The sequence below is a fragment of the Procambarus clarkii genome, chromosome 26 (assembly GCF_040958095.1).
Source record: "Procambarus clarkii isolate CNS0578487 chromosome 26, FALCON_Pclarkii_2.0, whole genome shotgun sequence".
Lineage (NCBI taxonomy): Eukaryota > Metazoa > Arthropoda > Malacostraca > Decapoda > Cambaridae > Procambarus > Procambarus clarkii.
In genome coordinates this window covers 30,836,587-30,907,173 of record NC_091175.1, presented here as the reverse complement: position 1 = coordinate 30,907,173, position 70,587 = coordinate 30,836,587, and the positions used below count along the sequence as shown (strand labels likewise).

Below are 70,587 nucleotides of genomic sequence, written 5' to 3'. Positions count from 1 at the left end.
GCTCTTTCATATCTACATTTGAAACTGTGCATGGAGTCTGCCTCCACTACATCCTGCCTAATGCATTCCATTTGTTAACTAATTAGGCACTGAAAAATAATTTCAAACGTCTCTGTGTCTGATATGCCTACTAAGTTTCCAACTGTGTCCTCTTGTTCGTTTTCCACCCATGTTAAATAGTTTGTCTTTGTCCACCCCTGTCAATTTCCCTGAGAATATTGTAGGTGGAGATGATGTCTCCCGTTACTCTTCTATTTTCCAGTGACGTGAGATTTAGCTCCTTTAGCCTTTCTTCGTATCTCATACGTCTCAGTTCCAGGACTAATCAGGTGGTATTCCTCTGAATCTTCTCTATCTTTGTCTTGTGCATGTTTAACTAGTTATGGACTCCATGCTGGAGCTACATACTCCAGGACTAGTCTGACATAAGTGGTATACAAGGTCCTGAACGATTTCGTACACAAGTGTCAAAAGGCAGTTTTAATGTTGCCCAGTCTAGAACATGCCATTGATTATATCCTATTTATTTGGGCTTCTGGGGACAGGTTAGGTGTGATGTCAACCACTAGATCTATCTCCTAATTTGACTCCGGAAGGATTTCCACTCCCAGATGGTACCTTGTGTTCAGCCTCCTGCTCCATTCGCCTAATTTCATAACTCTATACATTCCTGAGTTAAGCATTAGTAGCTTTTTTCTAGACCATTCCTCCAGTTATACCAGGTCGTAATATAATCCCTATTTATCTTCATCTGTATTGAATCTTATCATAACTTTTGCATCAACAGCAAACATTGAGAGGAAAGAGTCTATACCCTCTTGTAAGATACCTTACATATATGAGAAACAAGATGGGTCTAAGTAGAGAGCCCTGTGGGATTTCGCTGGTGACATCTCCCCACTCTGATGTTTGCACCCTCACAGTTTCTCTCTGTTTCCTGTTGCTTAGATAATCTTTTATCCAATGGAGCACCTTCTCTTTTTCTCCTGCCTGTTTCTCCAACTTTCGTAACAGGTATTTATGGGGTACTGTCTCAAAAAGCTTTCTAACAGTCTGTGTACCTGTACCTGTGTACCAAGAAAATGCAATTTTCCCACCTTTCTCTTTTTTGCCTAATTTTTCTCTCCTGGTCATAGAATTTTAAACAAAGAAAGGAAATGGTGCTATATAGGAATTATTCTGAATAGAGAAATGTGTAAATGAGATACTGTAAGAGTCCATTTTGGGGCCAATCTTTTTTTTTCATATTTATCAATAACATAGACGAGAAAATTATAAACTACGTCATCAGATTTTCAGATGACAAAGATTTATGGAAAAGAAGAAAACAATAATGATATTGAAGCTTTACAAAAAGATCTACATGAACTCTACAAATGGTCAGATGACTGGCAAATTCTTTTTTATATCAACAAATGCAAGACAATGCTTGTGGGTCATACCAACCCACGCCACGACTACCAAATTAATAACATATACATTACAACAGATTGATGAAGAAAAGGACCTTGCTGTCAAAATCTATCGTGCAATCTACTGAAAGTTACACAGTAGGTAGAAGACAGCAGTTTGAAAAGCTAACCAAATCCTTGGAATTTTCCAGGTAACTTCTGACTTTAATGAAAGGAAGGTAGTGATTCAATTGTATAAATCTCCTACACTTGGATTACTCTATCTGGGCGCCTCACAGCTGGATGGACAGCGCTTCGAATTCGTAGTCCTGAGGTTCCTTGTTCGATCCCCGGTGTAGGCGGAGACAAATAGGCAAAATGTTTCTTTCACCCTGATGCCCCCTGTTACCTAGCAGTAAATAGGTACCTGGGAGTTAGACAGCTGCTACGGGCTGCTTCCTAAGAGTGGAGGCCTGGTCGAGGACCGGGCCGCGGGGGACACTAAGCCCCGAAATCATCTCAAGATAACCTCAAGATATCCAAACAGGAGCCCTCATCTTCATAAGGACATAGCTGCTGTGGAGAAAATGCAACACCGGGAAACGAAAATCCTTCAAGAGCTGAGTCAAGTCACGTATCAGGAAGGTTGAGGACCACAGGGCTAACAACACTGCAAACCAGGCATGACAGGACGCATCTCATTGAAACTGAAAATGCTAAACAATTTGATGGATGTTGATCCAGATAATTTTTTCAAAAGGTCAGCTGTGACACGAACAAAGGAGAAACAATTTCAAGCTCAACAAGTCACAATGTACGGGAGATATTTTTTCACTCAGTAGGTTATTAACGCAAGGAATCACTTACCCGCCGAACCCATAAATGCAAAACTCTGTTAGATTTTAAAATCCAAATGAAAAAGTTCATCAAAACAAATGGGGAACCTTCGACCAGCCGCCAGCTTCCTGTCCTCGATGAGGCCACAAATGTTAATGACCCTTAAGTAAATTCAGGTAATGGCACACGGTTTCCGCAATATTTCCCTTCTGTTGTTAGGGAAATATTGCGGAATATTGCAGCAGCCTCCATACGGCTGTTTGGGAGGCTGTCATGTTGGGGTGCTGTAGACCACGTCAGAGAAGAATTTCTAGAGAAGGGTGGTGAGGAAGGTCGTCTAGATTTTTTGGAAAGTCGTGGACCTCTATTGTTTCGTAGTTGGAGTTGCTCTTTAGTTGGCAGGAGAGTGGTTATAGTAATTACCCGACCAAAATATGCCCAACCAGGGCATGTCTTGGTGGGGTAAGCCACTTTATGAATAGGTTGTAATTTGTTTTTTCTGTGACGGTGTTGCTAGCAATTTTTGTGGTTTGAGATAAGACGGCAGTTGGTGTACAGAGGACTGCTAAGTTGAGTTTTGTTTACTTTACGGTTTCTGTGTAGCTGGTTTATGCGTTTTTTGTGATGGTTAGAGAAGAGGTGGCGTGTTGCAGGGGGTACTGGCAAGGATTTATTGTTCTGTGGAGTGAAAAAGTTTGGAGGAATTTTCACCTGAATTTTCCTGATGGCCACTAATACTAGTAGCCTAGACGAGGACATGAAGCCGGTTGTTTGTCAAGCCCCCGGTATCTACCACAATGATGTCCAGTTGGATTTAAAAGTCTAACAGAGTTTTGGCATTTAAGAATTAGGCGGGTTGACGGTTTATGGGTTTAAAACCAAGTTGAGAAAAAACACGTTGGAAAAAACAAAGCTTTTTAAACTTGAAACCGTTGCTTCTTGTTTGTGTTACAAATGACCTTATGAAGAAATTGTTCGGATCAACATCTTCCATTGTTCAGGATTTTTAAAGGAGTCAGTGCTGTTGATGGAGTCAACAATGCTGCTGGTGGAGACAATGCTGCTGGCGGAGTCATTGCTGCAGGTGAAGTCAATGCTGTTCGTGGAGTCTATGCTCCTTTAGTCAATACTGAGGATGGAGTCAATACTATTGGTGGAGTGAATGTTGCTGGTCGAGTCAATGCTGCTGGTGGAGTCAATGCTGCTGGTGGGGTCAATGCTGCTGGTGGAGTCAATGCTGCTGGTAGAGTTTATGCTCCTCCAGTCATTGCCGTTGATGGAGTCAATGCTACTGGTTGAGTCAATGCTGGTACCTGGTTGATACCTGGTTGATGGGGTTCTGGGAGTTCTTCTACTCCCCAGGCCCAGCCCGGGGCCAGATTTGACTTGTGAGAGTTTGGTCCACCAGGCTGTTTCTTGGAGCGGCCCGCTGGCCCACATACCCACCACAACCCGGTTGGTTCGGCACTCCTTGAAGGAAACAATCTAGTTTCCACTTGAAGATGTCCACGGTTGTTCCTGTAATATTTCTGATGCTCGCTGGTAGGACGTTGAACAACCGTGGACCTCTGATGTTCATACAGTGTTCTCTGATTGTGCCCATGGCACCTCTGCTCTTCACTGCTTCTATTTTGCATTTTCTTCCATGTCGTTCACTCCAGTACATTGTTATTTTACTGTGCAGATTTGGGACCTGTTCCTCCAGTATTTTCCATGTGTATATTATTTGATATCTCTCTGGTCTCCTTTCTAGTGAGCACATTTGGAGAGCTTTGAGACGATCCCAATAATTTAGGTGCTTTATCTCGTCTATGCGTGCCGTATATGTTCTCTGTATTCCCTCAATTTCAGAAATCTCTCCTGCTCTGAAGGGGGAAGTGAGTACTGAGCAGTACCAAGACGGGACAGCACAAGTGATTTGAAGAGTACAACCATTGCGATGGGATCTCTGGACTTGAAGGTTCTCGTAATCCATCCTATCATTTTTCTGGCTGACGCAATACTTGCTTGGTTATGCTCCCTAAACGTTAGGTCGTCGGACATCATTATTCCCAAATCCTTGACATGCTGTTTTCCTACTATGGGCAGATTCGATTGTGTTTTGTACCCTGTATTATGTTTAAGATCCTCATTTTTGCCGTATCTGAGTACCTGGAATTTATCACCATTAAACATCATGTTATTTTCTGCTGCCCAATCGAAAACTTTGTTAATATCTGTTTGTAGTTTATCAATGTCTTCAGCAGAGGTAATTTTCATACTAATTTTTGTATCATCTGCAAAGGATGACACGAAGCTGTGACTTGTGTTTTTGTCTATATCTGATATGAGAATAAGGAACAGCAGTGGTGCAAGGACTGTGCCTTGAGGTACAGAGCTTTTAACTGCGCTCGGACTCGATTTTACTTGATTGACTGTTACTCTTTGTGTTCTGTTCGACAGGAAATTAAGTATCCAGCGTCCTACTTTACCAGTTATACCCATTGACCTCATTTTGTGTGCAATCACTCCATGGTCACATTTGTCGAATGCCTTTGCAAAATCTGTGTATACAACATCTGCATTATGTTTTTCCTCTAATGCCTCAGTGATTTGTCATAGTGGTCAAGTAGCTGTGAGAGGCATGATCTTCCTGCTCTAAATCCATGTTGGCCTGGATTGTGGAGGTCATTGGTTTCCATGAATCTAGTGACCTGACTCCTGATCACTCTTTCAAATACTTTTATTATGTGGGACGTTAGTGCAACTGGTCTATAATTCTTTGCAAATGCTTTGCTACCACCCTTGTGTGGAGGGGCAATGTCTGCTGCTCTAAGCACATCTGGTATCTCCCCTGTGTCCAAGCTCTTCCTCCACACTATACTGAGTGCCTGTGCTACTGCCACTTTGCATTTCTTTATAAATATTGAATTCCATGAGTCTGGACCCGGGGCTGAGTGCATGGGCATATTGTCAATTTCTCTTTCAAAATCTCCCATGCTCGTGTTGATATCAGTTATATTTACAGGTGTTTGAGTATCATTCATAAAGAAATTGTCCGAATCTTCCACTTTCATGCTGAGTATCGGAGTGCTAAACATGTCTTCATACTTCTTTTTTAGGATTTCACTAATTTCTTTGTCATCCTCAGTGTATAAACCTTCACTAATACGAATAGGTCCAATACTGGCAGTCGTTTTCGCTTTTGATTTAGCATATGGGAAGAAATATTTTGGTTTTTTCTTTATTTCTTGAATTGCTTTCTGTTCTAGTTGCCTTTCTTCAATCTGTTAGGAATGCTTCAGTCTCTGTTCGATTTCTTCAATCTCCCTGTTTAAATTATTTCTTCTCTGTATGGAGAGTCGTGTCTGCATTTCCGTTAGTTTCTTCCTCCTTTTGTAATGTCGTCTGCGTTCTCTTTCTACATTGGACCTCTTTCTGGCTTTCCTCAAAGGAACATGTTACCTTACCTTGAGGTTACCTGAGGTGCTTCCGGGGCTTAGCGTCCCCGCGGCCCGGTCGTCGACCAGGCCTCCTGGTTGCCGGACTGATCAACGAGGCTGTTGGACACGGCTGCTCGCAGCCTGACGTATGAGTCACAGCCTGGTTGATCAGGTATCCTTTGGAGGTGCTTATCCAATTCTCTCTTGAACACTGTGAGGGGTCGGCCAGTTATGCCCCTTATATGTGTTTCAGACAGACTTCATATGCTTCAGACGTCAGTTTTTCTATTCCCTCTGTAGGATTTTTATTTCTTAGAACATTTTCCCATTGAATGTTTGTGAGTTCCCTGTTTATTTTCTCCCAGTCTATCCTCTTATTATTAAAATTTAATTTATTGAATAACTCTTCTCGCTTGTTGTTTCTCTTGGGCCTACTACCGTTATTAACGTTAGTTTGCACTTCAATACGTAGTGTCTGAGACAGTAATGTCTCTGATTAGCTCCTCATTGTTCGTGAATATCAGGTCCAGCGTGCTTTCGTTCCTAGTTGGTTCTGTAATCTGCTGACTGAGCGAGAATTTGTCACAGAATCTCTGTAGTTCTCTGACCTGTGGTTGGTTATTTCCAGGTTGATTTCCTGCTATGATGTTATTGTTTACTATTCTCCATTTTAAACTGGGTAGATTGAAGTCTCCAAGGAAGATGATATCTGGTACTGGGTTTGCTAGGTTATCAAGGATATTCTCTATTTTGTGGATCTGTTCAGTGAATTCCTCAACTGTTGCATCTGGCGGTTTGTATATTAAAAAAAAAAGTAGATTCATATTTTCTACCTTGATTCCAAGTACCTCTACCACCTCATTGGACGAGTTCAGGAGCTCTGTGCATGCCAGCTCCTCTTTAATATACAGACCTACTCCTCCACTTGACCTAATTACTCTGTCACATCTATATAAATTATAATTCGGAGTCCAGATTTCACTATCCATGTGGTCTTTTGTGTGGGTTTCTGTAAATGCACCAAATATTGAGTTCGATTCTATTAGGAGGCCATTTATGATTTTAACTTTATTTCTTGATTTTGGTTTCAAGCCTTGTATGTTTGCAAATATGAATGATTTCCCACATTGCGTGTCACTTTTGGTGGGCTTTGATAGTTCTCCCCCCACTCTACCCCGGTCCAGGGTGTGTTGTTTTGGAAGTGATTCGTCCGGTTTTGGTAGTAGGACGGGTGTTGTGTGGTGTAGTACCTGTGTGCATGTTGGTAACTTGTATTCCAGTCTTGTGGGTATCTCCCTTCCCCTCTGCAATCCTGTAGTGGTTCCATCTGACTGTTCCTCTCTCTTATATTTACTACTTTGTTTCTGCCGTCCTCTAAAAAAATTCCAGTAGTGTCATATTGATCTTCCCGTCTATAACGCTGTGTACCTCTCACGTGGAATTCCGGACACTGAAGATTGTAGCATATTTTGTCCCTAATTGAAAATTGACATAATTTAGGGTGGAAGTATCTACACCCTGTTCCAAAACGGCATGTACCCCTCGCCAACATGTTCCTGCATTTTCGAGGATGCAGAAAATTGCCTTTTGCTCCGAATTTTCCATATTTGCATATTCCTTTAGCGTAGAATTTGCAAATATGTTCTGGTTTTGCGTTTTTCAAGGTATTTATACTTGTGTCTGTCTTGTCTACCTCTTTATTGGAGCCATCTCCGTTTTTCGTCCCAATTCCTTCATTTATGCTCTCTGTCTCACTGTTGCTCTCATCGTTTATATTAATTATATTATAATATATATTATATTATATATCCTGGCTCTGCAATATTGCTGTTATTTTGTACCACAATACCCTCTTCCTCCACACTACTGCTGCGGTTCTCTAAACTATTTGTTCCTGATTTTTGGTCGTTATCCAATGTTGTCTTTTCCCAGTCCGCATATATCACTGGTAGCTTGTCTGTGAATGATAATCTCTGTGACTCGGGAATGCTTTTCATCAGTTTAGTTATGTTCTCCAACATTAACCTGTCATTTTTGCAAACCCAGTAAATTCATTGCCTTTTTGTGCATCTTGGGGATAATTCTGTACAGCCCAGGTGAAATCTTATGTTACAGATGCAACACTTGACGCCTACAGTACGTTTTCCCAGTACTCCTGAACACTCACCACACCTCTCCATTGTCTGATGTATTGTATTGTACTTGTGCTTCACTGTATGGATCACTTGTTGATATCAGTCCTTTTAACTCTTTATAAAATTATATGTATATATTTATATATTTAATATTTATAATATTATATGTATACCGTATATTTGTAATATTATGTATGTTATTTTGTTCAAACTTTATGGCAGGTACTTAGCGTAGGGTAGTGAAGCTGGTCCCTGGTCGGTACAGGTGATCTCTTGTTGTCCCAGGTTGATGTCACCAGTTTCCAGTTACTCGATTTATAACACTGATTTATTCTATGCTTGTATTCTTACAAAGAATTTTCTGCCTAATTTCCGGCTTGCAATGGTACTCACTCACTTTATTACTAATTCCTAGATCCACATTTCCATATTACACTATATATTTTCCGTATTTTATCACTGTGGGACGTGCCCTGGGGTAGGCCTCGTGGCTTGTGTAAACACAGCCTAGCTCATGCCGCCTCTTGCCACTATTCTATATTTCTAGTATTCTATATTTATAATATTCTATGCACGATTTTCCTACACTTCCAACTTATATGTGTGTTGTGATACCCGTTCCACAATGACTCGTGTTCCACGAGTCATTGTTCACTATTTTTTCCTCATACCCTACACACATGTACACAAAGCCTCGTGCACTGGCTCCCACGTATGTTATTTTGTGGGTGGTGGAGTCTATGAAGCAGATAGAGTCAATGATGATGGTGGAGTCAATGCTGCTGATGGAGTCAGTGCTGGTAGTGGTGTCAATGTTGCTGGTGGGGTTAATGCTGCTGGTGGAGTCAATGCTGCTGATAGTCAATGCTGCTACTAGAATCAATGTTGCTGGTGGAGTCAATGCTGTTGAAGGAGTCAATGTTGCTGGTGGAGTCAATGCTGTTGAAGGAGTCAATGTTGCTGGTGGAGTCAATGCTGTTGAAGGAGTCAATGTTGCTGGTGGAGTCAATGCTGCGTGTGACATCAATGGTGCAGGCGAAGACCATGCTACTGGTGGTGACAATGCTGCTAGTGGAGTCATTGTTGAAGGCGAAACCAGTGCTTGCTGCATGTGGAATCAATAATTATGGTGAGTCAATGCTGCTGGCAGAATCAATGCTGCTGTTGGAGTCAATGGCCTTCTAGTCAATGCTACTGGTGGAATCATTGCTGCAGGTGCAGTTAATGCAGCTGATTGAGTCAATGATGCTGTTGGAGTCAATGCTGCTGTTGGAGTCAACGCTGCTAGCGACCTCAATGCTGCTGGTGGAGCCAATGCTTCTTGAAAAGTAAACTCTGCTGAGGAAGTTAACGCTTCTGGCAGAGCAATGCTGCTGGTGGAGTCAATGATTCTGAAGGAGTCAATGCATCTGGTGGAATAAATGCTACTGGTAGAGTTAATGCTAAAAGTAGAATCAAAGCTGCTGTTGGAGTTAATGCTGCTGGTTGAGTAATTTCTGATTTTAAAGTCAATGCTACTATTGGAGTCATTGCTGCTGGTGGTTAATGCTGCTAGAAGAATCAATGTTGCTGGAGGAGTCAGTGCTGTTTGAGGAGTCAATGATGCATGTAGAATGTATTATGCTGGTTGTGTCAATGCTGCTGGTGGAATCAATGCTGCCGGTGGAGTCAATGCTGCTGGCGGAGTCAATGCATTCGTCTCAATTCAGGGACTAATCTGGTGGCATACCTCTGAATCTTATCTAACCTTACCTTGTCTTGTGTAAGTGTAACTAGGTATGGACTCCAGGCTCTTGCTGCATACTCCAGGATTGGTCTGACACAAGTGGTATACAAGGTCCTAAATTTATTCCTTTCACAAGTTTCTAAAGGCAGTTCTTATGTTGGCCAATCTAGAATGTGTCAATGATTATATCCTTTTGATGCGGACTTCTGGGGACAGGTTCGGTGTGATATCAACCACCAGATCTTTCTCCCTATTTGAATCCTGAAGGATTTCATCTACCAGATGATACTTTATGTTCAGCCTTCTGCTCCCTTCGCCTAATTTCACTACTTTATACTTTCATGAGTTAAACATTAGTAGCCTTTATTTATTTATTTATATATACAAGAGTTCTTACATTCTTGTACAGCCACTAGTACACGTAGCGTTTCGGGCAAGTTGTTCCCTGGAATACCCCCCCCCCCCCCCCACGAAGAATCGTTTACAACCAAGGGGCAGATTCACGAAGCAGTTACGCAAGCACTTACGAACGTGTACATCTTTCCTCAATCTTTGACGGCTTTGGTTACATTTATTAAACAGTTTACAAGCATGAAAACTTGCCAATCAACTGTTGTTATGGTTATAAACAGCCTCCTGGTGCTTCGGAGCTCATTAACTGTCTAATAATTGTAAACAAAGCCGCCAAAGATTGAGAAAAGATGTACAGATTCGTAAGTGCTTGCGTAACTGCTTCGTGAATCTCGCCCCAAGTACCCATTTTACTCTTTACTTAATCAGAGGCTACAGTTAAGGATTTATGCCCAGTTAATCCTCCCCGGTCAGGATACGAACCAGGACATAGTTTTCTTGACAATTCCTCCAGTTTGACCAGATCGTCCTTTAATCTCTGTCTATCTTTATCTGTTTTGATTCTTCTTGTAACTTTTGCATCATCAGCAAACATTGTGAGGAATGAGTCTTTGCCCTCTTGTAAGATACTTTACATATATCAGAAACAGGATGGATCCAAGTACAGAGTCCTTTGGGACTCCGCTGGTGACATTTCGCCACTCTGATGTCTCCACCCTCGCAGTTTCTGTTTCCTGTTGCTTAGATAATCCCTTATCCACTGGAGCACCTTATATTTTACTCCTACCTGTTTCTCCAACTTTTGTAACAGCCATTTATGTGGTACTGTGTCTAAAAGCTGTCTGACAGTTCAAGAAAATACAATTTGCCCACCTTTCTCTTTTTTGCCTAATTTTCGTCTCCTGATCATAGAATTCTACTAAAACAAAGAAAGGTAACGGTGCTATATGGGAATTAATCTGAATGGATAAATGTAGTAAATGTGATACTACAGGAGTCCCTTTTGGGGCCAACCTTTTTTTACTGTCATATTCATCAACGACATAGACGAGAATATTACAAACTAAATCATCAGATTTTCAGATGACAGAAAGATTTATGGGAAAGTAGGAAATGAAAATGATATTGAAGCCATACAAAGAGATCTACATGAACTCCACAAATGGTCAGAAGACTGGCAAATTATTTTCTATATCAATAAATGCAAGACCATGCATGTGGGTCATACCAACCCACGCCAAATTACCAAAGGGGGATTAACCAAAGGGGGACTACCAAATTAAGGGGGGATATTGGGGGAAATTAAAAGTTATTCAATTTTCTTCAAAATTTATTTGCAGAATGGTGAAGGAAAGGGCTGCAACTGGGCCAAGTTTCAGCATCACACCCTAAATAGAAAGGGAGAAAAAAATGCATAACGTATTATGCAACGAATTTTCAACATTTTCAAAAACTCTCAGGGAACACACGTGCTAACAGCATTATAACAACAGATTGATGAAGTAAAGGACCTTGCTGTCAAAATCTACCATTCACTGAAAATTGCACAGAATGTATAGGACAGCAGTCTGAAAAGCTAAGCAAACCCTTGGAATATTCAAGGGAACTTTTGACTTTAATGAAAGGAAGGCAGTGATTCAATTGAATAAATCTCCTACATTTGGAATACTGTATCTGGGCGCCTGACAGCTGGGTGGACAGCGCTTCGGATTCGTAGTCCTGAGGTTCCTTGTTCGATCCCCAGTGCAGACGGAGACAAGTAGGCAAAATTCAAAATAGGATTCAAATGCATAGATCTCCTCCATTTGGATTACTGTATCCAAACAGGAGCCCTCAACCTCATAAGGACATAGCTGCTGTGGAGAAAATGCAACACCAGGAAACAAAAATCCTTCAAGAGCTGAGTCAACTCACGTATCAGGAAGGTTGAGGACCACAGGGCTAACAACACTGCACACCAGGCATGACAGGACGCATCTCATTGAAACTTAGAATGCTAAACAATTTGATGGATGTTGATCCAGATATTTTTTTCAAAAGATCACCTGTGACACGAACAAGGAGAAACAGTTTCAAGCTCAACAAGCCACAATGTAGGACTAGGAACAGGAGATGCTTTTTCACTCAGTAGGTTATTAACGCATGGAACCACTTACCCGTCGAAGCCATAAATGTCAAAACTCTGTTAGATTTTAAAATCTAAATGGAAAAGATCAAGACAAATAGGGGAGCCTTTGACAAGCCGCCAGCTTCCTGTCCTCGATGTGGCCACAAATGTTAATGGTCCTTAAGTAAATTCAGGTAATGCACACGGTTTCCGCAATATTTCCCTTCTGTTGTTAGGGGAAATGTTGCGGAATATTGCAGCAGCCTCCTTACGGCTGTTTGGGAGGCTGTCATGTTGGGGTGCTGTAGACCACGTCAGAGAAGAATTTCTAGAGAAGGGTGGTGAGGAAGGTCGTCTAGATTTTTGGAAAGTCGTGGATCTCTATTGTTTCGTAGTTGGAATTGCTCTGTAGTTGGCAGGAGAGTGGTTATAGTAATTACCCCTCTAAAATATGTCCAACCAGGGCATGTCTTGGTGGGGTAAGCCACTTTATGAAAAGGTTGTAATTTGCGTTTTTCTGTGTCGGTATTGCTAGCAATTTTTGTGGATTGAAATAAGACGGCATGTGGTCTAGTGATAACTGCTAAGTTGTGTTTTGTTTAGTTTATGGTTTCGGAGTAGTTGGTTTATGCGTTTTCTGTGGTGTGATGAGAAGAGTTGCCGTGCTGCAGGGGGGACTGGCAAGGATCCATGCATTTGTTCAATGGAGTGAAAAAGTTTGGAAGAATTTTCACCTGAATTTACCTCATGGCCACTAATACTAGTGGCCTCTACGAGGACAGGAAGCCAGTAGTTTGTCAAGCCACTGGTATCTACCACAATGATGTTGTCCAGTTGGATCTAAAAGTCTAACAGAGTTTTGGCAATTAAGAATTTGGCGGGTTGACGGTTTATGGGTTTAAAAACAAGTTGAGAAAAAACAAAGCTTCTTGAACTTGAAACCGTTGCTTCTTGTTTGTGTTACAAGTGACCTTAGGAAGAAATTGTCTGGATCAACATCTTCCAAATTGTTCAGTATTTTTAAAGGAGTCAGTGCTGTTGGTGGAGTCAACAATGCTGCTGGTGAAGTCAATGCTGCCGGTGGAGACAATGCTGCTGGAGGAAACTATGCTGATGGTGGAGTCTATGCTGTTGATGGAGTCAATGCTGCTGATGGAGTTAATGCTGCTGGTGGGGTCAATGCTGCTTGTGGAGTAAATGTTGCTGGTCGAGTCAATGCTCCTCCGGACAATGCTGTCGAAGAAGTCAATGCTACTGGTGTAGTCAATGCTACTGGTAGAGTCAATGCTACATTGGAGTCATTGCTACTGGTGGAGTCAATGGTACATTGGAGTCAATGCTACTGGTAGAGTCAATGCTACATTGGAGTCAATGCTGGCGGTAGAGTCAATACTACTGGTGGAGTAAATGCTGTTGGAGGAGTCAATGGTGCTGGAGGAGTCAATGTTCCTCTATTCAATGCTGCTGGTGGAGTTTGTGATGCTTGTAGAGTCAATGCTGTTGATGGAGGCACTGCTGCTGATTGAATAAATTCTGCTGATGGAGACAATGCTTCTGGGGGAGACAATGCTGCTGAAGGAAACTATGCTGATGGTGGAGTCAATGTTGCTTGTGGAGACAATCATGCTGGCGGAGACAATGCTGCTGGTGGAGTCAATGCTGCTGGTGGAGTCAGTGCTGCTGGTAGAGTCAATGCTCCTCCAGTCAATGCTGTTGATGGAGTCAATGCTTTTGATGGAGTCAATGCTGTTGATGGAGTCAATGCTGTTGACGGAGTCAATGTTACAAGCGGAGTGAATGGTGGCGGTGGTGGTGGTGGAGTCTATGCTGCAGGTAAAGTCAATGCTGTTGGTGGAGTCAATGCTGTTGGTGGAGTCAATGCTGCTGGTGGAGTCAATACTTCTAGTGGAGTCAATGTTGATAGTGGATTTAATGCTGCTGGTGGAGTGAACGCTGCTACATAAATCAATGTTGCTGGTGGAGTGAATGCTGCTACATAAATCAATGTTGCTGGTGGAGTCAATGCTGTTGGAGGAGTCAATGCTGCTGGTGTAGTCAATGCTGCTGGTGAATCAACGGTGCTGGTAGAGTCAAGGCTACTGCTGGAGTCAATAAGGGTGGTAGAGTCAATGCTGCTGGTGGAGTTAATGCTGTTGGTGGAGTCAATGCTGCTTGTGGAGTCAATATTCCTACTTGAGTCAGTGCTGTAGGAGAGCCAAGGTTGCTTTTGTAATCAGTGCCCCTGGTGGAGTCACTGCTGTCAGAAAACCCGAAACTATTTACTAATATTAAATACAGTCGACGGATAATATTGTTGCAGGGTTGTATAAACAAATTCATAGAATACGGCAGTGGAGTTTTCCGTCAATAGAAAACGGTTATTATTGCCAAATGTCGCTATTAATTTCACCAGCTAATTCAAATTCTAATCTCACTTGAATCGACTTAATTATTAGTACCAAAATAGAGTAAATGTGACCCTTGTACCACTACTTGACATCTGGACAAGAGAGCCAGGGCGTCAGTGGAGGAAGGAGTCAGCCATTGTTAATTTAGCAATGGGTCGCTGGAGCAGAACTGCTCCTATATACTCCCCTGGACGAGGTGTTATGGAAAGTAAATTAGTGCTTCCATTATCAACACGCAGTCATCATCTAAACAAGGGAAGTGTCCAATTCCGAAATATTATCTAGTCATTCCTGGCCATTGATGTTAGGTAGATAGAATAATTCCGGTTAGGACATGAGTCAGCAACAACCCATGTTGAGCATTATTCTCATCTCTTTATTTCAATTGGCAATATTTCCTCTGATATAGCTGTCATATATTTAGGATTACTGCTATTATTGCAAGTGCCCTTTGCCAGGAACAATTGAAGAGGAAGCGGAACAGTTACTTGGTATACCAGTACGTGGTGTTGATGCCAGCCTTAAACACAAGAATTATTTGGTGTGATCATCCTTGTTTATAACCAGTGGACCAGGCCTACCTACAATGAAATATGGCCTTCCCATTTTACTTTATATATGTAGTCTAATACTGTAGTAAAATTCTGCTAATCAATAATTTTGATTAACTACATAATACAATATAAACCTCCCATAATGTGTAAAGAAAGTGATTTGTGAGACATTTTATAAATACAGTCCACTCCATTATTCAATTGCTATCAAAATATATAAATTAACGTAAAATATAAAAGCAATATAAATTCATATAAATCCACAAGCAGTCGAGGAGGTCCTGGATGCAAAAATCACTGATCTAAAGAGATTGCTGAACAGGATTGACATGATTGATGCCCCATGATGCTCTCTTCCTCCTCACAAGATGCCTGTCTCTCCCTAAGTTGACCTACTTTCTGAGATGTTCTCCATCCTACAGCAGCCCTAAGTTAAATGTGTATGACACCCCTCCTGAGGTCCATGCTGGTGAAAGTCCTGAAACTGCCATTGGACGACTCTCAGTGGGAGCAAGCAACCCTCCCCGTCAGACTCGGCGGCCTTGGTGTGCACACAGCCTCCTAGATTGCTCTACCAGCCTTCCTTTCCTCCTCCCATGTCCTCCCATGTACACGACCTTGTAAGAGATATCCTACCTGGACCCCCTGAGTGATTATGCAGGAATACATGATCCTGCTTTCACTGAGTGTTCAAATCAGTGGAATCCTCTTGCAGCCCCAGCACCCATCATAGAACCACAAAAAAACATAAACAGTCTAGCTGCGACCACCCGCTAGTAGAAAAAATAGCTGATGCCATGTTCAAAGCTGCAACATTAGACAAGGAGAAAGCTCGCCTCAGAGAAGTCTGTGCCCCCCATGCAGGAGACTTCCTCCTGGCAGTACCCATGTCGGCAATGGACACGCGTCTAGATCCAGAATCCCTTCATGTAGATGTGGCCCTCTGCCTTGGTGCCCCAATTCACACTGAATACAAGTGTATTTGCAACAGGGAGGAAGCAGACCAATACGGACTGCATGGGTTTCATTTCGGAAGCACAAAGGGCTGGCATGCGAGACACAACAAGGTCAATGACATCATCAAGAGGAGCCTTGTCTCACCTCAGTGCCCAGCGGAGAGAAAACCTCGCATCCTAAGGCACCAAAACCCGGATTTCCCCGCACTTCGCCCTGATGGCATCACCATATACTCCTGGAATGGGGGGGGGGGCAGGCACTTGGTGTGGGACTACACGTGTGTATCCACCCTGGCTATCACCTATGTACACTTCGGTGCTGATCAAGCAGGTGGGGCGGCCAACCACAGGGAAATAGCAAAATAAGTCAAATACAGGCGATTGGAAAGTCAATACATCTTTGTTCCCATAGTGCCTGAGACCCATGGCCCCTGGGGCAAGAGTGCCTTGGGAATTCTCAAGGAATTGGGCTCCAAGCTCATTGACGTCACCAGAGACCCAAGAGCTGCTAGTTTTTTGTTTCAGCGCCTCAGTGTGGCGATCCTGAGGATGCGGCGCCTGCTGCATCCTCGGTTCCCGTCCTGAAGCGGAGGAGCTTCAAGAGATCCATAACCTTTAAACACTCGTTGTATCAACCAATGTGTATCTTGTAACCTTTAAAAACAATAAAAATCATATAAATTAAATATAAATCTCACAGGTCAATTCCCCACAAACGATACTGATGGAGTCAATGCTGCTGACGAAGTCAATGCTGCTCGAGGAGTCAATGCTATTGGTGAAGTCAATGTTGCTGGTGACGTTAATGCTGCTGATCGTTAATGCTGTTACTAGAATCAATTCTGATGGTGAAGTCAATGCTGTTGGAGTGAATGTTGCTGGTAGAGGTAATTCTGGTAATGTAGTCAATGCTGCTGGTGGAGACAATGCTGCTGGTGGAGTGTCAATGCTGCTGGCGAAGTCAATGCATCTAGTGAATTTAATGCTACTGGTGGAGTCATTATTGCAGGAGGAGCCAGTGCTGGCTGCTTGTGGAGTCAATGATTCTGAGGGAGTCCATGCTGCTGGTAGAATCAATGCTGCTAGTGGAGTCAATACCGCTAGCGACCTCAATGCTGCTAGTGGTGTCAATGCTGGTGGTGAGGTCAACGATACTCGCGGATTCAATAGTGTTGGTGGAGTCAATGCTGCTGGTGGAATCAATGTTCCTCTAGTCAATGCTGCTGGTGGAGTCAGTGATGTTTGTAGAGTCAATGCTGTTATTTTAGTTAATGCTGCTGGTGAAGTCAACTGCTGCTGGTGAAGTCAACGGTGCTGATGAAGTCAATGCTGCTGGTGTAGTCAATGCTGCTGGTGTAGTCAATGCTGCTGGTGTAGTCAATGCTGCTGGTGTAGTCAATGCTGCTGGTGTAGTCAATGCTGCTGGTGTAGTCAATGCTGCTGGTGTAGTCAATGCTACTGGTGTAGTCAATGCTGCTGGTGTAGTCAATGCTGCTGGTGTAGTCAATGCTGCTGGTGTAGTCAATGCTGCTGGTGTAGTCAATGCTGCTGGTGAGTAGTGGGGAAGTAGATGTAGATCGTGCGTTTTGCTTTTTTCAATGGTCCCTCTATAAGTCGTGTATTTCTCGTTATCCCGGTAGGGGTAACGAAAAATACACGACAGGTTGCACGGTAGAGCGACGGTCTCGCTTCATGTAGGTCGGCGTTCAATTCCCTACCGTCCAAGTTGTTGGGGGGGGGGGGGCGATCATTCCTTCCCACCGTCCTATCCCAACTCCTTATCCTGAACCCTTGCAAGTGCTATATAGTCATAATGGCTTGGCGCTTTCCCCCAATATATAAATAAATAAAATATATGACCCTTGCACAGACATCGCTAATGGTCAATGCCGTCACCCAGTCTTCTTCTTCCCTGTTTCTGATATGGTGTATTACGTTATGCTTTTTTCGACGGTCCCTCAATGAGTCGTGTATTTTTCGTTACCCCAGTGATCCACTGACGCACGTTCTGTGTCGTGTCTTTTTCGTTACCCCAGTCCGTGATTAGTTCAAAGGGTATTAAAAAGCCGCTCTATGAGTCGTGAATATTTCGTTACCCCAGCGAGTGATTGCTCGTCTCCAGGTCTTAGCATTTTGCTCAAGGGGGATTAAAAAGCCGGTCTATGAGTCGCGTGTTTTGCATTAGTCTGGTGACCCTGAAACCGAATGTACAATAACGTCCTCTCTAGTCTATTTTAAATCTCCTATTTACTTCCAATCTATGTTAAATTAACTAGAACATCAACTGTCGCTATTAGATAAACTTCAGTCGGTCTATTCCCAATTAATATCCACTTTTTTCTCCATTTATAAACATCAATAATGTAACTCCATTAATATTCAGAAGGTCATATTTATTCCCATTAATTATCTAGAAACTTTGTATTGAGTGTCCGGCCAAGGATCGTTTATTAACCCTTCAATTGCGCATCGCATCATATGATGCTTTGACCGACTTGCAGTAAATTGCGCATCGCATCATATGATGCTTTGACCGACTTGCAGTAAATTGCGCATCGCATCATATGATGCTTTGGAGTACTACGCAAGATTTAAACGGCCCGCGGATACACAGGGTTCACCACACCTTCATCAGGGCTCTTGTAAACAGACGCCATTTTTTAAAAAAATCGTGGGGCAAACTCCAGGGTGTTAGGGGCCTCAGTATTGACTGAGCTACCAAGCCTGACGCACGCAGCATGAGCTCACAGCACTGCTGTTCAGCTTGTGACCACAGCATCGCCTATAAATGCCATAATATACTTGTTCATGCTATTATGTAGCGATGATATTATTACAGAAGACCCCTGACTGTGATAAAACTGACCAGGGTTCTGATAATAGCAGGATTGTGGTGACATTTGGCGCTGTGCGCCATGGAGGGAGGAGTAATGCTGTGGGAGGGACGGTGGTGGCGATGTCTTCTGACTGTGTGGCCACCTTTTATTGACTGCACTCACCATACCAGCTTAGTGGTTCGCTATGGTGAACACAAATGTAGATACTTATATATAACGTGTGTATAGTGTGAGATAACAGCGAGAGTAGGAGGTTGGGAGCCGCCATTTTGGTGAGGGAGCAGAGTCGTCTGCAGGACTTATCATGTTGTTTACTGATGACCACGATGGTCTTTGGGCACCATACCAGTTTACTTGTACAAGTATGGTGAATAAAACGGGTAGATATTTATATATAATGTATGTATATAGCGTAATAACACCACAAACAGTATTGTTGTAGGAGAAATATTAGTGCGTCTGGCCTTGAGGGCAGCCGCCACCAGCTGACTGTGTGAGTAGCTACGTCTCTGCCTTTACTCACCATACAAGCTTAGATGTACAGTTATGGTGAACAAAACATGTAAATACTTATATATAACATCTGTATATGAAAGCAAAAACAGTATGGTGGGTGGAGAATGGTGGCAAGGCAGGTGAGGTGAGGTGAGGGAGGGAGTGGCAGCCAGTGGCAGCCAGTCACTGCCTGCCACTGCCACTGCCACTCAGCATACCAACTTAGTGGTTTTCAGGGTGAACAAAACATGCAGATATTTATATATAACCTGTGTATATAGTGTAATAACCGACAAAGTATTTGTTCACTGTTTGATGAACATAATTGAATCAACAATACGCACACCATATTTTTGAGTACAGCGATGATTCACTCATTTTATTATATAAATATATCACACTACACATTATTGAATAATATTACAGCAAAAAAGCTACGAAAAATCAATCAGAGACATTGAAATAATTAGGTAATTATCACTTTGTGGCAACTCTGGCCTGACAGCTGGCGATCAACAGACCGCCTTGGGACGCACGCTGAGTCAGCGCCTGATTTTTGTCACACTTCCCCGCCCAATAGTGGGCAATATATGCCACTTACGATTTTTTTATTATTTTTCCCGTGATCAGTGAACACAAATTAACAGGTTAGGAAGAAAAAATATTTTTTTTTTTTTTTTTTTTGGTATGCGCCTGTGGGTGTCAAATGGTATATAGCTATGCGCCATTTAAGGGTTAAGCATAGGAATGCAACCCACCATCATCCATTTGCATGTAGCAAAGGGGAAGCTACACAGAGCATAAACTATCATGTATCTCAGCGTTCACCCCTGTTTCGAACCAGTATTTACCCATGCCTTATTCCTAAATCTAAAACTTATCCAATTTATACCCACTGTTTCGTGATTTGTCTCATGTTGAAACTTTTAATAGGCTATTAATATTCACCTTTGTCATGTCCATACTCTCACACCTTTATCATGTCCCCCCTATTTCTTTGCCTTTCTAGAGCATGTAATTTGAGCTTTGCCAATCTTTCTTCAAGGAATGCTTATTGATCATAGGGTAAATATAAATAAAAATCTGCTATTACCCCATTTGTATGAAACAAGCCCCTCCCAGACACGGTGACTTTAACAGGGGATTCAGTAGTAATCCAAATATATATCGCTGTTAGTCCAGACCACGTCTCACATTCGCTCAAAAACAAGCTTCGCACACCTCACTGTATCATATATCCAATCAAAAATACTCATTCAGTGTACATAAATATGAATTACAATGAGTAAAAGCGGCTTCACATGTTTTGAAAATAGGTTTTCTGCAGTTACCTTCATTCTGACGTTCTCATCCCTAATGCGGTTTGATCCACCAATGGGTACATTGCTTTTAGCCGACGTTGTACACGCGGTTCCAAGGAGTGTTACACATTAGTGAGATCTCTTAATCGCTCTCAATACCTCAACTGTACTTTGTAAGTGTTATCACAGGCGATGCTCTGATGCCTTGCTCGTATTTTCGCTCATTGTTCATATTTTTCTGTAATTCAATTCATCATCCCTATGAAACTCACCTAACCTAAAATAAAACAAACGAAATGAATTTCGTTTGTTTATAATACAGTAATGAGACAGTAATTATAATACATTAATGAGACAGTAATTATAATACAGTAATGAGACCCCTTGTTGTTGTTTTAGTGGCGTCACAAAAAGCTAACCAGTATAGGGATAGAGTATGGTTGGCCATAAACAAATAGGTGTTAAGGCTCCACTTCAACCTGACTTTTCAAACTGGGTGTGACGTCACAAGATGGCCAATTTGGTCTTGGCATGCTGTGTATCTATGTATGTTACGGACTCGTCACCCTTGTTAGGGGGTAGAGTGGCAGTTACAGCGCCATTTACGAGTCCGAACCCGAACTGCCCCGGAATCGTACATAATATGGACAGTGCCATCTGGTGGTGGCTATCTAAAACCTGTAAATGGCTAAAGATTCCTGCCTTGGTCAGCCAGAGGGGTTGTTGTGAGTGACCTCTGGTGAGGTGACGCATCAAGACCAGGGCCACCTAGTGTGTGCTACAGAGCACAATGTCAACGCCCCAGTGGGTTAGTGGTATTTCCTAGTTAACCAGTATCGGCAAGGTCATTGATGACGTTTTTGTGTCCACAGAGGTGACGTCTGGGGGCAGCAGTCTCGGGGGCAACGGTACTGGAGATGGAAGTTTATCTTGGGCAGTTCAGAGTCTCCCTACATGGTCCTGGAAACGACGAAGTAAGCCGCCGCCGATAAAGCAGTGTGGTAGCTGCAAGTGCTTAAGTGTTGAAAAGGATCGGCGTACGTTTGGGACTGGCTTAAGGGAGAGACTGGCGACAGGGAGGTGCCTGTTAAGTAGTGCTGCTAGCTGGTCGCTAGAGACTGCTGCCAGGGGATCGCTACCCCTGTATTGGTTTGTGACCCCGCTCAGCGTGTGGCTGAGGTACTCTGCCAGCGAGTAGCTGGAGAGCGGTTGTGGGGGTACAGGCACCTGGTGACACTGTTAGTGGGCTGGCCCATGTATAGGTGAACTCGCCGGTGTTCTTCCCAGTAAGATTGGATACGCTACTGGACAGTGAAGAAGTACTGGGGATTGATGAACTCTGCACGTGAGCACGTTTGATATCCTGAGTGAAAGGATTGTACATAGATGTAGTAATAGCCTATCTATTCTTTATATATTATTTATGGTGACGGTGTACATATATATACTTAACGGTGGTGGAAAGATATTTAATACATTGACGAAAGGAACAGTGTTTTGTCCATCCCCTACTTTTTTTATGCACTACATAGCCACTTTCTTGAAAGCATACTACCGACTTCGGGCCGGATACTATAATTTTGGTTCTACCATCAAAGAACCCAGTTGCGACCCATAGTGGCCGTAACAATGTAGTATATATTTAATGCTATTATTAAAAAAAATGGCTAGACTATCCATCCCCCCCCAACCTAACCTAACCTAACCTAATCAGAGGTTTAAGAATATACATTGTATAGGTTTTTATTATTTTATTGGTAATAAAAGTTTACATTCTTGTCTTAACAAAAAATTACAATGAGAATATGCATAATATTTCAGATGTTGGTCATAGCAATCCTAGTGCGTTATAATTTTCATGAGGGGGGGACCAGTTCCTCTGCCACACCAAATCTGGAACAATAAATAAAAATAATATGAGCAACTTAGAATAATAATAATAATAATATTAATAATAATTCAGCAATAATAAGAAAGACAATATATAGCATACATCTAGAAAGACATACTTACAGCTCAGTAATATGAGGAATCATCACACAGCGATAGACATTTATCCTGTCCATCTATGCAAAATGTCTTTTTACATTTAGGCATTGCAAAATTAGAATATGCAAATTGAATTATCTTCCTATCATTTATATTCCCATATTCTAATATAGTTTCAAATTTATGTAGTGCGGCTCTCAAGTTTAGGCTACATAATTGATAGACGAAAAACATGGCATAGGCTCCACATTAATAAAGAGTACATACTCTGTATGCGTTTTGTGAACATGTAATCTCTATAAACTTCAAAATAAGAGAGGAATTGAACAAATCCACAAGGGCGTGACAAGAATTCGAACCTGCGTCCGGGAGCATCCCAGACACTGCCTTAATCGACTGAACTACGACAGGGTAAGAGAGTTGAAACCGAAGTTCTACTGAACTTACTGGATCCCGTAGCCTCTCCGAGGCATAAACCAGGATTTTACACAACTCCCCACTGCACCCGAGCTATGTCAATAGGCCGGTCTCCCTCTTCGCCCTTACATCATTACACACAGAGATCACACTAACGTGATGCATCAAATGAACAAATCCTCGTCACGGCCCTTGTGGAAACATCCTGCAATAATTATTCTGCTAGGTTCATTGAAAATATAGAGTTGTTCTTCAGTTATAGGTGAACTATCCATAACTCGGGTTGGGTTCATACTGAGATGAGTATGATATGAACATGATATTTAAACATTAAATAGGGAGGTTTTATGAAAACATCAAAGTTGCTGGTGAAGTAATGCAGATGGTGGAGTCAATGCTCCTGTCAGCGGTACTGATGCGGGTGGAGTCAATGCGATTTTTGGAAACAATGCTGCTGGTAGAGTCAATGTTGATATTGGACCGAATTTTGCTTATGGAGTCAATGCTGCTGGTGGAGTAAATTCTTCTTGTGGAGTCAATGCTGCTGGTGAAGTAAATGCTGCTAGCAGAGTCTATGTTGCAGGCGGAGCCAGTGCATGCTGCTTGTAGAATCAAAAATTCTTTTGGAATCAATGGTAGAGTCAATGCTACATGAAGAATCAAAGCTGCTGGTGGAGTCAATGCTGCTGGTGGAGTCAATGCTGCTGGCAAATTCAATGTTGCTGGCATTGAATTTGACTGGCTGAGTGCCAGAGTCCTGGAAGGTTGGTATTATGTTACCAATTTTTAAGAAAGGAGATAGATCACTTGCGTCAAACTATCGGCCAATTAGCTTAACGTCTATTGTGTGAAAGCTACTTGAATCGATAATTGCAAATAAAATTCGTCTTCATCTTGAAAAACATAAATTAATAAATGAGTCGCAACATGGTTTTAGAAATGGCCGTTCATGTTTCACAAATTTGTTATCTTTTTATTCCAGCACAGTTGAGGCAGTTGATGGTGGTAATGATAGTGATGTTGTGTACCTAGACTTTAGCAAAGCTTTTGATACAGTGCCACATAAAGGACTGATTAAAGAGATAGAGGCTCATGGTATTGGGGGTGCTATATTAAGCTGGATTATGGCATGGCTATACCATTCAGGTGCTGTCACAGTGAGAGGTTGTGTTAGTTCAAGCTCTGATTGTAGTAATATTATTACAGCAACAATGGAAGGATTAGTGAAGGAACTGGTGAATTTAGTTGGAGCTCTGAGGACAGAGGTGGATTCGCTACTGGAGGAGGTACGACAGCTGAAACAACATCAGGAAGAAACAAAGGAGGCGACCAGTGTTAAAAAGACCTCGTCTTGGCAAGTTGTGACGGACAGGGGTCTTAAGAAGACCTTGGCAAAACCGACACCTAATAGCCTAAGGACTTCTAACGCATTTGATGTGTTAGAGGACGAGTGCTGTGGTGAACCTGTAGTTCAACGAGGAGGCAAAGCAACGAGGAACATTGAAGTGCAGGTCCCTCAAAGTGCCCTAAAGGAAAAGCGAATTTTGGTTGTGGGAGATTCCCAGGTGAGGTATTTAGACAGAACGTTTTGTGCCAGAGATAAATGAAACAGGTTAAGGGTTTGCTATCCGGGAGCTGGTATTGGTGATATTGTTGGAAACATGAAAGATATTATGATGGGAAATGGGAACAAACCCATTATTTGTGCTAGGGCAGGGGGTAATGATGTTGGGCGAGTTACGAGTGAGGAACTAATACAGAGATTCAAGACAAAAATAGAATTAGTTAGGAGCAAGGAAGGAATCCCGATCATATGTGGCATTCTTCCAAGAAAGGGAGTGGGAAATGAATGGATGTCGAAGGCACTTGGTGTCAATTCCAGGCTGGAAAGATATTACAAATCTAATGCAATATCTTTCATAGATAACTGGGAACACTTCTATGGAAGAAATGAAATGTATGCTTGGGATGGAGTGCATCTATCGAGAGCTGGGGTTGTTGCTGTTGCGAACTCGTTGGAACCAGCGGTTAGAGGTGTTTGTTTGGGTTTAAACTGTTAGCAGATAGTGGTATGGGAATTGATTTGGAGGAAGGAGATAATAAAAGTATGTGTATGTGGGAGAAAGGAATTGGCAAAATGATCAGGGAAATTGAAGGGCCTCAAAATAACAATTCACTTAGGGTATATTACACTAACAGTAGAAGTCTAAGAAATAAAATAAACGAATTAAATGCTCTTGTCTGCACAGAAAAAATATATATTATCGCGCTTACCGAATCGTGGATGAATGTAGAAAATAGAGAACTATTAGCTGAATATCAAATAAATGGATTTAAACTATTTCACACAGATAGATATACTAGACGAGGAGGGGAAGTAGCCATATATGTTAGGGACAATTTGAAATGTAGTCTCAAAGAGGGAATCAAGTATGAGCAACACGCAGAAACTATTGGGATAGAATTAAACGAAAAAGCAAATAATATTATAATATGAGTTATATATAGGCCACCAAATTTAGACAAAATGGAAGCAAAGCATCTATGGGATGAAATATCTAGAGCATCTAGATCTAACAGTATTTATGTCATGGGTGACTTTAATTTTAATAACATAAGAACATAAGAACAAAGGCAACAGCAGAAGGCCTATTGGCCCATACGAGGCAGCTCCTATTTATAACCACCCAATCCCACTCATATACATGTCCAACCCATGCTTGAAACAATCGAGGGACCCCACCTCCACAATGTTATGCGGCAATTGGTTCCACAAATCAACAACCCTGTTACTGAACCAGTATTTACCCAAGTCTTTCCTAAATCTAAACTTATCCAATTTATACCCATTGTTTCGTGTTCTGTCTTGTGTTGATACTTTTAATACCCTATTAATATCCCCTTTGTTATGTCCATTCACCCACTTGTAAACCTCTATCATGTCACCCCTAACTCTTCGCCTTTCCAGTGAATGCAACTTAAGCTTTGTTAATCTTTCTTCATATGAAAGATTTCTAATTTGGGGAATTAACTTAGTCATCCTAAGCTGGACACGTTCAAGTGAATTTATATCCATTCTATAATATGGCGACCAAAACTGAACTGCATAATCTAAATGGGGCCTAACTAGAGCAAGATATAGCTTGAGAACCACACCCGGTGTCTTGTTACTAACGCTGCGATTAATAAATCCAAGTGTCCGATTTGCCTTATTACGAACATTTATGCATTGATCCTTTTGTTTTAAACTATTTGTTCCTGATTTTTGGTCGTTATCCAATGTTGTCTTTTCCCAGTCCGCATATATCACTGGTAGCTTGTCTGTGAATGATAATCTCTGTGACTCGGGAATGCTTTTCATCAGTTTAGTTATGTTCTCCAACATTAACCTGTCATTTTTGCAAACCCAGTAAATTCATTGCCTTTTTGTGCATCTTGGGGATAATTCTGTACAATTCCCAGGTGAAATCTTATGTTACAGATGCAACACTTGACGCCTACAGTACGTTTTCCCAGTACTCCTGAACACTCACCACACCTCTCCATTGTCTGAGTATTGTATTGTACTTGTGCTTCACTGTATGGATCACTTGTTGATATCAGTCCTTTTAACTCTTTATAAAATTATATGTATATATTTAATATTTATAATATTATATGTATACCGTATATTTGTAATATTATGTATGTTATTTTGTTCAAACTTTATGGCAGGTACTTAGCGTAGGGTAGTGAAGCTGGTCCCCGGTCGGTACAGGTGATCTCTTGTTGTCCCAGGTTGATGTCACCAGTTTCCAGTTACTCGATTTATAACACTGATTTATTCTATGCTTGTATTCTTACAAAGAATTTTCTGCCTAATTTCCGGCTTGCAATGGTACTCACTCACTTTATTACTAATTCCTAGATCCACATTTCCATATTACACTATATATTTTCCGTATTTTATCACTGTGGGACGTGCCCTGGGGTAGGCCTCGTGGCTTGTGTAAACACAGCCTAGCTCATGCCGCCTCTTGCCACTATTCTATATTTCTAGTATTCTATATTTATAATATTCTATGCACGATTTTCCTACACTTCCAACTTATATGTGTGTTGTGATACCCGTTCCACAATGACTCGTGTTCCACGAGTCATTGTTCACTATTTTTTCCTCATACCCTACACACATGTACACAAAGCCTCGTGCACTGGCTCCCACGTATGTTATTTTGTGGGTGGTGGAGTCTATGAAGCAGATAGAGTCAATGATGATGGTGGAGTCAATGCTGCTGATGGAGTCAGTGCTGGTAGTGGTGTCAATGTTGCTGGTGGGGTTAATGCTGCTGGTGGAGTCAATGCTGCTGATAGTCAATGCTGCTACTAGAATCAATGTTGCTGGTGGAGTCAATGCTGTTGAAGGAGTCAATGTTGCTGGTGGAGTCAATGCTGTTGAAGGAGTCAATGTTGCTGGTGGAGTCAATGCTGTTGAAGGAGTCAATGTTGCTGGTGGAGTCAATGCTGCGTGTGACATCAATGGTGCAGGCGAAGACCATGCTACTGGTGGTGACAATGCTGCTAGTGGAGTCATTGTTGAAGGCGGAACCAGTGCTTGCTGCATGTGGAATCAATAATTATGGTGAGTCAATGCTGCTGGCAGAATCAATGCTGCTGTTGGAGTCAATGGTCTTCTAGTCAATGCTACTGGTGGAATCATTGCTGCAGGTGCAGTTAATGCAGCTGATTGAGTCAATGATGCTGTTGGAGTCAATGCTGCTGTTGGAGTCAACGCTGCTAGCGACCTCAATGCTGCTGGTGGAGTCAATGCTTCTTGAAAAGTAAACTCTGCTGAGGAAGTTAACGCTTCTGGCAGAGCAATGCTGCTGGTGGAGTCAATGATTCTGAAGGAGTCAATGCATCTGGTGGAATAAATGCTACTGGTAGAGTTAATGCTAAAAGTAGAATCAAAGCTGCTGTTGGAGTTAATGCTGCTGGTTGAGTAATTTCTGATTTTAAAGTCAATGCTACTATTGGAGTCATTGCTGCTGGTGGTTAATGCTGCTAGAAGAATCAATGTTGCTGGAGGAGTCAGTGCTGTTTGAGGAGTCAATGATGCATGTAGAATGTATTATGCTGGTTGTGTCAATGCTGCTGGTGGAATCAATGCTGCCGGTGGAGTCAATGCTGCTGGCGGAGTCAATGCATTCGTCTCAATTCAGGGACTAATCTGGTGGCATACCTCTGAATCTTATCTAACCTTACCTTGTCTTGTTTAAGTGTAACTAGGTATGGACTCCAGGCTCTTGCTGCATACTCCAGGATTGGTCTGACACAAGTGGTATACAAGGTCCTAAATTTATTCCTTTCACAAGTTTCTAAAGGCAGTTCTTATGTTGGCCAATCTAGAATGTGTCAATGATTATATCCTTTTGATGCGGACTTCTGGGGACAGGTTCGGTGTGATATCAACCACCAGATCTTTCTCCCTATTTGAATCCTGAAGGATTTCATCTACCAGATGATACTTTATGTTCAGCCTTCTGCTCCCTCCGCCTAATTTCACTACTTTATATTTTCATGAGTTAAACATTAGTAGCCTTTATTTATTTATTTATATATACAAGAGTTCTTACATTCTTGTACAGCCACTAGTACACGTAGCGTTTCGGGCAAGTTGTTCCCTGGAATACCTCCCCCCCCCCACGAAGAATCGTTTACAACCAAGGGGCAGATTCACGAAGCAGTTACGCAAGCACTTACGAACGTGTACATCTTTCCTCAATCTTTGACGGCTTTGGTTACATTTATTAAACAGTTTACAAGCATGAAAACTTGCCAATCAACTGTTGTTATGGTTATAAACAGCCTCCTGGTGCTTCGGAGCTCATTAACTGTTTAATAATTGTAAACAAAGCCGCCAAAGATTGAGAAAAGATGTACAGATTCGTAAGTGCTTGCGTAACTGCTTCGTGAATCTCGCCCCAAGTACCCATTTTACTGTTTACTTAATCAGAGGCTACAGTTAAGGATTTATGCCCAGTTAATCCTCCCCGGTCAGGATACGAACCAGGACATAGTTTTCTTGACAATTCCTCCAGTTTGACCAGATCGTCCTTTAATCTCTGTCTATCTTTATCTGTTTTGATTCTTCTTGTAACTTTTGCATCATCAGCAAACATTGTGAGGAATGAGTCTTTGCCCTCTTGTAAGATACTTTACATATATCAGAAACAGGATGGATCCAAGTACAGAGTCCTTTGGGACTCCGCTGGTGACATTTCGCCACTCTGATGTCTCCACCCTCGCAGTTTCTGTTTCCTGTTGCTTAGATAATCCCTTATCCACTGGAGCACCTTATATTTTACTCCTACCTGTTTCTCCAACTTTTGTAACAGCCATTTATGTGGTACTGTGTCTAAAAGCTGTCTGACAGTTCAAGAAAATACAATTTGCCCACCTTTCTCTTTTTTGCCTAATTTTCGTCTCCTGATCATAGAATTCTACTAAAACAAAGAAAGGTAACGGTGCTATATGGGAATTAATCTGAATGGATAAATGTAGTAAATATGATACTACAGGAGTCCATTTTGGGGCCAACCTTTTTTTACTGTCATATTCATCAACGACATAGACGAGAATATTACAAACTAAATCATCAGATTTTCAGATGACAGAAAGATTTATGGGAAAGTAGGAAATGAAAATGATATTGAAGCCATACAAAGAGATCTACATGAACTCCACAAATGGTCAGAAGACTGGCAAATTATTTTCTATATCAATAAATGCAAGACCATGCATGTGGGTCATACCAACCCACGCCAAATTACCAAAGGGGGATTAACCAAAGGGGGACTACCAAATTAAGGGGGGATATTGGGGGAAATTAAAAGTTATTCAATTTTCTTCAAAATTTATTTGCAGAATGGTGAAGGAAAGGGCTGCAACTGGGCCAAGTTTCAGCATCACACCCTAAATAGAAAGGGAGAAAAAAATGCATAACGTATTATGCAACGAATTTTCAACATTTTCAAAAACTCTCAGGGAACACATGTGCTAACAGCATTATAACAACAGATTGATGAAGTAAAGGACCTTGCTGTCAAAATCTACCATTCACTGAAAATTGCACAGAATGTATAGGACAGCAGTCTGAAAAGCTAAGCAAACCCTTGGAATATTCAAGGGAACTTTTGACTTTAATGAAAGGAAGGTAGTGATTCAATTGAATAAATCTCCTACATTTGGAATACTGTATCTGGGCGCCTGACAGCTGGGTGGACAGCGCTTCGGATTCGTAGTCCTGAGGTTCCTTGTTCGATCCCCAGTGCAGGCGGAGACAAGTAGGCAAAATTCAAAATAGGATTCAAATGCATAAATCTCCTCCATTTGGATTACTGTATCCAAACAGGAGCCCTCAACCTCATAAGGACATAGCTGCTGTGGAGAAAATGCAACACCAGGAAACAAAAATCCTTCAAGAGCTGAGTCAACTCACGTATCAGGAAGGTTGAGGACCACAGGGCTAACAACACTGCACACCAGGCATGACAGGACGCATCTCATTGAAACTTAGAATGCTAAACAATTTGATGGATGTTGATCCAGATATTTTTTTTCAAAAGATCACCTGTGACACGAACAAGGAGAAACAGTTTCAAGCTCAACAAGCCACAATGTAGGACTAGGAACAGGAGATGCTTTTTCACTCAGTAGGTTATTAACGCATGGAACCACTTACCCGTCGAAGCCATAAATGTCAAAACTCTGTTAGATTTTAAAATCTAAATGGAAAAGATCAAGACAAATAGGGGAGCCTTTGACAAGCCGCCAGCTTCCTGTCCTCGATGTGGCCACAAATGTTAATGGTCCTTAAGTAAATTCAGGTAATGCACACGGTTTCCGCAATATTTCCCTTCTGTTGTTAGGGGAAATGTTGCGGAATATTGCAGCAGCCTCCTTACGGCTGTTTGGGAGGCTGTCATGTTGGGGTGCTGTAGACCACGTCAGAGAAGAATTTCTAGAGAAGGGTGGTGAGGAAGGTCGTCTAGATTTTTGGAAAGTCGTGGATCTCTATTGTTTCGTAGTTGGAATTGCTCTGTAGTTGGCAGGAGAGTGGTTATAGTAATTACCCCTCTAAAATATGTCCAACCAGGGCATGTCTTGGTGGGGTAAGCCACTTTATGAAAAGGTTGTAATTTGCGTTTTTCTGTGTCGGTATTGCTAGCAATTTTTGTGGATTGAAATAAGACGGCATGTGGTCTAGTGATAACTGCTAAGTTGTGTTTTGTTTAGTTTATGGTTTCGGAGTAGTTGGTTTATGCGTTTTCTGTGGTGTGATGAGAAGAGTTGCCGTGCTGCAGGGGGGACTGGCAAGGATCCATGCATTTGTTCAATGGAGTGAAAAAGTTTGGAAGAATTTTCACCTGAATATACCTCATGGCCACTAATACTAGTGGCCTCTACGAGGACAGGAAGTCAGTAGTTTGTCAAGCCACTGGTATCTACCACAATGATGTTATCCAGTTGGATCTAAAAGTCTAACAGAGTTTTGGCAATTAAGAATTTGGCGGGTTGACGGTTTATGGGTTTAAAAACAAGTTGAGAAAAAACAAAGCTTTTTGAACTTGAAACCGTTGCTTCTTGTTTGTGTTACAAGTGACCTTAGGAAGAAATTGTCTGGATCAACATCTTCCAAATTGTTCAGTATTTTTAAAGGAGTCAGTGCTGTTGGTGGAGTCAACAATGCTGCTGGTGAAGTCAATGCTGCCGGTGGAGACAATGCTGCTGGAGGAAACTATGCTGATGGTGGAGTCTATGCTGTTGATGGAGTCAATGCTGCTGATGGAGTTAATGCTGCTGGTGGGGTCAATGCTGTTTGTGGAGTAAATGTTGTTGGTCGAGTCAATGCTCCTCCGGACAATGCTGTCGAAGAAGTCAATGCTACTCGTGTAGTCAATGCTACTGGTAGAGTCAATGCTACATTGGAGTCATTGCTACTGGTGGAGTCAATGGTACATTGGAGTCAATGCTACTGGTAGAGTCAATGCTACATTGGAGTCAATGCTGGCGGTAGAGTCAATACTACTGGTGGAGTAAATGCTGTTGGAGGAGTCAATGGTGCTGGAGGAGTCAATGTTCCTCTATTCAATGCTGCTGGTGGAGTTTGTGATGCTTGTAGAGTCAATGCTGTTGATGGAGGCACTGCTGCTGATTGAATAAATTCTGCTGATGGAGACAATGCTTCTGGGGGAGACAATGCTGCTGAAGGAAACTATGCTGATGGTGGAGTCAATGTTGCTTGTGGAGACAATCATGCTGGCGGAGACAATGCTGCTGGTGGAGTCAATGCTGCTGGTGGAGTCAGTGCTGCTGGTAGAGTCAATGCTCCTCCAGTCAATGCTGTTGATGGAGTCAATGCTTTTGATGGAGTCAATGCTGTTGATGGAGTCAATGCTGTTGACGGAGTCAATGTTACAAGCGGAGTGAATGGTGGCGGAGGTGGTGGTGGAGTCTATGCTGCAGGTAAAGTCAATGCTGTTGGTGGAGTCAATGCTGTTGGTGGAGTCAATGCTGCTGGTGGAGTCAATACTTCTAGTGGAGTCAATGTTGATAGTGGATTTAATGCTGCTGGTGGAGTGAACGCTGCTACATAAATCAATGTTGCTGGTGGAGTGAATGCTGCTACATAAATCAATGTTGCTGGTGGAGTCAATGCTGTTGGAGGAGTCAATGCTGCTGGTGTAGTCAATGCTGCTGGTGAATCAACGGTGCTGGTAGAGTCAAGGCTACTGCTGGAGTCAATAAGGGTGGTAGAGTCAATGCTGCTGGTGGAGTTAATGCTGTTGGTGGAGTCAATGCTGCTTGTGGAGTCAATATTCCTACTTGAGTCAGTGCTGTAGGAGAGCCAAGGTTGCTTTTGTAATCAGTGCCCCTGGTGGAGTCACTGCTGTCAGAAAACCCGAAACTATTTACTAATATTAAATACAGTCGACGGATAATATTGTTGCAGGGTTGTATAAACAAATTCATAGAATACGGCAGTGGAGTTTTCCGTCAATAGAAAACGGTTATTATTGCCAAATGTCGCTATTAATTTCACCAGCTAATTCAAATTCTAATCTCACTTGAATCGACTTAATTATTAGTACCAAAATAGAGTAAATGTGACCCTTGTACCACTACTTGACATCTGGACAAGAGAGCCAGGGCGTCAGTGGAGGAAGGAGTCAGCCATTGTTAATTTAGCAATGGGTCGCTGGAGCAGAACTGCTCCTATATACTCCCCTGGACGAGGTGTTATGGAAAGTAAATTAGTGCTTCCATTATCAACACGCAGTCATCATCTAAACAAGGGAAGTGTCCAATTCCGAAATATTATCTAGTCATTCCTGGCCATTGATGTTAGGTAGATAGAATAATTCCGGTTAGGACATGAGTCAGCAACAACCCATGTTGAGCATTATTCTCATCTCTTTATTTCAATTGGCAATATTTCCTCTGATATAGCTGTCATATATTTAGGATTACTGCTATTATTGCAAGTGCCCTTTGCCAGGAACAATTGAAGAGGAAGCGGAACAGTTACTTGGTATACCAGTACGTGGTGTTGATGCCAGCCTTAAACACAAGGATTATTTGGTGTGATCATCCTTGTTTATAACCAGTGGACCAGGCCTACCTACAATGAAATATGGCCTTCCCATTTTACTTTATATATGTAGTCTAATACTGTAGTAAAATTCTGCTAATCAATAATTTTGATTAACTACATAATACAATATAAACCTCCCATAATGTGTAAAGAAAGTGATTTGTGAGACATTTTATAAATACAGTCCACTCCATTATTCAATTGCTATCAAAATATATAAATTAACGTAAAATATAAAAGCAATATAAATTCATATAAATCCACAAGCAGTCGAGGAGGTCCTGGATGCAAAAATCACTGATCTAAAGAGATTGCTGAACAGGATTGACATGATTGATGCCCCATGATGCTCTCTTCCTCCTCACAAGATGCCTGTCTCTCCCTAAGTTGACCTACTTTCTGAGATGTTCTCCATCCTACAGCAGCCCTAAGTTAAATGTGTATGACACCCCTCCTGAGGTCCATGCTGGTGAAAGTCCTGAAACTGCCATTGGACGACTCTCAGTGGGAGCAAGCAACCCTCCCCGTCAGACTCGGCGGCCTTGGTGTGCACACAGCCTCCTAGATTGCTCTACCAGCCTTCCTTTCCTCCTCCCATGTCCTCCCATGTACACGACCTTGTAAGAGATATCCTACCTGGACCCCCTGAGTGATTATGCAGGAATACATGATCCTGCTTTCACTGAGTGTTCAAATCAGTGGAATCCTCTTGCAGCCCCAGCACCCATCATAGAACCACAAAAAAACATAAACAGTCTAGCTGCGACCACCCGCTAGTAGAAAAAATAGCTGATGCCATGTTCAAAGCTGCAACATTAGACAAGGAGAAAGCTCGCCTCAGAGAAGTCTGTGCCCCCCATGCAGGAGACTTCCTCCTGGCAGTACCCATGTCGGCAATGGACACGCGTCTAGATCCAGAATCCCTTCATGTAGATGTGGCCCTCTGCCTTGGTGCCCCAATTCACACTGAATACAAGTGTATTTGCAACAGGGAGGAAGCAGACCAATACGGACTGCATGGGTTTCATTTCGGAAGCACAAAGGGCTGGCATGCGAGACACAACGAGGTCAATGACATCATCAAGAGGAGCCTTGTCTCACCTCAGTGCCCAGCGGAGAGAAAACCTCGCATCCTAAGGCACCAAAACCCGGATTTCCCCGCACTTCGCCCTGATGGCATCACCATATACTCCTGGAATGGGGGGGGGGGGGGCAGGCACTTGGTGTGGGACTACACGTGTGTATCCACCCTGGCTATCACCTATGTACACTTCGGTGCTGATCAAGCAGGTGGGGCGGCCAACCACAGGGAAATAGCAAAATAAGTCAAATACAGGCGATTGGAAAGTCAATACATCTTTGTTCCCATAGTGCCTGAGACCCATGGCCCCTGGGGCAAGAGTGCCTTGGGAATTCTCAAGGAATTGGGCTCCAAGCTCATTGACGTCACCAGAGACCCAAGAGCTGCTAGTTTTTTGTTTCAGCGCCTCAGTGTGGCGATGCTGAGGATGCGGCGCCTGCTGCATCCTCGGTTCCCGTCCTGAAGCGGAGGAGCTTCAAGAGATCCATAACCTTTAAACACTCGTTGTATCAACCAATGTGTATCTTGTAACCTTTAAAAACAATAAAAATCATATAAATTAAATATAAATCTCACAGGTCAATTCCCCACAAACGATACTGATGGAGTCAATGCTGCTGACGAAGTCAATGCTGCTCGAGGAGTCAATGCTATTGGTGAAGTCAATGTTGCTGGTGACGTTAATGCTGCTGATCGTTAATGCTGTTACTAGAATCAATTCTGATGGTGAAGTCAATGCTGTTGGAGTGAATGTTGCTGGTAGAGGTAATTCTGGTAATGTAGTCAATGCTGCTGGTGGAGACAATGCTGCTGGTGGAGTGTTAATGCTGCTGGCGAAGTCAATGCATCTAGTGAATTTAATGCTATTGGTGGAGTCATTATTGCAGGAGGAGCCAGTGCTGGCTGCTTGTGGAGTCAATGATTCTGAGGGAGTCCATGCTGCTGGTAGAATCAATGCTGCTAGTGGAGTCAATACCGCTAGCGACCTCAATGCTGCTAGTGGTGTCAATGCTGGTGGTGAGGTCAACGATACTCGCGGATTCAATAGTGTTGGTGGAGTCAATGCTGCTGGTGGAATCAATGTTCCTCTAGTCAATGCTGCTGGTGGAGTCAGTGATGTTTGTAGAGTCAATGCTGTTATTTTAGTTAATGCTGCTGGTGAAGTCAACTGCTGCTGGTGAAGTCATCGGTGCTGATGAAGTCAATGCTGCTGGTGTAGTCAATGCTGCTGGTGTAGTCAATGCTGCTGGTGTAGTCAATGCTGCTGGTGTAGTCAATGCTGCTGGTGTAGTCAATGCTGCTGGTGAGTAGTGGGGAAGTAGATGTAGATCGTGCGTTTTGCTTTTTTCAATGGTCCCTCTATAAGTCGTGTATTTCTCGTTATCCCGGTAGGGGTAACGAAAAATACACGACAGGTTGCACGGTAGAGCGACGGTCTCGCTTCATGTAGGTCGGCGTTCAATTCCCTACCGTCCAAGTTGTTGGGGGGGGGGGGGGGGGGCGATCATTCCTTCCCACCGTCCTATCCCAACTCCTTATCCTGAACCCTTGCAAGTGCTATATAGTCATAATGGCTTGGCGCTTTCCCCCAATATATAAATAAATAATAATATATATATAATAATAAAATATAATATATGACCCTTGCACAGACATCGCTAATGGTCAATGCCGTCACCCAGTCTTCTTCTTCCCTGTTTCTGATATGGTGTATTACGTTATGCTTTTTTCGACGGTCCCTCAATGAGTCGTGTATTTTTCGTTACCCCAGTGATCCACTGACGCACGTTCTGTGTCGTGTCTTTTTCGTTACCCCAGTCCGTGATTAGTTCAAAGGGTATTAAAAAGCCGCTCTATGAGTCGTGAATATTTCGTTACCCCAACGAGTGATTGCTCGTCTCCAGGTCTTAGCATTTTGCTCAAGGGGGATTAAAAAGCCGGTCTATGAGTCGCGTGTTTTGCATTAGTCTGGTGACCCTGAAACCGAATGTACAATAACGTCCTCTCTAGTCTATTTTAAATCTCCTATTTACTTCCAATCTATGTTAAATTAACTAGAACATCAACTGTCGCTATTAGATAAACTTCAGTCGGTCTATTCCCAATTAATATCCACTTTTTTCTCCATTTATAAACATCAATAATGTAACTCCATTAATATTCAGAAGGTCATATTTATTCCCATTAATTATCTAGAAACTTTGTATTGAGTGTCCGGCCAAGGATCGTTTATTAACCCTTCAACTGCGCATCGCATCATATGATGCTTTGACCGACTTGCAGTAAATTGCGCATCGCATCATATGATGCTTTGACCGACTTGCAGTAAATTGCGCATCGCATCATATGATGCTTTGGAGTACTACGCAAGATTTAAACGGCCCGCGGATACACGGGGTTCACCACACCTTCATCAGGGCTCTTGTAAACAGACGCCATTTTTTTAAAAAATCGTGGGGCAAACTCCAGGGTGTTAGGGGCCTCAGTATTGACTGAGCTACCAAGCCTGACGCACGCAGCATGAGCTCACAGCACTGCTGTTCAGCTTGTGACCACAGCATCGCCTATAAATGCCATAATATACTTGTTCATGCTATTATGTAGCGATGATATTATTACAGAAGACCCCTGACTGTGATAAAACTGACCAGGGTTCTGATAATAGCAGGATTGTGGTGACATTTGGCGCTGTGCGCCATGGAGGGAGGAGTAATGCTGTGGGAGGGACGGTGGTGGCGATGTCTTCTGACTGTGTGGCCACCTTTTATTGACTGCACTCACCATACCAGCTTAGTGGTTCGCTATGGTGAACACAAATGTAGATACTTATATATAACGTGTGTATAGTGTGAGATAACAGCGAGAGTAGGAGGTTGGGAGCCGCCATTTTGGTGAGGGAGCAGAGTCGTCTGCAGGACTTATCATGTTGTTTACTGATGACCACGATGGTCTTTGGGCACCATACCAGTTTACTTGTACAAGTATGGTGAATAAAACGGGTAGATATTTATATATAATGTGTGTATATAGCGTAATAACACCACAAACAGTATTGTTGTAGGAGAAATATTAGTGCGTCTGGCCTTGAGGGCAGCCGCCACCAGCTGACTGTGTGAGTAGCTACGTCTCTGCCTTTACTCACCATACAAGCTTAGATGTACAGTTATGGTGAACAAAACATGTAAATACTTATATATAACATCTGTATATGAAAGCAAAAACAGTATGGTGGGTGGAGAATGGTGGCAAGGCAGGTGAGGTGAGGTGAGGGAGGGAGTGGCAGCCAGTGGCAGCCAGTCACTGCCTGCCACTGCCACTGCCACTCAGCATACCAACTTAGTGGTTTGTCATGGTGAACAAAACATGCAGATATTTATATATAACCTGTGTATATAGTGTAATAACCGACAAAGTATTTGTTCACTGTTTGATGAACATAATTGAATCAACAATACACACACCATATTTTTGAGTACAGCGATGATTCACTCATTTTATTATATAAATATATCACACTACACATTATTGAATAATATTACAGCAAAAAAGCTACGAAAAATCAATCAGAGACATTGAAATAATTAGGTAATTATCACTTTGTGGCAACTCTGGCCTGACAGCTGGCGATCAACAGACCGCCTTGGGACGCACGCTGAGTCAGCGCCTGATTTTTGTCACACTTCCCCGCCCAATAGTGGGCAATATATGCCACTTACGATTTTTTTATTATTTTTCCCGTGATCAGTGAACACAAATTAACAGGTTAGGAAGAAAAAATATTTTTTTTTTTTTTTTTTTTTTGGTATGCGCCTGTGGGTGTCAAATGGTATATAGCTATGCGCCATTTAAGGGTTAAGCATAGGAATGCAACCCACCATCATCCATTTGCATGTAGCAAAGGGGAAGCTACACAGAGCATAAACTATCATGTATCTCAGCGTTCACCCCTGTTTCGAACCAGTATTTACCCATGCCTTATTCCTAAATCTAAAACTTATCCAATTTATACCCACTGTTTCGTGATTTGTCTCATGTTGAAACTTTTAATAGGCTATTAATATTCACCTTTGTCATGTCCATACTCTCACACCTTTATCATGTCCCCCCTATTTCTTTGCCTTTCTAGAGCATGTAATTTGAGCTTTGCCAATCTTTCTTCAAGGAATGCTTATTGATCATAGGGTAAATATAAATAAAAATCTGCTATTACCCCATTTGTATGAAACAAGCCCCTCCCAGACACGGTGACTTTAACAGGGGATTCAGTAGTAATCCAAATATATATCGCTGTTAGTCCAGACCACGTCTCACATTCGCTCAAAAACAAGCTTCGCACACCTCACTGTATCATATATCCAATCAAAAATACTCATTCAGTGTACATAAATATGAATTACAATGAGTAAAAGCGGCTTCACATGTTTTGAAAATAGGTTTTCTGCAGTTACCTTCATTCTGACGTTCTCATCCCTAATGCGGTTTGATCCACCAATGGGTACATTGCTTTTAGCCGACGTTGTACACGCGGTTCCAAGGAGTGTTACACATTAGTGAGATCTCTTAATCGCTCTCAATACCTCAACTGTACTTTGTAAGTGTTATCACAGGCGATGCTCTGATGCCTTGCTCGTATTTTCGCTCATTGTTCATATTTTTCTGTAATTCAATTCATCATCCCTATCAAACTCACCTAACCTAAAATAAAACAAACGAAATGAATTTCGTTTGTTTATAATACAGTAATGAGACAGTAATTATAATACATTAATGAGACAGTAATTATAATACAGTAATGAGACCCCTTGTTGTTGTTTTAGTGGCGTCACAAAAAGCTAACCAGTATAGGGATAGAGTATGGTTGGCCATAAACAAATAGGTGTTAAGGCTCCACTTCAACCTGACTTTTCAAACTGGGTGTGACGTCACAAGATGGCCAATTTGGTCTTGGCATGCTGTGTATCTATGTATGTTACGGACTCGTCACCCTTGTTAGGGGGTAGAGTGGCAGTTACAGCGCCATTTACGAGTCCGAACCCGAACTGCCCCGGAATCGTACATAATATGGACAGTGCCATCTGGTGGTGGCTATCTAAAACCTGTAAATGGCTAAAGATTCCTGCCTTGGTCAGCCAGAGGGGTTGTTGTGAGTGACCTCTGGTGAGGTGACGCATCAAGACCAGGGCCACCTAGTGTGTGCTACAGAGCACAATGTCAACGCCCCAGTGGGTTAGTGGTATTTCCTAGTTAACCAGTATCGGCAAGGTCATTGATGACGTTTTTGTGTCCACAGAGGTGACGTCTGGGGGCAGCAGTCTCGGGGGCAACGGTACTGGAGATGGAAGTTTATCTTGGGCAGTCCAGAGTCTCCCTACATGGTCCTGGAAACGACGAAGTAAGCCGCCGCCGATAAAGCAGTGTGGTAGCTGCAAGTGCTTAAGTGTTGAAAAGGATCGGCGTACGTTTGGGACTGGCTTAAGGGAGAGACTGGCGACAGGGAGGTGCCTGTTAAGTAGTGCTGCTAGCTGGTCGCTAGAGACTGCTGCCAGGGGATCGCTACCCCTGTATTGCCCCCTCCCCTTCCGGCCCGTTGGCGTCGTGAGGGGGCTTGGTGGACGGCTGCCGGAGTGTGATGCTCCGTTGGGCAGTCCTCTGTCCTTTTCTGGCCTTGCACTCCTGCTGCTGTCTTCTCCAATTGTGCCGGATCACTTTTCCTTTTCCTTATGTTTCGTTTTTCTCCCCCCTCTTCTCCTATCTGCTTGTCGTTTCCTGCCGAACTTTTGCTTGTTTTGGATTATTTCTTTGGACTTCTTCTATTTTGACGCCCGGGTGCTTGAGGAGGCATACTCTTGCACCCGTAGAACTGTAGTACCCGACGTCTCGAGCGAGGGGAACCTTTTATTGTCAATCCCCCTTTCGTCGCTGAACCCGATCTCGACGGACTGACGGTTCTTAAGGTGGCGTTTGTGGGGCGTATACTCACGACGCACCCCTAGGGGGCCCCGGCATGATCAGCGATAGCTTCCTGTTGGGTGTCCTGCCTCTAATTGTGGCTCCATGGTGGGTATGGGGGCATATTCGTGGATGAATTTGTCACTTTTCGTCTCTATGTCGTTGAATGTTTCCGTTGTACCCTCTCAGGCTCGTGGGGTGGGCGACCAAGCCCCCGAGTCGGCCTGTATTGGAAGACCAGGCTCTGTAGCTCCCGCTGCGTTGGGCCCCGACCTTGCTCCTCCTTTGACCGTCCTGACTTCTTCCCCCAGCTCCCCTCCCTCCTCTGAGGTTGGGTCGAGCCTCCAGCCCCCGGTGGTGACCACTTCGTCCCCTGGTGTGGCTAAGTCTTTCGTTGTGACTACTGCGCCTTTTGACCCCTCTCTCTCTAGGGGTTCTCAACGCCGTTCGCGCCCCAACCGCACTCGCTCGATTCCTTCCCGTGCTGATGCGTATCAGGCCTTGTTTGGTCCTGCTTCATGGGCCAAATACTTTGATCTCCTCCCTCTTGATTCTGCGCCTCCTGACGATTTCTCCCTCCATCGGCATCTTGTAGATTCCGTGGATGCGTGTGTTACTTTCAACCCCACTCGTCTCGGTACACGTGTCGTTGCTGCTCCTTCTCAGGATGCGGCTTCCCGCTTGGCTGCCTTATCTTGCCTTGGCGAGATCCCTGTTCGGGTCTCCAAGAACGTTCAGATGAATTCCAGTGTTGGCACTATTCTCCTCCCACCCCATGTTGCAACCGGTGTTCGGAATCTGCAGGATTGCCACGATGATATTCGGCATATCCTTGATGCCCAAGGCCATTCTGTCCTCCAGGTTGACTCGTTTACTCGTCCCCCTCGTGGTCGTCGCCGTCGACCCCTTCGCGTTGTGAAGATCACCTTTGATGGTAGGACCCTTCCATCCTCTGTCATTCTTGCTGGTGCTAGGTGCTCTGTCCAGGAGTATATTCCTTCTCCTCGACTTTGTAATAAGTGCTGGAGGTTTGGGCATGGTGCCCTCCGCTGCTCTGGGACTGTCTCTCTCTGTCCTTTGTGTGGGAGTGAAGGTCACTCTAAGTCGGAGTGCACTTCTCCCCAAGCTCGCTGCCTCAACTGCGGTGAGGCCCATCCTACGTTCTCCCGTGCCTGTGTCCATTACAAGCTTGAGGCGGCCGTCCTTAACCTGAAGCACCGGGAGCGTTTGTCTTTTCCTGAGGCGAGGCGCCAGGTTCGCCGGCTCCCGCCTTATACTAACATCTCTTATGCTCGCGTGTTGCGCTCTTCCTCTCCTCGTCCTTCCCCCCTTCCTCAGACTCTCAACCGTTTCCGGGCCTTGGACCCTGATACGCCCACTGCCCCCTCCTCTGTTCCTTTGAGTTCTTTCCCGAGGGGTCCCCCTCCTGGTCCTCTGTCTGGGGTTCCCCTTCTTTCAACCCGGTCTGTCGTGTCTCCTGTGTCTTCTTCCTCGTCCCCCTCCGATCCTCCTTCCCATCCTCTTCCTCCATCTATCGGCTCTCCCCGCCGCCTGTCGGTGCAGGCGGATGTCCATCGCTCTCCTAACGGCCGTCGTGTGTGCTCTCGTTCGGCTTCTCCTGTTGAGACACTGGAATCCGTTGCCCGGTACGTAGTTGCTGGGACCCCTGTCTCTTTAAGTCAGAAGCGTAAGCCTGGCTCCTCTCCTTCCTCTTCCCCGGCGGGTAAGAAGGCTTCGCTTTCTTCCTTAGCTCCTACTTCTGGCTCTGTTGCTCCTCCCCTCCCGTTTCAGTGGTTGCGCCCCCTGTTCCTGCTATGGAGGTTTCTTTGGCCCCTGCTTCCCTTTCGGTTGCTGCTCTTGCTGGGGTGCGCTCCCCTCTTTCTACTCCCCCTCTTCCTACTGCTGTCCTTGACTGCTCCTCTCCGTTGTCTCCTCCTCTTCCTCCTCCTCCGGACCCCGCCCGCCCACCTCTGATCTGTTCTCCCGTTTCCTTCCCTCCGTCTTTGCTCAGTTTACCCATGCCCCCTAACCCTGACTTTGCTGACCCTGATCCCGACCCTGATATTCTTTAACGTGCTCTGTTGCTCTTTCGCCTTTGTTTCTTCCTTGTTCTCTGTTTTTGTCCTTTCTCTTCCCGTCGTTGTCCATTCTTCAATGGAACGTTCGAGGTTATTACGCCAATTTCCTCGAACTCCAACTTCTGATTTCGCGGTTTTCGCCCCTTTGTGTCTGTCTCCAGGAGCCAATGCTTGGTGCTCGTCCTGGTCGTTTTCGTGGCTATTCCTTTCTCTCCCCCCCCCCAGCCATTGCTGGGGCTTCTAATTCTTCTGCTCTCTTGATTCGTGCAGATGTTCCCTTTGTTCCTTTACTTTTTCCTTCGCCTCTCCATTGTTCTGCTGCTCGTATCTTTGTGGGGAAATGGTACACAGTTTGTTCCATTTATCTCCCCCCGAGTGTCCCGCTCTCTCTTCCTGATTTGAAACACCTCCTAGACTCCTTGCCGGAGCCTGTGCTCCTGCTGGGTGACTTCAATTGTCGTCATTCTCTTTGGGATGACGTTCTGACGAATACCCGGGGTCGCCTCCTTGAGCCGTTTCTCCTATCTTCTTCCCTGTCTCTTCTGAATTCTGGTGAGCCCACTCATTTGGACTCTCGGACTCGCACCCTTTCTTGTCTTGATCTTTCTCTCTGCTCTTCTTCTCTTTACTTAGATTTCACGTGGCAGGTTCTTGATGACCTCCATGGAAGTGATCATTTCCCCATCCTTGTTTCCTTTTTCTCTTTTCGCCCTTCCCTCTCTTTCCCTAGGTGGCAGTTTTCTAAGGCAGACTGGACCCTATTTACCCTCAGTGCTGCTCTCTCTGACCTCTCCCTTCTGCCTCTCTCTCGCGCTCTCCTCCTTTTTCATGACACTGTCTTCAACGCTGCCCTCCGCTCTATTCCTCGCTCTTCCTCTCGGGGTCCACGGAAGTGCGTTCCCTGGTGGAATGCGGACTGTGCTCGGGCTGTCCGCTGTAAGCGTGCAGCCTGGAAGAGGCACCGCCGTAGGCAGACGACCGATTCTTTTCTTTTCTTTCGGAAAGCGAGTGCGGTGGCCCGTAGGGCCATCCGTACGGCTAAACGTGAATGTTGGGCATCTTATGTCTCAACAATTACGTCCGAAACCCCTCTGGCCCAGATCTGGAAGCGTATCCGCAAGATAGCGGGTAAGTTCGTTCCCGATGTTTCACCGGTCCTTCACCTCCATGATACTCTTGTGGCGGACCCGTTGCAGGTCGCTTCCGAACTGGGTTCCCACTTTTCTTCTGTTAGCTCTGGTCTTCATCTTCCCCAATCTTTCCTTCTTCGTAAACCTGTCCTTGAGTCTCGTCCTTTAGATTTCTGCACTCATCTTCAGCTTCCCTATAATGATCCCTTCTCTCTCTCTGAACTTCGTTCTGCTCTGGCCCTCTGCGGTTCTACGGCGGCGGGCTCCGATGGTATTCATTATGAGATGCTTCGCCATCTACCTCCGAGCACGTCTCAGTATTTACTGAGTCTGTATAATCGGATCTGGGAGTCGTCGTCAGTCCCTGAGGACTGGCTCGATGCCGTTGTCCTCCCTGTTCGCAAACCGGGGTCTCTGGGTACTTCCCCTAAGGACTTTCGCCCTATTGCTCTCACAAGTTGTGTCTGCAAACTTTTTGAACGTATGGTTAACGTTCGTCTGATGTGGTTCCTGGAACACCATCACCTCCTCTCCCCTTCTCAATTTGGTTTCCGCAAGTGCCGCAACACGACAGATGTCCTGGTGAACTTGGAGGTCTATATTCGTACTGCTTTTGCTGCGAAGACCTCCGTTGTTGCCGTCCTTTTTGACCTGGAAAAGGCTTACGACACCACTTGGCGTTATCATATCCTATCTCAACTTCATTCTTTTGGCCTTCGTGGTCATCTCCCTCTCTTTCTCCACAGCTTCCTCTCTCGTCGTTCCTTTCGGGTGCGCCTTGGTACCGTTTTCTCTCCCTCTTTTCAGCAATACGAAGGTGTGCCCCAGGGTAGTGTTCTGAGCACTACTCTTTTTCTGGTTGCCCTCAATGGTCTTCTTTCCTCTCTTCCTTCTGGTGTCTTCTCCGCTCTCTATGTCGATGATCTTACCCTTTGTTGTCAGGGTGATGATTCGCCTCTCCTTCAACGCCGGCTTCAACTTGCAATTGATGCCGTGTCGTCTTGGGCCACTGATCATGGCTTCAAGTTCTCTACTTCTAAGACTTGTGCCATGACATTTACGCGGAAACGGGTTGTTCTTCGTCCCTCTTTGTCACTTTATGGTCATCCCCTTGAATACAAAGATTCCGCGAAGCTTTTGGGGTTATTCCTTGACACTCGTTTGTCTTGGTCTCCCCATATCTCTTACCTCCGTGTTGAGTGCTCTAAGGCCCTTACCCTCCTTCGGGTCTTGTCCCATACTTCTTGGAGGGCAGATAGGCGCACTCTCCTTGCTTTACATTCTTCTCTCGTCCTGTCTAAGCTCGATTATGGTTGCCCTGCTTACTCGTCTGCTTCTCCTTCTACTCTTCGCCGTCTTGATGCTTTGCACCATACTGGGTTGCGCCTCAGTTCTGGTGCCTTTCGTTCGACTCCCGTCCTTAGCTTGTATGTTGACACTGGCTTCCTGTCTCTCCAGGACCGCCGTGATCGCTACTGTCTTCGCTATCTTGCGCGGTCCTTGCAACATCCTTCCTCTCGCCTCTGTCGTGCTTTAACTTTTACCCCTCCTGCGGTTCCTGTTCCTCTTCACCACCTCCCTCTTTCTGTCCGGTTATCTCGCCTGCAGGATTCTCTTTCCGTTCGTATTTCTGATGTTTCTCCTCGTGTTGTTCCTTCTTTGCCCCCGTGAAGGGTCCCTCTTCCGCGGTTTTGTACTTCCTTGACCCGTATCACTAAAGCTTTTACCCCTCCTACGGTTCTAAAACGCCTTTTCCTCGAGCACTTTTCTTCTCACTCCCGCTCCGTTTCTGTCTTCACCGATGGGTCTAAGTCAGCGGACGGTGTTGGCTACTCTGTTGTTTTTCCTGATCGCACTTATATGTGTCGCTTGCCTCCGGAGACTAGCATCTTTACAGCGGAACTTTATGCTATTCTCTATGCTCTTCGTCTCCTACTTTCTCGTTGTCAGTCTTCCTTTGTAGTTGTTGTTGACTCTCGTAGTGCCCTCATGGCTCTCGGGTCCTTTAATCCAGTTCATCCAGTGGTTGTCGAGATCCAGCATTGGCTGTTTCTCGTTCATAGTAAATTTAAGTCGGTTGAGTTTTGTTGGGTTCCCAGCCATATTGGTGTGTCTTTAAATGAGCGTGCGGATGCTGCCGCCAAGGAAGCTGTCCGCTCTTGTCCCATCTCTCGTAAGGGCATTCCGTATTCCGACTTTTACCCGGTTATCCATTCCTCAGTCCTTACCTGTTGGCAGGCTTCTTGGTTGTCTGTTACTGGTAACAAGCTACGTACTCTTAAATGTTGTGTTTCCTCGTGGCAGTCCTCCTTCCACCGTAACCGGCGGTGGGAAACAGCTCTGGCGAGGTTGCGTATTGGCCATACTCACTTAACCCATGGTCACTTGATGGAGCGCCGCCCAACTCCTTATTGTCCTAGTTGCGTTGTCCCTCTTACGGTCGTGCATGTCCTTCTTGAATGTCCTGACTTCCAGGACGAGCGTATGTCTTGCTTTCCGACCGCCCCTCGCGGTCACCTGTCCCTCGATAGAATTCTTGGTGACTCGGATACTTTTGATATCGTTCGCCTTATGCGTTTTTGTTCTCGTATTGGCATCCTTGGTGATATTTAGCGCCCTCTGATTATTTTGCGTATTTGATGGTGCTACATAGCCTTCCCGGTTTGGTGCCTTCTTTTGATAATTACTTACTTACTTACCCCTGTATTGGTTTGTGACCCCGCTCAGCGTGTGGCTGAGGTACTCTGCCAGCGAGTAGCTGGAGAGCGGTTGTGGGGGTACAGGCACCTGGTGACACTGTTAGTGGGCTGGCCCATGTATAGGTGAACTCGCCGGTGTTCTTCCCAGTAAGATTGGATACGCTACTGGACAGTGAAGAAGTACTGGGGATTGATGAACTCTGCACGTGAGCACGTTTGATATCCTGAGTGAAAGGATTGTACATAGATGTAGTAATAGCCTATCTATTCTTTATATATTATTTATGGTGACGGTGTACATATATATACTTAACGGTGGTGGAAAGATATTTAATACATTGACGAAAGGAACAGTGTTTTGTCCATCCCCTACTTTTTTTATGCACTACATAGCCACTTTCTTGAAAGCATACTACCGACTTCGGGCCGGATACTATAATTTTGGTTCTACCATCAAAGAACCCAGTTGCGACCCATAGTGGCCGTAACAATGTAGTATATATTTAATGCTATTATTAAAAAAAATGGCTAGACTATCCATCCCCCCCCAACCTAACCTAACCTAACCAGAGGTTTAAGAATATACATTGTATAGGTTTTTATTATTTTATTGGTAATAAAAGTTTACATTCTTGTCTTAACAAAAAATTACAATGAGAATATGCATAATATTTCAGATGTTGGTCATAGCAATCCTAGTGCGTTATAATTTTCATGAGGGGGGGACCAGTTCCTCTGCCACACCAAATCTGGAACAATAAATAAAAATAATATGAGCAACTTAGAATAATAATAATAATAATATTAATAATAATTCAGCAATAATAAGAAAGACAATATATAGCATACATCTAGAAAGACATACTTACAGCTCAGTAATATGAGGAATCATCACACAGCGATAGACATTTATCCTGTCCATCTATGCAAAATGTCTTTTTACATTTAGGCATTGCAAAATTAGAATATGCAAATTGAATTATCTTCCTATCATTTATATTCCCATATTCTAATATAGTTTCAAATTTATGTAGTGCGGCTCTCAAGTTTAGGCTACATAATTGATAGACGAAAAACATGGCATAGGCTCCACATTAATAAAGAGTACATACTCTGTATGCGTTTTGTGAACATGTAATCTCTATAAACTTCAAAATAAGAGAGGAATTGAACAAATCCACAAGGGCGTGACAAGAATTCGAACCTGCGTCCGGGAGCATCCCAGACACTGCCTTAATCGACTGAACTACGACAGGGTAAGAGAGTTGAAACCGAAGTTCTACTGAACTTACTGGATCCCGTAGCCTCTCCGAGGCATAAACCAGGATTTTACACAACTCCCCACTGCACCCGAGCTATGTCAATAGGCCGGTCTCCCTCTTCGCCCTTACATCATTACACACAGAGATCACACTAACGTGATGCATCAAATGAACAAATCCTCGTCACGGCCCTTGTGGAAACATCCTGCAATAATTATTCTGCTAGGTTCATTGAAAATATAGAGTTGTTCTTCAGTTATAGGTGAACTATCCATAACTCGGGTTGGGTTCATACTGAGATGAGTATGATATGAACATGATATTTAAACATTAAATAGGGAGGTTTTATGAAAACATCAAAGTTGCTGGTGAAGTAATGCAGATGGTGGAGTCAATGCTCCTGTCAGCGGTACTGATGCGGGTGGAGTCAATGCGATTTTTGGAAACAATGCTGCTGGTAGAGTCAATGTTGATATTGGACCGAATTTTGCTTATGGAGTCAATGCTGCTGGTGGAGTAAATTCTTCTTGTGGAGTCAATGCTGCTGGTGAAGTAAATGCTGCTAGCAGAGTCTATGTTGCAGGCGGAGCCAGTGCATGCTGCTTGTAGAATCAAAAATTCTTTTGGAATCAATGGTAGAGTCAATGCTACATGAAGAATCAAAGCTGCTGGTGGAGTCAATGCTGCTGGTGGAGTCAATGCTGCTGGCAAATTCAATGTTGCTGGCATTGAATTTGACTGGCTGAGTGCCAGAGTCCTGGAAGGTTGGTATTATGTTACCAATTTTTAAGAAAGGAGATAGATCACTTGCGTCAAACTATCGGCCAATTAGCTTAACGTCTATTGTGTGAAAGCTACTTGAATCGATAATTGCAAATAAAATTCGTCTTCATCTTGAAAAACATAAATTAATAAATGAGTCGCAACATGGTTTTAGAAATGGCCGTTCATGTTTCACAAATTTGTTATCTTTTTATTCCAGCACAGTTGAGGCAGTTGATGGTGGTAATGATAGTGATGTTGTGTACCTAGACTTTAGCAAAGCTTTTGATACAGTGCCACATAAAGGACTGATTAAAGAGATAGAGGCTCATGGTATTGGGGTGCTATATTAAGCTGGATTATGGCATGGCTATACCATTCAGGTGCTGTCACAGTGAGAGGTTGTGTTAGCTCAAGCTCTGATTGTAGTAATATTATTACAGCAACAATGGAAGGATTAGTGAAGGAACTGGTGAATTTAGTTGGAGCTCTGAGGACAGAGGTGGATTCGCTACTGGAGGAGGTACGACAGCTGAAACAACATCAGGAAGAAACAAAGGAGGCGACCAGTGTTAAAAAGACCTCGTCTTGGCAAGTTGTGACGGACAGGGGTCTTAAGAAGACCTTGGCAAAACCGACACCTAATAGCCTAAGGACTTCTAACGCATTTGATGTGTTAGAGGACGAGTGCTGTGGTGAACCTGTAGTTCAACGAGGAGGCAAAGCAACGAGGAACATTAAAGTGCAGGTCCCTCAAAGTGCCCTAAAGGAAAAGCGAATTTTGGTTGTGGGAGATTCCCAGGTGAGGTATTTAGACAGAACGTTTTGTGCCAGAGATAAATGAAACAGGTTAAGGGTTTGCTATCCGGGAGCTGGTATTGGTGATATTGTTGGAAACATGAAAGATATTATGATGGGAAATGGGAACAAACCCATTATTTGTGCTAGGGCAGGGGGTAATGATGTTGGGCGAGTTACGAGTGAGGAACTAATACAGAGATTCAAGACAAAAATAGAATTAGTTAGGAGCAAGGAAGGAATCCCGATCATATGTGGCATTCTTCCAAGAAAGGGAGTGGGAAATGAATGGATGTCGAAGGCACTTGGTGTCAATTCCAGGCTGGAAAGATATTACAAATCTAATGCAATATCTTTCATAGATAACTGGGAACACTTCTATGGAAGAAATGAAATGTATGCTTGGGATGGAGTGCATCTATCGAGGGCTGGGGTTGTTGCTGTTGCGAACTCGTTGGAACCAGCGGTTAGAGGTGTTTGTTTGGGTTTAAACTGTTAGCAGATAGTGGTATGGGAATTGATTTGGAGGAAGGAGATAATAAAAGTATGTGTATGTGGGAGAAAGGAATTGGCAAAATGATCAGGGAAATTGAAGGGCCTCAAAATAACAATTCACTTAGGGTATATTACACTAACAGTAGAAGTCTAAGAAATAAAATAAACGAATTAAATGCTCTTGTCTGCACAGAAAAAATATATATTATCGCGCTTACCGAATCGTGGATGAATGTAGAAAATAGAGAACTATTAGCTGAATATCAAATAAATGGATTTAAACTATTTCACACAGATAGATATACTAGACGAGGAGGGGAAGTAGCCATATATGTTAGGGACAATTTGAAATGTAGTCTCAAAGAGGGAATCAAGTATGAGCAACACGCAGAAACTATTGGGATAGAATTAAACGAAAAAGCAAATAATATTATAATATGAGTTATATATAGGCCACCAAATTTAGACAAAATGGAAGCAAAGCATCTATGGGATGAAATATCTAGAGCATCTAGATCTAACAGTATTTATGTCATGGGTGACTTTAATTTTAATAACATAAGAACATAAGAACAAAGGCAACAGCAGAAGGCCTATTGGCCCATACGAGGCAGCTCCTATTTATAACCACCCAATCCCACTCATATACATGTCCAACCCATGCTTGAAACAATCGAGGGACCCCACCTCCACAATGTTATGCGGCAATTGGTTCCACAAATCAACAACCCTGTTACTGAACCAGTATTTACCCAAGTCTTTCCTAAATCTAAACTTATCCAATTTATACCCATTGTTTCGTGTTCTGTCTTGTGTTGATACTTTTAATACCCTATTAATATCCCCTTTGTTATGTCCATTCACCCACTTGTAAACCTCTATCATGTCACCCCTAACTCTTCGCCTTTCCAGTGAATGCAACTTAAGCTTTGTTAATCTTTCTTCATATGAAAGATTTCTAATTTGGGGAATTAACTTAGTCATCCTAAGCTGGACACGTTCAAGTGAATTTATATCCATTCTATAATATGGCGACCAAAACTGAACTGCATAATCTAAATGGGGCCTAACTAGAGCAAGATATAGCTTGAGAACCACACCCGGTGTCTTGTTACTAACGCTGCGATTAATAAATCCAAGTGTCCGATTTGCCTTATTACGAACATTTATGCATTGATCCTTTTGTTTTAAATTCTTGCTAATCATAACTCCCAGATCCCTTTCGCAATTCGACTTCGCAATCTCAACACCATCTAGCTCGTATCTTGTAACCCTATCATCATTACCTAACCTCAGAACTTTACATTTATCAGCATTAAACTGCATCTGCCAATCCTTCGACCATTTCAAAACCCTATCTAGATCAACTTGAAGTGATAGTGAGTCCTCCCCCGAATTAATTTCCTTACCGATTTTCGTATCATCGGCAAATTTGCAAATGTTGCTACTCAAACCTGAATCTAAATCATTTATATATATTATAAACAACAGAGGTCCCAGGACAGAGCCCTGAGGCACCCCACTTACAACATTTTCCCACTCTGACTTGACTCCATTTATACTAACTCTTTGTTTCCTTTGGTATAGCCATGCCCTAATCCAGCTTAATATAGCACCCCCAATACCATGAGACTCTATCTTTTTAATCAGTCTTTCATGTGGCACTGTATCAAAAGCTTTGCTAAAGTCAAGGTACTCAACATCGCAATCCCTACCACTATCAACTGCCTCAACAATGCTAGAATAAAAAGATAACAAATTTGTTAAACATGAACGGCCATTTATAAAACCATGTTGCGACTCAATTATTAATTTATGTTTTTCAAGATGAAGACGAATTTTATTAGCTATTATAGATTCAAGTAACTTTCCCACAATAGACGTTAGGCTAATTGGTCGATAGTTAGACGCAAGTGATCTATCTCCTTTCTTAAAAACTGGTATCACATTAGCAACTTTCCAAAACTCTGGCACTCTGCCTGACTCTATTGATTTATTAATTATGGTTGACAGTGGGTCACAAAGCTCCTCTTTGCATTCTTTAAGCACCCTGGCAAACACTTCATCCTGCCCTGGGGATTTGTTTGGTTTGAGTTTTACTATTTGTTTAAGAACATCCTCCCTGGTAACTGTTAAACTCGTCAACCTGTCCTCGTCCCCACCCACATAGACTTGTTCGGCTGAAGGCATATTGTTAAGTTCCTCTTTAGTAAATACAGATATAAAATATTTATTTAAAATACTACTCATCTCTTCATCACTATCTGTTATTTGACCTGTCTCAGTTTTTAATGGACCTATCCTTTCCCTAGTCTTAGTACGATATAACTGAAAAAAACCTTTAGGATTTGTCTTTGCTTGCCCTGCTATGCGAACTTCATAGTTTCTTTTTGCTTTCCTTATCTCTTTTTTAACATTTCTCACCAGTTGTACGAATTCCTGTTCTAAAGTGACCTCCCCATTTTTAATCCTTTTGTACCAAGCTCTCTTTTTACCTATAAGGTTCTTCAAATTCTTTGTTATCCACTTTGGGTCATTGGTATTCGATCTATTCAATTTGTATGGTATACTAAGTTCCTGTGCTTTGTTTAGAATATTCTTAAATAAGTTTTATATTGAATCCACATCGAAATTCCCATTTACGTCACCTATCGCTGGGTTCATGTCTCGCTCCAAGACCGGCCGCCACCCCATACTCAAGACTTTCCAATCAATTTGACCCAAAAAATTTCTAAGGCTATTAAAATCAGCTTTTCGAAAATCTGGCACTTTAACAGAATTTTCTCCTACAGGTCTATTCCATTCTATGCTAAATCTGATTTCTTTGTGATCACTGTTCCCTAGCTCACTCCCTATTTCGATGTCATTAATTTATGTTTCCCTGTTAGTTAACACTAAATCTAAAATATTATTTTCCCGTGTTGGTTCCTTAATGTGTTGCGTAAGAAAGCAATCGTCAATTAATTCTAGAAAATCTTCTGCTTCACTATTCCCTGTTTTGTTCAACCAGTTTATTCCACTAAAATTAAAGTCACCCATGACATAGATACTGTTAGATCTAGATGCCCTAGATATTTCATCCCATAGATGCTTTGCTTCCATTCTGTCTAAATTTGGTTGCCTATATATAACTCCTATTATAATATTATTTGCTTTCTCGTATAATATTATTCAAATAGTTTCTGTGTGTGGCTCAGTTTTGATTCCCTCTTTGAGACTACATTTCAAATTATCCCTAACATATATGGCTACTCCCCCTCCTCGTCTAATATATCTATCTGTGTGAAATAGTTTAAATCCATTTATTTGATATTCAGCTAATAGTTCTCTATTTTCTACATTCATCCACGTTTCGGTAAGTGCAATAATATCTATTTTTTCTGTGCAGACAAGAGCATTTAATTCGTTAATTTTATTTCTTAGACTTCTACTGTTAGTGTAATATACCTTGAGTGAATTGTTATTTTGAGGCCCTTCTCTTTCCCTGATCATTTTGCCAATTCCTTTCTCCCACAAACACGTACTTTTATTATCTCCTTCCTCCAAATCAATTCCCATACCTCTATCAGCTAACAGTTTAAACCCAAACAAACACCTCTAACCACTTCTTCCTACGAGTTCGCAACAGCAACAACCCCAGCTCTCGATAGATGACCCCATCACGAGCATACATTCCATTTCTTCCATAGAAGTGTTCCCAGTTGTCTATGAAAGATATTGCATTTGATTTGCAATACCTTTCCAGCCGGCAATTGACACCAAGTGCCCTCGATATCCATTCATTTCCTACTCCCTTTCTTGGAAGAATGCCACATATGATCGGGATTCCTCCCTTGCTCCTAACTAATTCAATGGCTGTCCTGAATCTCTGTATTAGTTCGCTCCTCGTTACTTTGTCTTTGCCACCTCGTTGAACAACAGGTTCAACACAGCACTCGTCCTCTAATACGTCAAATGCGTTAAAAGTCCCTAGGTGTAGGCTATTAGTGTTCGGTTTTGCCAAGGTCTTCTTAAAACCCCTGTCTTTCACAACTTGCCAAGACGAGGACTTCTTAATACTGGTTTCGTCAGTCCTTCTTAATGAGGTCCCGTCAACACTGGCCTCCTCCTTCGTTTCCTCCCGAAGTTGTAGCCGTCGTACCTCCTCCCGCAGGGAATCCATCTCTGCTCTCAGAGCTCCAACCAGACTCACCAAATCTTTTACTAATCCTTCCATTATTGCTTACTAATCCTTCCATTATTGCAAAAATAATGTTATTAGAATCGGAGCTCCAGCTAACACAACCTCTCACTGTGACTGCACATTTTAGTGGCATAAACTGGTTGAAAAAAACAGGGAATAATGAAGCAGAAGATTTTCTAAAATTTATTGACGATTGCTTTCTTACGCAACACATTAAGGAACCAACGCGGGAAAATAATATTTTAGATTTAGTGTTAACTAACAGGGAAATACAAATTAAGGACATCGAAAGAGGGAGTGAGCTAGGGAACAGTGATCATAAAGAAATCAGATTTAGCATAGAATGGAATAGATCTGTAGGAGAAAATTGTGTTAAAGTACCTGATTTTCGAAAAGCTAATTTCAATAACCTAAGAAATTTATTGAGTCAAATAGATTGGAAAGTCTTGGTAATGGGGTGTGGGCATGTTTTAGAGCTAGACGTGAACCCAGCGATAGGTGACGTAAAGGGGATTTCGATGCGGACTCAAAATATAACCTATTTAAAAATATTCTAAGCGAAGCCCAGGAATGTAGTATACTATACAAATTGAATACATCGAATACTAATGATCCAAAGTGGATAACAAAGGACCTGAAGAACCTTATTGGTAAAAAGAGAGCGTGGTACAAAAGGATTAAGAATGGGGAGGTCAGTTTAGAACAGGAATTCGTACAACTGGTTAGAAATACTAAAAAAGAGATAAGGAAAGCAAAAATAAACTATGAAGTTCGCATAGCAGAGTAAGCAAAGACAAATCCTAAAGGGTTTTTCCAGTTATACCGGACAAAGATTTGGGAGAGGATAGGTCCATTAAAAACTGAGACAGGTAAAATAACAGATAATGATGAAGAGATGAGTAGTATTTTTAATAAATATTTTGTATCTGTATTTACTATAGAGGAACTTAACAATATGCCTTCAGCCGAACAAGTATATGTGGGTGGGGACGAGGACAGGTTGACTAGTTTAGCAGTTACCAGGGAGGATGTAATTAAACAAATAGTTAAACTCAAACCAAACAAATCCCCAGGGTCGGATGAAGTGTTTGCCAGGGTGCTTAAAAAATGCAAAGAGGAGCTTTGCGACCCACTGTCTACCATATTTAGTAAATAAATAGAGTTAGGCAGAGTGCCAGAGTTATGGAAAGTTGCTAATGCGATACCAATTTTTAAGAACATAAGAACATAAGAACATAAGAACATAGGTAACTGCAGAAGGCCTATTGGCCCATACGAGGCAGCTCCTATTCTATAACCACCCAATCCCACTCATATACTTGTCCAACCCGTGCTTGAAACAATCGAGGGACCCCACCTCCACAATGTTACGCGGCAATTGGTTCCACAAATCAACAACCCTGTTACTGAACCAGTATTTACCCAAGTCTTTCCTAAATCTAAACTTATCCAATTTATATCCATTGTTTCGTGTTCTGTCCTGTGTTGATACTTTTAATACCCTATTAATATCCCCCCGGTTATGTCCATTCATCCACTTGTAAACCTCTATCATGTCACCCCTAACTCTTCGCCTTTCCAGTGAATGCAACTTAAGCTTTGTTAATCTTTCTTCATATGAAAGATTTCTAATTTGGGGAATTAACTTAGTCATCCTACGCTGGACACGTTCAAGTGAATTTATATCCATTCTATAATATGGCGACCAAAACTGAACTGCATAATCTAAATGGGGCCTAACTAGAGCAAGATATAGCTTGAGAACCACACCAGGTGTCTTGTTACTAACGCTGCGATTAATAAATCCAAGTGTCCGATTTGCCTTATTACGAACATTTATGCATTGATCCTTTTGTTTTAAATTCTTACTAATCATAACTCCCAGATCCCTTTCGCAATCCGACTTCGCAATCACAACACCATCTAGCTCGTATCTTGTAACTCTATCATCATTACCTAACCTCAGAACTTTACATTTATCAGCATTAAACTGCATCTGCCAATCCTTTGACCATTTCAAAACCCTATCTAGATCAAATTGAAGTGATAGTGAGTCCTCCTCCGAATTAATTTCCCTACCGATTTTCGTATCATCGGCAAATTTGCAAATGTTGCTACTCAAACCTGAATCTAAATCATTTATATATATTATAAACAACAGAGGTCCCAGGACAGAGCCTTGAGGCACTCCGCTTACAACATTTTCCCACTCTGACTTGATTCCATTTATACTAACTCTCTGTTTCCTTTGGTATAGCCATGCCCTAATCCAGCTTAATATAGCACCCCCAATACCATGAGACTCTATTTTTTTAATCAGTCTTTCATGTGGCACTGTATCAAAAGCTTTGCTAAAGTCAAGGTATACAACATCGCAATCCTTACCACTATCAACTGCCTCAACAATGCTAGAATAAAAAGATAACAAATTTGTTAAACATGAACGGCCATTTATAAAACCATGTTGCGACTCAATTATTAATTTATGTTTTTCAAGATGAAGACGAATTTTATTTGCTATTATAGATTCGAGTAACTTTCCCACAATAGACGTTAGGCTAATTGGTCGATAGTTAGACGCAAGTGATCTATCTCCTTTCTTAAAAACTGGTATCACATTAGCAACTTTCCAAAACTCTGGCACTCTGCCTGACTCTATTGATTTATTAAATATGGTTGACAGTGGGTCACAAAGCTCCTCTTTGCATTCTTTAAGCACCCTAGCAAACACTTCATCCGGCCCTGGGGATTTGTTTGGTTTGAGTTTTACTATTTGTTTAAGAACATCCTCCCTGGTAACTGCTAAACTCGTCAACCTGTCCTCGTCCCCACCCACATAGACTTGTTCGGCTGAAGGCATATTGTTAAGTTCCTCTTTAGTAAATACAGATACAAAATATTTATTAAAAATACTACTCATCTCTTCATCACTATCTGTTATTTGACCTGTCTCAGTTTTTAATGGACCTATCCTTTCCCTAGTCTTAGTACGATATAACTGAAAAAACCCTTTAGGATTTGTCTTTGCTTGCCCTGCTATGCGAACTTCATAGTTTCTTTTTGCTTTCCTTATCTCTTTTTTAACATTTCTAACCAGTTGTACGAATTCCTGTTCTAAAGTGACCTCCCCATTTTTAATCCTTTTGTACCAAGCTCTCTTTTTACCTATAAGGTTCTTCAAATTCTTTGTTATCCACTTTGGGTCATTAGTATACGATCTATTCAATTTGTATGGTATACTACGTTCCTGTGCTTTGTTTAGAATATTCTTAAATAAGTTATATATTGAATCCACATCGAAATCCCCATTTAAGTCACCTATCGCTGGGTTCATGTCTCGCTCCAAGACCGGCCCACACCCCATACCCAAGCCTTTCCAATCAATTTGACCCAAAAAATTTCTTAGGCTATTAAAATCAGCTTTTCGAAAATCTGGCACTTTAACAGAATTTTCTCCTACTGGTCTATTCCATTCTATGCTAAATCTGATTTCTTTGTGATCACTGCTCCCTAGCTCACTCCCTATTTCGATGTCATTAATTTGCGTTTCCCTGTTAGTTAACACTAAATCTAAAATATTATTTTCCCGTGTTGGTTCCTTAATGTGTTGCGTAAGAAAGCAATCGTCAATTAATTCTAGAAAATCTTCTGCTTCACTATTCCCTGTTTTGTTCAACCAGTTTATTCCGCTAAAATTAAAGTCACCCATGACATAAATACTGTTAGATCTAGATGCTCTAGATATTTCATCCCATAGATGCTTTGCTTCCATTCTGTCTAAATTTGGTGGCCTATATATTACTCCTATTATAATATTATTAGCTTTTTCGTTTAATTCAATCCAAATAGTTTCTGTGTGTGGCTCTGTTTTGATTCCCTCTTTGAGACTACATTTCAAATTGTCCCTAACATATATGGCTACTCCACCTCCTGGTGGAGTAGCCATATATGTCTCAGATGGTGTTGAGATTGCGAAGTCGGATTGCGAAAGGGATCTGGGAGTTATGATTAGTAAGAATTTAAAACAAAAGGATCAATGCATGAATGTTCGTAATAAGGCGAATAGGACAGTGGGATTTATTAATCGAAGCGTTAGTAACAAGACACCTGGTGTGGTTCTTAAGCTATATCTTGCTCTGGTTAGGCCCCATTTAGATTATGCAGTTCACTTTTGGTCGCCGTATTATAGAATGGATATAAATTCACTTGAACGTGTCCAACGTAGGATGACTAAGTTAATTCCCCAAATTAGAAATCTTTCATAAGAAAGATTAACAAAGCTTAAGTTGCATTCACTGGAAAGGCGAAGAGTTAGGGGTGACATGATAGAGGTTTACAAGTGGGTGAATGGACATAACAAAGGGGATATTAATAGGGTATTAAAAGTATCAACACAAGACAGAACACGAAACAATGGGTATAAATTGCATAAGTTTAAATTTAGGAAAGACTTGGGTAAATACTGGTTCAGTAACAGGGTTGTTGATTTGTGGAACCAATTGCCGCGTAACATTGCGGAGGTGGGATCCCTCGATTGTTTCAAGCGCGGGTTGGACAAGTATATGAGTGGGATTGGGTGGTTTTAAATAGTAGCTGCCTCGTATGGGCCAATAGGCCTCTGCAGTTGCCTTTGTTCTTATGTTCTTATGTAACCCTATCATCATTACCTTGCCTCAGAACTTTACATTTATCAACATTAAACTGCATCTGCCAATCCTTCGACCATTTCAAAACCCTATCTAGATCAACTTGAAGTGATAGTGAGTCCTCCTCCGAATTAATTTTTTTACCGATTTTCGTATCATCGGCAAATTTGCAAATGTTGCTACTCAAACCTGAATCTAAATCATTTATATATATTATAAACAACATAGGTCCCAGGACAGAGCCCTGAGGCACCCCACTTACAACATTTTCCCACTCTAACTTGACTCCATTTATACTAACTCTCTGTTTCCTTTGGTATAGCCATGCCCTAATCCAGCTTAATATAGCACCCCCAATACCATGAGACTCTATCTTTTTAATCAGTCTTTCGTGTGGCACTGTATCAAAAGCGTTGCTAAAGTCAAGGTACACAACATCGCAATCCTTACTGCCACAACAATGCTAGAATAAAAAGATAACAAATTTGTTAAACATGAACGGCCATTTATAAAACCATGTTGCGACTCAATTATTAATTTATGTTTTTCAAGATGAAGACGATTTTTATTTGCTATTGTAGATTCGAGTAACTTTCCCACAATAGACGTTAGGCTAATTGGTCGATAGTTAGACGCAAGTGATCTATCTCCTTTCTTAAAAACTGGTATCACATTAACAACTTTCCAAAACTCTGGCACTCTGCCTGACTCTATTGATTTATTAAATATGGTTGACAGTGGGTCACAAAGCTCTTCTTTGCATTCTTTAAGCACCCTGGCAAACACTTCATCCGGCCCTGGGGATTTGTTTGGTTTGAGTTTTACTATATGTTTAAGAACATCCTCCCTGGTAACTGCTAAACTCGTCAGCCTGTCCTCGTCCCCACCCCCATAGACTTGTTCGGCATAAGGCATATTGTTAAGTTCCTCTTTAGTAAATACAGATACAAAATATTTATTAAAAATACTACTCATCTCTTCATCACTATCTGTTATTTGACCTGTCTCAGTTTTTAATGGACCTATCCTTTCCCTAGTCTTAGTACGATATAACTGAAAAAAACCTTTAGGATTATTCTTTGCTTGCCCTGCTATGCGAACTTCATAGTTTCTTTTTGCTTTCCTTATCTCTTTTTTAACATTTCTCACCAGTTGTACGAATTCCTGTTCTAAAGTGACCTCCCCATTTTTAATCCTTTTGTACCAAGCTCTCTTTTTACCTATAAGGTTCTTCAAATTCTTTGTTATCCACTTTGGGTCATTAGTATTCGATCTATTCAATTTGTATGGTATACTACGTTCCTGTGCTTTGTTTAGAATATTCTTAAATAAGTTATATATTGAATCCACATCGAAATCCCCATTTACGTCACCTATCGCTGGGTTTATGTCTCGCTCCAATACCGGCCCCCACCCCATACCCAAGACTTTCCAATCAATTTGACCCAAATAATTTCTTAGGCTATTAAAATCAGCTTTTCGAAAATCTGGCACTTTAACAGAATTTTCTCCTACAGGTCTATTCCATTCTATGCTAAATCTGATTTCTTTGTGATCACTGTTCCCTAGCTCACTCCCTATTTCGATGTCATTAATTTGTGTTTCCCTGTTAGTTAACACTAAATCTAAAATATTATTTTCCCGTGTTGGTTCATTAATGTGTTGCGTAAGAAAGCAATCGTCAATTAATTCTAGAAAATCTTCTGCTTCACTATTCCCTGTTTTGTTCAACCAGTTTATTCCACTAAAATTAAAGTCACCCATGACGTAAATACTGTTAGATCTAGATGCCCTAGATATTTCATCCCATAGATGCTTTGCTTCCATTCTGTCTAAATTTGGTGGCCTATATATAACTCCTATTATAATATTATTTGCTTTTTCGTATAATTCTATCCAAATAGTTTCTGTGTGTGGCTCAGTTTTGATTCCCTCTTTGAGACTACATTTCAAATTGTCCCTAACATATATGGCTACTCCCCCTCCTATTCTAATATATCTATCTGTGTGAAATAGTTTAAATCCATTTATTTGATATTCAGCTAATAGTTCTCTATTTTCTACATTCATCCACGTTTCGGTAAGTGCAATAATATCTATTTTTTCTGTGCAGACAAGAGCATTTAATTCATTAATTTTATTTCTTAGACTTCTACTGTTAGTGTAATTTACCCTAAGTGAATTGTTACTTTGAGGCCCTTCTCTTTCCCTGATCATTTTGTCAATTCCTTTCTCCCACAAACACATACTTTTATTATCTCCTTCCTCCAAATCAATTCCCATACCTCTATCTACTAACAGTTTAAACCCAAACAAACACCTCTAACCACTTCTTCCAACGAGTTCGCAACAGCAACAACCCCAGCTCTCGATAGATGCACCCCATCACGAGCATACATTTCATTTCTTCCATAAAAGTGTTCCCAGTTGTCTATGAAAGATATTGCATTTGATTTGCAATATCTTTCCAGCCGGCAATTGACACCAAGTGCCCTTGACATCCATTCATTTCCCACTCCCTTTCTTGGAAGAATGCCACATATGATCGGGATTCCTCCCTTGCTCCTAACTAATTCAATGGCTGTCCTGAATCTCTGTATTAGTTCCTCACTCCTAACTCGTCCAACATCATTACCCCCTGCACTAATACAAATAATGGGTTTGTTCCCATTTCCTGTCATAATATCATTCATGTTTCCAACAATATCACCAATTCCAGCTCCCGGATAGCAAACCCTTAATCTGTTCCCCCTATCTCTGGCACAAAACGTTCTGTCTAAATACCTCACCTGGGAATCTCCCACTTTTATTACACAAACGAAGAAGAACCGAAGAAACGTCCAAAGAAACCAAACTAGAAGCCAACAAGAACTCAAGAGCAGCACCCAAACCAATGCCAAGGACCATATTCAAGACCAAAAAACCAGTGGATGGTCCCACTTATGCTTTCATTGCCGCACTGGAAAAGAATAATCCAGGATCAGATCTTAGAGCCAAGCCCGACATTAGAGGTAGATATAACATATCCACAGCTAATCCGGATATAATCACAAACCTCAGGAACACAGAACACCTAGTGGAACTGAAACCAGAAGAAAAAATCACCAAAATGATAGTTCAAAATTTCCCGGTCGAAGTTCATGCAAACAGACTCCTAGAATGCCCAAATGTCACAACGGCGGAAAGATGCAAGCACAACAATATCGAAACAAGACAGGTTCTTGTAACAATAATAGGACCTCGCATCAACACTCTGAGTGTTGGCATCTATGGACAATTCAGGCTGAGACTGTACAACCCAGAACCCATGCGCTGTTACAGATGTCAGCGCTTCGGCCACCACAAAGATGGCTGCAGAGGCCCGGAACGATGTGGTGTATGTAGCGAGCTCCATAATACCGACATATTCAAGAATCTGCACAAAGAAGGCAGACAAACGAAAGCAAAATGCCCGAACTGCGGGGATACACATCACGCCTGGAACAAACGATGTCCAGAAAGGGTAAAAAGAATACTAGCTTTCGGATCAACCCAACAACCCAAAGTAACTACTTCGAGACCCCAATCGACCAAACCCTCGGTAAAACGCCAGTGGTACACCCCTCGGCAAGTCCGAATAAATGAAGATCAGCAACAGTCTGGCGCGCCGGGTCCTTCTGGTCTGGGCAAGGACGGGGCCTCCAACAACTGGAGGGGGCAGGGGGGCGCTGCTCCACTGGGAGACAGCAACAGAATGGATCGGGGCGGCAGGGCGAACATGCATGCCGTTGCCTCCGGGACCTCCCAGGCAGGAATGATGATCCCTGCATCATCGGGTGCCTCAGTGGCTGGATGTAGCAGGGTCGCTTCGGCCCAACCAGGAGTCTCTTCACCCGCCAAGAAGGAAGTCTCCACTCTAGCCCAGAAGACACAAACGGTCGGGAAAACCAGTGCTATAAAAACCATGGACTCAATGATTCCACTATAAACGGAAAAATGGACAATCTCAAAATTATACAATGGAATATTCAAGGATTCAAAAGCAAAGCACAAACACTCAGAGCAGTGCTTCTCAAGGATAGCATTGATATTGTTCTACTCCAAGAAACACTCACCAGGACTGGCAGATTTATCAATATTCCAGAATATCAAGGATTCCACTGCCCTATGGCACAAGGTGGCACCAGAGGCATTTCAATTCTAGTAAGAAATCATATCAATGCCACGGCAATCGCAGACCTGCCCAACTGTGACGAGAACGTCGAAATAATGGGAGTTAAGCTCACTATGAGGAACTCAACGCTGTCCATTTTCAATGTATACAAGAGCCAGAGAGAACATGACATGGATCTCTCAACAATCTTTGAAATAGCAGTCACTACACCTACTATCATCTCTGGTGACTTCAACGCTCATAGTGAATTACTTCTTGATTCACCAAAAACCGACGCCAACGGAAGACATATTGAACATCTTTTGGATGAAGTGCCAGAAATCAGTCTGCTAAATTCGACGGAACCAACCCACACTGGTGGGGGAAAGTTGGATCTCACGTTTGTTTCCACCAGTGTTTATGAGTTGTGTCATTGGTCAGTGGATCATGTTCTGACTAGTGACCACTTTGCCACAAAAACAGTTATTAATATAGCACTACCTCCTAGACCTCCAGCTCCCGAGCCCGGATGGGACTTTATCAAAGCAGATTGGACGAAGTTTCAGGAAGCTCTCGAAACTTGGCACCAAAACTACACTCCTCCTGACAACACCGAAGAAATGGAAAAAGATGCAATACATAGAGCAGCAAATCACGCCATCCCCAAGAGGAAAACAATCACCCAACAACACAAGGACCATTGGTATTACTGTGATAGGATCAAAGAGCTACATAACAGACTAAATCGTGCACGAAAGAATTTCAGAAGAGATAGAACCGAAGCTAATCTAAGACTTCTTAGAGCTGTCCGAGATCATGTGCACGAAGAAACAGCAAAAATCCAAGAAGAAAAATGGCTCGAGTGGTGTGCCAAGCTAAATCAGCATACGTCCTTGGGCGACATCTGGAGGCAGATCAACAAGGCTAAAGGAAAATCGTCTCCTGCTCCGCCGCACCATGTTCATCCAGAGCAAGAAGCAGAAAGGCTAGCAAATCTATTTGCTTCAAGAGCCAGTTCCACTCAACTTCCTCAAGCAACTCTGACTCACCAACAAAGACTTCAAGCAGCAAGATGGAAAAAAATAGATGATGCTTTAGCCTTACCTGACGAACTAGACAAACCTTTCAATCTAAATGAACTCAGAAGTGCTACAAAGAAAACTAAAAATACAGCTCCAGGCGAGGACAAAATCACTTACAACATGCTAGCCAAGCTAGGAGAAAAGGGTGAAGAAGCCTTCTTGAATCTCATCAACAAAGTATGGGAGACAAGAACCCGACCACTCTCTTGGAAGAGTGCAATTATAGTTCCCATTCCAAAACCTAAAGACCCAGGAAATCCAAGACCCATCTCATTAAAAAGCTGTCTGGCTAAAACTGCAGAAAGAATGGCTCTTAATCGAATTGAATGGAAAGCCAATCCACTACACCAAAATATGTTTGCTTACAGAAAAGGTGTTGGAACCACAGAATGCCTTACCTCCCTCCTGGATAAAATCAATGACAAACCTGGAATCCTTATTTTTCTAGACCTTGAAAAAGCCTTCGAGTTAGCCAGTGCTCCAGCTACACTGTGCTGCCTTGTGGATAAGGAAATCAAAGGACACGCTCTTGCTTTTGCCAAAGGAAGCCTGCTTAACCGAGAAGCTAAAGTCAAATTCCAAGGAAAAACATCGACCTCAAAGAGGCTGGAAAATGGAACTCCGCAGGGAGGAATACTAAGCCCCTTCCTCTTCAACTGTCTCATGGAACAATTCATGAAGCTCAAGCTACCAAAAGCCAAACTTCTTAACTATGCAGACGACTTTGTGGTCATCATCAATGGCAAAGGTGCAAGGAACCATGCACAAAAATGCCTAGATATTATCAGTAAGGAAGCGGAACGCATAGCAGTGAAAATAAACAGCAATAAAACAAAAGCAATGGCCGTTAAAATGAGAACTCAAGACATCAGACTGGCAATACAAGGACAAGAAATTGAGTGGGTTACCTCTTTTCAATACCTAGGAGTCATAATAGACAACCGGTTGAAATTCACTCAAGAAATTGAATATCTTCGGCAACGCTGTAAAGCCAGAAACTCAGTTTTGCGCTCTCTGACCAGTCTTAGAGAGGGTGCATCTCTACCAGTACTCAAAATGTACTACGTTCAAGCAGTTAGGTCACTCATCGACTATGCTGCTCCTGCTCTTACATCCCTCAGTGATAACCAGTGGGAGAAACTGGAAGTGTCTCAAAATGATGCTCTGCGAACAATGCTTGGAGCACCTATATGGACGCGTAGAGAGAACCTTAGAATGGAAACAAATTTACCAGCATTAGAAAACAGGATGAAACAAAGGATAGCCACCATAATAGGAAAACTTACAGGAACAACTGCCAGGCTGTCAATCAAAGACAGCATACAGAGATCCTTTCAGAAAAACCTACAGTATAGAACAAGCTCATGGATGGATAATGTAGTCAAGATTTTAGAGAAAATGGACATGAAATGGACCATTAAAAACAAAGGGGAAGATAGACCATATCAACACTTTCGACAGCCTCCTCCATGGGAAGAATCGACTTTAAAGATAATCATTGAAAGATTATCAGTTAAAAAATCAGCATGTGACCCGCAGAGGCTCAAGGAAGTAATAGAGCAACAAATGGAAACTATCTCTAGACCCACAACGACTCACATCTTCACAGACGGATCAGTTGATCAAGAAAAAGGTTTTGCTGGGGCAGCAGTTTACACTACCAACCATGAAGCTTACTGGAGCATGAATAGTGGGTGCTCAACATTGCAAACAGAATTATATGCCCTGAAGGAGGCAATAAACTATACAATTGAGAATAATTTACATGATGTCATCATTCATACAGACTCTAAATCTTCGCTCCAGGCATTGTTATCCAGTCAGCACAGAGATAATATACATCTCCTCACAGAAATTCAACATATAGGAAAAGATGCCCATAATCGAGGGCTGTCAATCACCCTAAATTCGATACCAAATCACATTGGCATAAAGGGTAATGAAAAGGCAGACTCACTAGCAAAAACTGCCACTGCTCTACCTGTTGTACAGGTTCAAATCCCTCCAAGTTTCTCACAGATAAAGGAGCAAATCAAGAAGAAAATATTCTCAACTATCAAAAGTCGCCACAGAGCCAAAGTAGCGGAAGGAAGATCCACTGCGATATGGTATGAACAAGCCACTGGTTACTCCTCTTTCAAGCCTGGCAAAAAGATATCCAGAGACATTGCAGTAGCCATACACAGACTCAGACTTGGGTACAAGTGCTGCTGGGAGGTAATGAACCCAATAGTTAAAGAGTGTCACATCTGTGAAACTGAGGCAGAGGCGCCGCTATTGCACTACTTACTAGAATGTGAAGCTACTGAACCCCTGCGCATCAAACTCAACATTAATCCAACGACAGCAACTGCATTAGATGCACATTCCACCGCGACTACAATGATTAGAAAAGCTGTTGAGGAATGGGACTTATTAGTGAGCATTCTGCATCTACATCCGCCACCAAGATAATGTTAATAAAAAAAGATTAAAACCAGTGCAATAAAACAGAAGCGACAAAATAAGCAGGGAAAAAGGAGAAGTCCTCTCCTCCATTTTAAACTTAGACCTAAATATCACAGGAAAAAGGTTATCATGTATATCACCAAACTCAATTACAGGCTCACCATAGCCCGTGCTACATGGACACTCCGTCCTGAATAGCTAAATCTTTAACAACAACAACATCTCCCACAACCAAAATTCGCTTCGATTCTCCCTTTTCCTTTCCAGCAGTTTGAGGGACCTTGCGCTTCAATGCTCCTCGTTACTTTGTCTTTGCCACCTCGTTGAACAACAGGTTCAACACAGCACTCGTCCTCTAATACGTCAAATGCGTTAAAAGTCTTTAGGTGTAGGCTATTAGTTGTCGGTTTTGCCAAGGTCTTCTTAAGACCCCTGTCTTTCACAACTTGCCAAGACGAGGACCCTTTAATACTGGTCCCGTCAGTCCTTCTTAATGAGGTCCCGTCAACACTGGCCTCCTCCTTCGTTTCCTCCCGAAGTCTCAGCCGTCGTACCTCCTCCCGCAGGGAATCCATCTCTGCTCTCAGAGCTCCAACCAGACAAACCAAATCCTTCACTAATCCTTCCATTATTGCAATAATAATGTTATTCGAATCGGAGCTCCAGCTAACACAACCTCTCACTGTGACTGCACCTGACTGACCTGAATTCTTTGTTATCCACTTTGGGTCATTAGTATTCGATCTATTCAATTTGTATGGTATACTACGTTCCTGTGCTTTGTTTAGAATATTCTTAAATAAGTTATATATTGAATCCACAGAGTCCTTCTCTGAATTAATTTCCTTACCGATTTTCGTATCATCGGCAAATTTGCAAATGTTGCTACTCAAACCTGAATCTAAATCATTTATATATATTATAAACAAAAGAGGTCCCAGGACAGAGCCTTGAGGCACTCCACTTACAACATTTTCCCACTCCGACTTGACTCCATATATACTAACTCTCTGTTTCCTTTGGTATAGCCATGCCCTAATCCAGCTTAATATAGCACCCCCAATATCATGAGCCTCTATCTTTTTAATCAGTCTTTCATGTGGCACTGTATCAAAAGCTTTGCTAAAGTCAAGGTACACAACATCACAATCCTTACCACTATCAACTGCCTCAACTATGCTAGAATAAAAAGATAACAAATTTGTTAAACATGAACGGTCATTTATAAAACCATGTTGCGACTCAATTATTAATTTATTTTTTTCAAGATGAAGACGAATTTTATTTGCATTTTATTTGGTTCCACAAGTCAATAGATTCGAGTAACTTTCCCACAATAGACGTTAGGCTAATTGGTCGATAGTTAGACGCAAGTGATCTATCTCCTTTCTTAAAAACTGGTATCACATTAGCAACTTTCCAAAACTCTGGCACTCTGCCTGAGTTTATTGATTTATTAAATATGGTTGACAATGGGTCACAAAGCTCCTCTTTGCATTCTTTAAGCACCCTGGCAAACACTTCATCCGGCCCTGGGGATTTAAGAAGATAAGAACAAAGGTAACTGCATAAGGCCTATTGGCCCATACGAGGCAGCTCCTATCTATAACCACCCAATCCCACTCATACTTGTCCAACCCGCGCTTGAAACAATCGAGGGACCCCACCTCCACCACGTCACGCGGCAATTGGTTCCACAAATCAACAACCCTGTTACTGAACCAGTATTTACCCGTCTTTCCTAAATCTAAACTTATCCAATTTATACCCATTGTTTCGTGTTCTGTCTTGTGTTGATATTTTTAATACCCTATTAATGTCCCCCCTGTTATGTCCATTCATCCACTTGTAAACCTTTATCATGTCACCCCTAACTCTTCGCCTTTCCAGTGAACGCAACTAATTTATTTGGTTTGAGTTTTACTATTTGTTTAAGAACATCCCTCCTGGTAACTGCTAAACTCGTCAACCTGTCCTCGTCCCCACCCACATAGACTTCTTCGGCTGAAGGCATATTGTTAAGTTCCTCTTTAGTAAATACAGATACAAAATATTTATTAAAAATACTACTCATCTCTTCATCACTATGTGTTATTTGACCTGTCTCAGTTTTTAATGGACCTATCCTTTCCCTAGTCTTAGTTCGATATAACTGAAAAAAACCTTTAGGATTTGTCTTTGCTTGCCCTGCTATGCGAAATTCATAGTTTCTTTTTTATTTCCTTATCTCTTTTTTAACATTTCTAACCAGTTGTACGAATTCCTGGTCTAAAGTGACTTCCCCATTGTTAATCCTTTTGTACCAAGCTCTCTTTTTACCTATAAGGTTCTTAAAATTCTTTGTTATCCACTTTGGGTCTTATGTTCATAAAAACATAAAAACATTAGAACAAATGCAACTGCAGAGAACCTATTGGCCCATACGAGGCAGCTCCTATCTATAACCACCCAATCCCACTCATATACATGTCCAACCCGTGCTTAAAACAATCGAGGAACCCCACCTCCACCCTGTTACGCGGTAATTGGTTCCACAAGTCAACAACCCTGTTATTGAACCAGTATTTACCCAAGTCTCTCCAAAACCTTAATTTATCCAATTTATACCCATTGTTTCGTGTTCTGTCATGTGTTGATACTTTTAATACCTTATTAATATCCCCTTTGTTGTGTCCATTCATCCACTTGTAAACCTCTATCATGTCACCCCTAAATTTTCACCTTTCCAGTGAATGCAATTTAAGCTTTGTTAATCTTTCACACACAGAGATCACAATAACGTGATGCATCAAATGAACAAATCCACAAGGGTCGTGATGAGGATTCGAACCTGCGTCCGGGAGCATCCCAGACACTGCCTTAATCCACTGAGCTACGACAGGATGTTATTACGAACATTCATGCATTGATCCTTTTGTTTTAAATTCTTACTAATCATAGCTCCCAGATCCCTTTCGCAATCCGACTTTGCAAACTCAACACCATCTAGCTCGTATCCTGTAACTCTATCATCATTATCTAGCCTCAAAACATTTCATTTATCAGCATTAAACTGCATCTGCCAATCTTTTGACCACTTCAAAACCCTATTTAGATCAACTTGAAGTGATAGTGAGTCTTCTTCCCTGTTAATTTCCTTACCGATTATTGTATTATCTGCAAATTTGCAGATGTTGCTACTCAAACCTGAATCTAAATCATTTATATATATTATAAACAACAGAGGTCACAGGACAGAGCTTTGAGGCACTCCACTAACAACATTATCCCACTCAGACTTAAGAACAAAGTAGTATTTTTAATAAATAGTTTATATCTGTATTTACTAAAGAGGAAGGTAACAATATGCCTTCAGCCGAACTAGTCTATGTGGGTGGGGACGAGGACAGGTTGACTAGTTTAGCAGTTACCAGGGAGGATGTAATTAAACAAAGAGTAAAACTAAAACCAAACAAATCCCCAGGGCCGGATGAAGTTTTGCCAGGGTGCTTAAAGAATGCAATGAGGAGCTTCCCGAGCCACTGTCTACCATATTTAATAAGTCAATAGAGTTAGGCAGAGTGCCAGAGTCATGGAAGGTAGCGAATGTGGTACCAATTATTAAGAACGGAGATAGATCACTTGCGTCAAACTATCGGCCAATTAGCCTAACGTCTATTGTGGGAAAGTTACTTGAATCGATAATTGCAAATACAATTCGTCTTCATCTTGAAAAACACAAATTAATAAATGAGTCGCAACATGGTTTTACAAATGGTCTTTAATGTTCAACAAATTTGCTATCTTTTTATTCCAGCATAGTTGAGTGGTAAGTGTTGATATTGGTAAGAATGGTGATGTTGTTTACCATGACTTTAGCAAAGCTTTTGATACAGTGCCACATGAAAGACTGATTAAAAAAATAGAGGATCATGGCATTGGGGGTGCTTTATTAAGTTGGAATAGGGTATGACTTTTCCAAAGGAAACAGATAGTTCGTATAAGAACATAAGAACAATGGCAACTGCAGAAGGCCTATTGGCCCATACGAGGCAGCTCCTATCTATAACCACCCAGTCCCACTCATATACATGTCCATCCAGCGCTTAAACAATCGAGGGACCCCACCTCCACCACGTTATTGGTTCCACAAATCAACAACCCTGGTACAGAACCAGTATTTACCCAAGTCTTTCCACCCCTAACTCTTCGCCTTTCCAGTGAATGCAATTTAAGCTTTGTTAATCTTCCTTCATATGAAAGATTTCTAATTTGGGGAATTAACTTAGTCATCCTACGCT

At 42.3% G+C, this 70,587-nt stretch overlaps 4 protein-coding genes across 4 annotated transcripts; 1 reads left to right on the top strand and 3 right to left on the bottom strand.

Annotated features, from left to right (window-relative positions):
• Positions 1-13,420: 13,420 nt before the first annotated feature.
• LOC138368896 (uncharacterized) lies at positions 13,421-15,529 on the bottom strand. The gene is made up of 2 exons (XM_069331614.1): positions 15,507-15,529; positions 13,421-14,033 (listed from the first exon to the last, which is right to left on the bottom strand). Exons 1-2 carry the CDS (start codon positions 15,527-15,529, stop codon positions 13,421-13,423), a joined length of 636 nt encoding a protein of 211 aa, XP_069187715.1.
• A 1,644-nt stretch (positions 15,530-17,173) lies between these two features.
• On the bottom strand, positions 17,174-27,464 carry LOC138368895 (uncharacterized). The gene is made up of 2 exons (XM_069331612.1): positions 27,271-27,464; positions 17,174-17,435 (listed from the first exon to the last, which is right to left on the bottom strand). Exons 1-2 carry the CDS (start codon positions 27,462-27,464, stop codon positions 17,174-17,176), a joined length of 456 nt encoding a protein of 151 aa, XP_069187713.1.
• A 4,587-nt stretch (positions 27,465-32,051) lies between these two features.
• Positions 32,052-34,160, bottom strand: LOC138368894 (uncharacterized). The gene is made up of 2 exons (XM_069331611.1): positions 34,138-34,160; positions 32,052-32,664 (listed from the first exon to the last, which is right to left on the bottom strand). The coding sequence occupies exons 1-2, from the start codon at positions 34,158-34,160 to the stop codon at positions 32,052-32,054; spliced, it is 636 nt and encodes a 211-aa protein (XP_069187712.1).
• Positions 34,161-35,245: 1,085 nt separating this feature from the next.
• Positions 35,246-35,824, top strand: LOC138368893 (homeobox-like protein HDP1). The gene has a single exon (XM_069331610.1). It carries the CDS (start codon positions 35,246-35,248, stop codon positions 35,822-35,824), a length of 579 nt encoding a protein of 192 aa, XP_069187711.1.
• Positions 35,825-70,587: the final 34,763 nt, after the last annotated feature.

Excerpts from the sequence above, each read along its gene's own strand:
- LOC138368896 (XM_069331614.1), bottom strand. The coding sequence starts at position 15,529 with ATGGGAGGAGGAAAGGAAGGCTG. Across the intron at positions 14,034-15,506 it reads GGAGGAGGAAAGGAAGGCTG|CAGCATTGACTACACCAGCA; the intron begins GTAGAGCAATCT and ends TTGATTCACCAG.
- LOC138368895 (XM_069331612.1), bottom strand. The coding sequence starts at position 27,464 with ATGGTCTTCGCCTGCACCATTGATGTCACACGCAGCATTGACTCCACC. Across the intron at positions 17,436-27,270 it reads AGCAGCATTGACTATCAGCA|CAGCATTGACTACACCAGCA; the intron begins GCATTGACTCCA and ends ACTACTCACCAG.
- LOC138368894 (XM_069331611.1), bottom strand. The coding sequence starts at position 34,160 with ATGGGAGGAGGAAAGGAAGGCTG. Across the intron at positions 32,665-34,137 it reads GGAGGAGGAAAGGAAGGCTG|CAGCATTGACTACACCAGCA; the intron begins GTAGAGCAATCT and ends TTGATTCACCAG.
- LOC138368893 (XM_069331610.1), top strand. The coding sequence starts at position 35,246 with ATGGAGTCAATGCTGCTGACGAAGTCAATGCTGCTCGAGGAGTCAATG.